General features: G+C 39.5%; 1 protein-coding gene across 1 annotated transcript; it reads right to left on the bottom strand.

Annotated features, from left to right (window-relative positions):
- Positions 1-22,305: 22,305 nt before the first annotated feature.
- On the bottom strand, positions 22,306-57,481 carry top2a (DNA topoisomerase II alpha; the record flags this gene model as incomplete). The annotated part of the gene is made up of 29 exons (XM_056234510.1): positions 22,306-22,680; positions 26,084-26,337; positions 26,486-26,602; positions 26,705-26,772; positions 26,856-27,024; positions 30,803-30,946; positions 32,454-32,580; positions 32,901-33,098; positions 33,307-33,390; positions 33,481-33,621; positions 33,710-33,801; positions 38,813-39,008; positions 39,100-39,300; positions 40,502-40,636; positions 40,761-40,992; positions 41,260-41,408; positions 41,752-41,873; positions 42,446-42,560; positions 43,707-43,799; positions 43,931-44,040; positions 50,288-50,393; positions 50,478-50,588; positions 50,673-50,798; positions 51,666-51,823; positions 51,902-52,040; positions 53,840-53,977; positions 54,058-54,159; positions 56,993-57,166; positions 57,269-57,481. Coding segments are annotated over 29 exons (4,152 nt in total), but the record flags the coding sequence as incomplete, so codon positions are not given.
- Between the last annotated feature and the right edge of the window lie 2,519 nt (positions 57,482-60,000).

Below are 60,000 nucleotides of genomic sequence, written 5' to 3'. Positions count from 1 at the left end.
TTTTATTTTACTTGATATGCCAATCCGTAATATTTGGTGTTTTAAATGGCTGTTTGAGGTCTCTGTGAAAGTTTTAAAGCAGTCTTTTAGTGCCGCTTTCAGAGCGGTCAAGTCCGAAGAACTGTTACGTCCATAACATTGTTTCTTTCCTCATAAATGCGAACACGAAAAATTCAATAAAATTAATATTTTATGTTCTGTGGAGAGCCAACCCTTCTTCGTCCGGTGGGTAGTATTACTTTTGGTTTGCACAGTGTAATTCACAGAATTGATTGCTCTGCTACCAGCCTCTGTCACCTACCATGGAGCTTGTGACTATTGCAAGCGCGCAGCTGAGGAGACAGTGTTGCTGTCAAATCTGTCCATGGGAAAAGTAACGTTGTGCGGAATTGAAAAAGGAACTACGTTTCGTTACAAAATTTTCAGTAGTAACGCGTTACACTACTTTTTACCCGAAAAAGTAGTTACGTTACTGTAACGCGTTACTTTGTAACGCGTTACACACAACACTGACTCTAAGTAGGGCCAGGGGTCTCCTTTCCTCACCGCCACGATCATTTGAAGTTGAATGGTGTTTCTGGTTCTTCGATCTCGAAACAAATTAACAAATCTCAAGTGTTCTTAATGGAGGCAGGCAGCAGAGCGAAAGGCAGAACAGGAGCACCCGCGGTCTTCTTGATCGCTTGATTCCCTCAATGATGAGCAAGCTTCATCAAACCTGGTGACAGAGCCATCTACCGCTCTGGCAGTGATTATGTGGGTTTGGAATGATTCGTAACATTTTTATAATTGTAACGAGTAACTATGCAGTACATAAAAGTATTGGAGTAAAAGTATTAAACTCATCGAAAATATGTACTGAAGTAAAAGTGGGACAAAAAAATAATACTCTACTAGAGCACAGATACAGCCTTTTAGTACTTAAGTACAGTAGTGAAGTAGTTCTACTTCGTTACTATACATCTCTGATTGTAGGGCGCTAGAAGATTGTTAAAAATACACCTAAACCTAAACCATTTAGGGCCTTAGGTTAGTAGCAATACTTTATAATTGATACAGAACTTAATAGGTAAGATGATAAAATTGGTGTTATAATCATATTTTCTTCATCTAGTAAGAACTCTAGCAGCTGCATTTTGGACTAATTGTAGCTTATTTATTGAGGATGCAGGAAAATCAGCTAGTAAAGCATTACAGTAATCTAGTTTAGAGGTCATGAATGCATTAACTAATTTTTCTGCTTCAGAAACAGATTGCATGTTCCGGTGCTTAGCGATGTTTCTGAGGTGGAAGAAAGCTGTTTGTGTGACATATATAATGTAACACCCACGTAACTGTAGACGATTAAGTAACAGCACAAATAATGTGCAAATTGTATTCTAAGAGATTCTGTGTACAGGTTTTTGGTCCAAAAAGTAATACCTCGGCCTTCTCTGAATTTAATAGAAAAAAAAATAACAAGTTATCCCATATTTTATATCTTTAACACACTCTGTCAACTTGGATAATTTAGAGATTTCATCTGGTCGTGATGAAATATATAACTAAGTATCATCGGCATAACAGTGGAAACTAATTCCATGTTTTCTTATAATATTACCAAGTGGCAGCATATATATTGAAAATAGCAGAGGGCCAGACACAGATCCTTGCGGCATTCCATAATTTACTGACGTTATCTTAGATTTTTCCCCTAAATAGACAAAATTGTAACGGTCTGATAGGTACGATCTAAACCACCTTAATGCTTGTCCCTGAATACCAGTTTAATTTAGTAGTCTATCTAAGAGTATTTTATGATCTATAGTGTCGAACACTAAGATCAAGTAAAACTTGTATTGAGATAATAGTAAGTTATTGGTAATTTAACAAGCACAGTTTTTGTGCTATGATGGGGCCTGAATCCAGACTGATATATTTCATAGATGTCTTTTTTTTCTTTTTCTTTTTTTGCAAGAAGGAGCACAATTGAGCGGACACAACTTTTCTAGTATTTTAGACATACCTGAAAGATTTGAAATGGGTCTGTAATTTGCTAATTGTGGTTTCTTAATGAGAGGCTTAAAGCTATGGTATACGATTTAGAAAATCGGTCGAGAGAGCCTGAATTTTTAAAAAACTCATCCCGCCCCTCCACACACACACCCCTCCCCTCTGTGCTACCTGATCCCTCCCACCGGGAAACGAACTGAACTACGTCACTCAGTCAAGCTGTGATCACCGGTAGTAAACATCGGAACTGAGATGTAATGTCAGTTCATGTAATGTTCAATCTAATGACCTCGCTAATGACATCATATGTAAAATTGCCTTTAGACACTTGAACTTAGTTGCTTCATCAACAATTCAATGTCACGTTTGAGTTCACGTCAACGCAAGATTAGCAACACATGAAATGTTCTAAACTCCCCACCACCATTAGTATAGTCCTACTAGTATTGCTAAGGTTTTCAGTAATTGTTATTGCAGCACACACCGCATCTTGTTAAAATTTCGATCGGCCTACTGAAATATATTCAAGGACTTCAGAAATATAATTACTTTGACCCGTGATAGGCGATGCTAAACGGCTAACATTCCAATGCCGACCGACAGCATGCATGAGCAAGTTGTCAAACTAATAAAAAGCTATTTATGTAACACGTCACACCATAAAAGTATAAATAAATGTTTACCTGCTCAACAAAAAGTCAGCCGTGTCAGCGTCAGTCTTCAGTCCCAGATCTTCCTGAAGCTTCCTCCAACGGTCAATGGTGGAGGGTCCATATTTTTATCCTACTCAAAGTTCGGCGTTCTTCACATTTTTTTTTAATCTCTGCTCGTTCCTCTAATGACTTTCTCTTTCGTCCTAACTTTACTGTAGGGACAAGCAGGGGACGCTTGCTGCTGTCTTTTTTTTTTTATCCATTGCTGATATGCTACTTAGCTAGCTACCACTGACAGCTGCTTACGCGCGCAATTTCATGACGCAGGAGGGGGGCGGGTGCGGTGGAGACGCGAGCGCCAGGCGGAGTTTCAAGTGGAGCTGGTGATTGGATGAGAGCAGTTGACCAATGTAAGCTGTCCGGCCGGACAGCTTACATTGGTCAACTTCTCTGCGGCTGTACAGCCAATAGAGTGAATGGATTTTTTTTCATTCTTTTTTCTATTCCTATTGTTAGGATTGTACTATATAACCATAACCAGCATCTAAACGAGGATATTAATAATGAACAATCTTTGAAATCGTATACCCTAGCTTTAATAACAGCCAGCTTGAACGGTCTTGGGACATGACCTAGAGATAAAGACGAGTTAATGGGGTGTTATAATGCCCTTTTCACAAGATGTAAAATAAATCTTTGATGTCCCCAGAGTGTGTATGTGAAGTTTTAGCTCAAAATACCCCACAGATACTTTATATAGCATGTTAAAATTGTCACTTTTTTAAGGGTGAGCAAAAACGTACCGATTTTTGTGTCTGTCCCTTTAAATGCAAATGAGCTGCTGCTCCCAGTACAGGGGGTGGAGCTACAACAGTTTGTGTCCTTTTACCTCACACAGACATGCACTGAAAATTTCAAAAACTTTTAGCCATTTACGGTATGTTCAAACCAGAGTCAGACAATGGTGGAGAGACTCAAAAAGAAGTGACAACATGTAGAATGCAACAGGACATTTCTGAATGGTTAGTTGATGAATTTATGTAGCTGATGTGGAGTTAACTATCTTCTAGTCATTGATTAGCATATTCTGTCATGACAATCTATAAATCGCGTTCCCGGAGGAGGGGTTTATGTTAATTTTAGGGTTGGTGATGTCACTAACCCGGGGAGGAATGTCGTGTAGTCCCTACCAGCTGTTTGTTGTAGTCCTTAAAAAACGATTTATTTAAAAGCAAAAAATCTTCTTTTGCTTTGAACTTTGAGCGTTGTAACTTTGCAGATGTTGTGCTCAAACAGCAACATTACACACTAAGGGACCGTTCGGTATTTATGCCGTCGCCCGTCGGTGTATGAATGAGTGAGTGAATGGGTGAATGTGAGGCAAATTGTAAAGCGCTTTGGTGGCCATTGGGTCTGTGAAAGCGCTATATAAATGCAGTCCATTTACCATTTACCATTATGGAAAGGGCCACCGGAGGAAAATAGGGGAGGGTCATGTCTTTTTATTCTTTGTTGAGGGGAGGGTCATCCAACTTTTTTTAGTCTATAGGGGAGGGTCACCCAAATTTTGTATTCATCAAAACAGCTAAATTTCAAAGTGGCTTGTTTGGTGCATATTTCTTTCCGTGTAGCTACAGCTCTCTCGGTCTCGGCCCCCCATCGCTATCAGATGGGTCTGACCCAACAAAAATCCAGTTTGGCGCTGTCTGACAGTGCGCGCGGCTTCAGTAGGCTACGCGCTCAGAAAAAGTGCATTAGAACAGAACGCCAATGAAATGTTTACCCCGTCAAAGCTTTAAAGCACGAGCAAATAATGAACTTTTGGGATTGCGAATAAGTGCAGTGTCCTGTGAGTGCTAGTCTACCCTGCATTAACATGTGATGTGAATGTACGTCGAGTTTTACAGTAATGGGACTGAGGCGCCAGAACTGCAGCTGATATAATGTGTGCTGTAGCACGACACTATTTTAGTTTCCATTCTTATTGTGTTTCCACAACAATGTTAGTGAGCAAATCTACTGAAATTGCCACAATAACAGTGGAGTGTGATGTATGGACATAGGGCTACCACATTTTTAAATTACTATTCGTATTATTTGAAGTTAACATAATAAAATACGTAGACCTACACCAAAAAAACTTGTTGAGGATAAATTCCAGCGTTGTGGACGTGACATTTGCAGTCAAAACTTGAAATATAAATTCTCAGAAAATGCATTTAATAGGCTACTGAAACGTCTGTTTATATATTCATACTCCCTTAAAGCAGGCTTACACGGTGCGATGTTTTGCTGTTTTACGAGCTCGCAGATGATTTTTTTCACTCGGGAGAAATGGCGTGGAAATCGGTTGTGCTCGCATGTTGCGGCTCGTGTGTGCTAGGAAGATACGAGCCGAGCCGAACCTCTCGACCTCACAATAATTTTTAAACATGTCTAAAAAGTTCGGGAGCTAGGCTTGAATTCGTGAGGTGTGTGCGCTGTGCAGTTGAATGAGCCGATTTGTCGATCTATCTGAATTTGACCAATCAGGAGCTGAAGAAATCCACAGAAGAAAGACGAAAATGGCAGCGCCACCGCGAATTTGGACTATTGAAAGGGAACCCTACTTTATTATGATTTTATTGATTAATAAATGCACGCACAATTATCAGTGAACTTGATAAATGTTGCAGATATGTTTTACTATGCACAAACAAATGCCTTTCAACTTGTGTGCAAAATTCTGAATTAAATGAATGTGCAGCAATATACAAATAGAGTCTGTAGCCTATGTGTTGTAGCCATAATAAGCACGTTTAGTTTCATATTTATTATAATGTTTTTTTTTCATCTATGTTTATTATGAAAAGTATAGCTATACGCAATATATCGCGAGACATGGCCAGACATGATTTTGACCACTTCATTAAGTGTTGTTTTGTAGAAAGCCTTTCTTTAAAGTGAATTTCGTTTTGTATAAATTGTATCTTAATTTTAATCAATTTTTCATCAACCAATTACCTGGATTTAATTAATAAGAAGCTGGATTTACAAATGCACATCTTGATTGTTGCATGCAGCACACATATGTCGAAATAAGACATAACCACAACAATCATCGAATTGTCCTGGTTTGAGACTGTTAATAACACAAAATATTCTTTTTATTTTTTTTGTGTTCGCATTTATGAGGGATTTTTTTTTTTTTTTTTACTGACGTGACAGTTCTCCGTTACGGACATGACCGCTTTGAAAGAGACTTTAAAACTTTTACAGATAAATATTATACTTCTTTTTTTTTGTCCAGAAAGCTTATTTTATTTCATTTTGATCATATTTTTTCTATGTTTTAATGAAATATATTTAATCAATAAATAATAATAGTTATTGAAGCACATTCCTCACATTCTTTCAACTTCAATTCAAAATAACTCACAATTTCATGCCTCAAAATATCTTGGGAGTCTTTGCCGACGTCTTGTGAGTGACAGTGATAGACTATTCTGTGTGTGAACGCACATGTTTACGATATAAAGACGACTGCACGTTTATGAGGTGTTCAATGCTGGCTAACATTAATGCAGTAAATAGATAATAGTATCAAACTAGATGAGTAAACTTTGATGTTGGCTTGACAAAGTCTTATCTGAAACTTTGAAATAACTTTGAAAAGACTGGAGATTTTACGTGAAGTGTTATTAAACATTTTAACACATTGCTAACATGTTTTAGCAAGTTATTAGCCTATTTTAACATTGTTAAAGTGTTTTACTTGAGTTGCTAACATGTTTTAGCTTGATTTAGCATGTTGCAGCCATGTTTCTAACATAAATTAGCACACTGTTAACATGTTTTAACAAGTTGTCAGCATATTTTAACACATTGTTAACATGTTCCAGCAAGTTGTTAGTGTACTTTAACACATTGCTAACATGTTTAAACAAGTTGCTAGCATATTTTAACATTTTGCTAACATGTTTTAACAAGTTGCTAGCATATTTTACCACATTGTTAACATGTTTTAGCTTGATTTAGAATGTTGCAGCCATGTTTTTAACTTAAATTAGGACATTACTAACATGTTGTTAGTGTGATTTCGCATGTTGCTAGCATGTTTCTAAGATGACAACACATTACTAGCACATTGCTAACATGTTTTAGCAAGTTATTAGCCTATTTTAACATTGTTAACGTGTTTTACTTGAGTTGCTAACATGTTTTAGCTTGATTTAGCATGTTGGAGCCATGTTTCTAACATAAATTAGCACATTGCGAAGCTTGACATGTCTACTTTTTAACAGAATAATTCAAAACGAAAGAAAACAGACTACAGACTCTGCTTCTGTAATCCGTAAATGTGCATTTCTCTCTGGCGAGTTCACTACTGCGAAGATCGCGAGTCAGCATCATCACCTTTATATTTGCAGCCACACTGACAAAGACTTGTTTATTAATAAACAATTAAAATGTCCCCTTAAAATTATTCATATTACTTTTGCCGGTTCTTTCTGGCAGCTTTAAACTGTATTGGCAGCGCCACCCTTACATTTTAAATGAACGCGTTCATTTAAACGCGATCACCACGGCATCAGCACCGAAAACATGATTTTTTATTTTTTATTTTTTATTTTTTAATCAAAAATCGTGATACGAACCGAATTGTAGGTTTGGTCTATCGTTACAGCCGCAAGATGAGAAAGCAGGAGTTTAGTCGTTTATCGTGGAATGGCTATCTGAACATCTTTGCCAAAAATAATTAATAAATTATCAGGGAGGGTCATGCCTTTTTTCACAATCATCTTAGAGGGTCATAGAAAAAATTATTGCTGGCGAAGGGAGGGTCAAGTCTTTTTTGACTACTCAAATCTCCTCCGGTGGCCCCTTAAATAAATAACGAACAGTCCCTAACTAAAGTTAGAAAAGTGAAATCATAATCAACCACCCCTTTAATTATATTGAGAATGGGTAACAACTCTTTCAGTAGTTTAGTTGCTATTGGATCTAATAAACATGTTGGTTTTGTAACGATAGAAACTCGGAAGCAAGATGCAAGTAAAACTCAGTATTTATTACAAAGCAATGATGAAGCAAGAGAGAGTCCAGTGGTAACAGGCTAGCGGCGCAGGGACTCCAATGGTCAGATGAATCCGGTGAGTGAGGTGACGGAGAGTGCTGAACAAACAAGACGAATCCAGATAACGACCACAGGAACACGAACAGGAACAACGAAGGCACGGGACTGGAACGCAGAGGGATCAACACAACCGGACATCACAAACAACGATCTGACAATGGAGATGAGAAGTTGGTGAGAATATATACACAGGAATGGATAGACTGCAGCTGGTGATGAGGTAATGAGTGATTGCTGAACGAGCGCTGATGAGCGGCCACGCCCCTCTGATCAGCGCACACACATACAACAACAGAGACACAAGACAAGAAGAAGACATAGGATTTACCAACCGTGACAGTACCCCCTTCCCTAGAAACGCCTCCTGGCGTTCCCAGACTCCCTTACCTGCCGATTGTAATCATCGATAAGGGAGTGATCCAGGATGTCTCTAGCCGGTACCCAACTTCTCTCCTCCGGACCGTAACCTTCCCAGTCCACCAAGTACTGGAATCCGCGCCCCCTCCGCCTCGAGTCCAGAACACGATTGACCGAATAAGTGGGTTCCCCGTCTACGAGACGCGGCGGGGGGGGAACCGGGACTGGCGGATTAATGCGAGCAAAAAAAACGGGCTTAATTTTAGATACATGAAAGACGGGATGAATCCTCCTGTACACTGGAGGAAGATTCAGGCGGACTGTCACTGGACTAATGATTTTGGTGACAGAAAACGGGCCAATGAATTTAGGTGCGAGCTTATTTGAAACGGAGCGGAGAGGAATGTCCTTGGTAGAAAGCCACACTTTAGAACCGACGACGTACACGGGAGGCCTCCGCCGGTGGCGATCGGCTTTGGCCTTGGTGCGCGCCCCCACTTGGAGTAGAGTCTCACGGGCTCTAGTCCAAGTGCGGTGACACCTCTGGACGAAGGCGTGGGCGGAGGGGACCGCGACTTCGGATTCCAGACTAGGAAAAATAGGTGGCTGGTAACCTACGCTACACTCAAATGGTGATAGGCCCGTGGATGACACTGGCAATGTGTTGTGGGCGTACTCCACCATAGACAGTTGCTGACTCCAAGAGGAAGGATTCTTGGACACTAAACATCGCAACGTTCGCTCCAAATCCTGGTTGGCTCGCTCAGTTTGACCATTGCTCTGGGGATGGAACCCAGAGGACAGACTGACAGTCGCCCCCAGAAGTTTACAAAACTCTCGCCAAAATTTGGACACAAATTGGGGTCCCCTGTCAGAAACCACGTCTGTCGGGAGGCCATGAATCCGAAAGACGTGATCAACGACAATCAACGCTGTCTCCTTGGCTGAAGGTAATTTGGGCAAGGGAATAAAGTGGGCAGCCTTCGAGAACCGGTCCACCACGGTCAAAACTACCGTGTGACCCTGGGAGGGTGGGAGGGCGGTGATAAAATCTAGTGCGATATGGGACCAGGGTCTCGAAGGTACCGGCAGCGGTTGGAGTAACCCATCTGGAGGTCGATTGGAAGTTTTACCCGTGGCACAAACTGAGCAGGCCAATACAAAATTGTGAACATCACGAGCCATGAGAGGCCACCAGAATCGTTGCTTGACTAAAAACATAGTACGATTAACTCCCGGATGACAAGCCACATTGGAACAGTGTCCCCACTGAATAACGCTGGACCGTAAACTCTCCGGCACAAACAACCGGTTCGGTGGGCAACGAGTCGGAGGCGTTACCCCTTCTAAGGCCTTCTTGACCTTCGATTCGACCTCCCATGTGAGTGTAGAGATAAATAGGGTCTCTGGTAAAATGCACTCGGGAGTAGACGGGCGATCGGAACGGTCAAAAATGCGCGATAAAGAATCGGGTTTGATGTTTTTAGAACCCGGGCGGTACGAGAGAGTAAAGTCAAAACGTCCGAAAAAAAGAGCCCACCGAGCCTGCCTGGAATTAAGTCTTTTAGCCGTACGAATGTATTCCAAATTTTTGTGATCGGTCCAGACGATAAAAGGTACCCCCGACCCTTCTAACCAGTGGCGCCACTCCTCCAATGCTAGCTTGACCGCCAACAACTCTCTGTTGCCAATGTCATAATTGCTTTCGGCAGGGGATAAACGATGAGACAAAAACGCGCAAGGGTGCATCTTGTCGTCTGAAGGAGAGCGCTGGGATAACACTGCACCTACCCCCACCTCTGACGCATCGACCTCCACCACGAACTGACGTGATGGATCAGGGGTTATCAGGATGGGGGCTGAAACAAAGCAACCCTTCAGTTTGGCAAACGCAGCTTCTGCTGCGTCTGACCACCTGAACGTCGTTCTGGGGGAGGTCAAGGCGGTCAGAGGCGCGGCTAGTCGGCTGAAATTGCGAATAAAACGCCGGTAAAAATTGGCAAACCCCAGAAACCTCAGTAGGGCCTTACGGGAATCTGGACTTGGCCAATTTACCACAGCCTTAACCTTGTCAGGATCCATGCGCATTCCCTCAACCGAGATGATGTGACCTAGAAAAGGAACAGACTGTGCATGAAAAACGCATTTCTCCGCCTTGACAAAAAGCCCATTCTCTAGCAACCTCTGAAGCACTTGTCGGACGTGTTGCACGTGTTCCTGGAGAGACGATGAAAAAATCAATATATCATCCAGGTAGACATATATGAATTGATCGACCATGTCTCGCAAAACGTCATTGACAAGTGCTTGGAAGACCGCTGGGGAGTTGGAAAGGCCGAACGGCATAACCAAATATTCAAAGTGCCCCCTAGGGGTGTTAAAAGCGGTTTTCCACTCATCCCCCTCCCTGATGCGGACCAAATGATATGCATTTCTTAAATCCAATTTCGTGAAGATAGATGCTCCTTGCAACCTCTCGAAGGCTGAAGACATCAACGGCAAAGGATAAGTATTCTTTACCGTGATGTTGTTCAACCCCCGGTAATCAATACAAGGTCGCAACGATCCATCTTTCTTCCCCACAAAAAAGAACCCCGCCCCCGCTGGAGAAGAGGAAGGGCGGATGAATCCCGTTGCTAGAGAATCAGAAATGTATTTCTCCATGACCTCTCTCTCTGGGACAGAGAGTGAATATAATTTGCCCTTAGGCGGAGACGTACCTGGCAATAACTCTATAGCACAGTCATAGGGACGGTGTGGAGGAAGAGAATCAGCCCGAGACTTACTGAACACCTCCTTCAGGTCCCGATACTCCGTGGGCACGTTAGATAAATCCACTGTCTCCTCCTGCAACACATGAACAGAAACAGACGGACAGGCAGACACAAGACAGGACTTATGACAAAAACTGCTCCACGCCACTACTGATTTGAGCTGCCAGTCTATTTTGGGGTTGTGATGAGTGAGCCATGGGTGGCCAAGAACAATGGGTGCAAGCGGAGTGTCCAGGATATAAAAGGAGATGGTTTCAGAGTGGTTGCCTGACGTGATGAGGGTGATGTCTTCAGTGACCAGAGATATAGTGGGGAGTTCTTGGCCATTGAGGGCGTGTACTGCAATCTGACGGGTGAGGGGTTTGAGGGGAACTTGGTGGTTGAGTGCAAAGGTGTGGTCCATGAAGTTACCTTCAGCGCCCGAGTCCAGAAGTGCGTGACAGTCGTGACGGTGGTTGGACCATCGGAGTCTAACCGGAAGGAGAGTCGATGTTGATGAGGTCTTCTCGGCGGAGATCCCACCCGACAGTAGCCTCATACTTACTGTCGGGCTGGGCCTTTTAAAGGACAGTTGTAGGCGAAGTGTCCAGCTCCTCCACAGTACATGCAGAGGCCCTGGGATCTCCGCCTTTCCTTCTCCTCCCGGGAAAGCCGGGCTCGACCCACCTGCATGGGCTCGGGATCGTAGACGGGGCTGACCGCGTCCCCGCCTCCAGAACGTTGGCCTTCAACTCCTCCCGAAGGGCGGTTGAGCTGTGCTCGCTGTTCCACTCTGGACAGCCGTGCGTCCACTCTAAGCGCCAAAGCGATTAGGTCGTTGAGCTTGGTGGGAAGGTCCATGGCGTATATCTCCTTCTGGACGCGGTCAGCCAGCCCATGCAGGAACATGTCCCACTGCGCCTCCTCGTTCCATTGGCTCTCCGCCGCCAGGGTCCGGAACTCGATAGAAAAATCCGCTACGGATCTCCTTCCTTGACGCAGGTCGGCTAACACTCTGGCTGCTTCTCTCCCGGCCACAGCGCGGTCAAAGACTCGTTTCATTTCGGCGGAGAGCGCTTGGAACGAGGCGCAGCATTCGTCCTGGTTCTCCCACACCGCCGTTCCCCATAGTGCCGCTCTCCCAGTCAGTAACGTCAAGACAAAAGCGACCTTGGTTCGTTCCTCACGGAAGGTTCGGGGCTGGAGAGAAAAATGCATTGAGCATCGTGTTAAGAAGGCTCGACAAAAGTTTGGTTCACCTGAATACGGCTCCGGAGCCGGTAGACGGGGCTCCGACTGGGAGGGGTCCGCTGGTGGTGGTTGGGGAATCGGCGGTGCAGGCGGCGCAGTGGGAGCTCGCAGAAGTTGGATTTGCTGGGTGAGCCCAGACACCTGCGCCACTAAAGCCTGAACAGCGCGAGCTGTGTCGTTGAGGTTCTTTTCTTGGTTATCCATCCGAAGTCTGCTGTTGTTCAGAAAGTCTTCCAGACTTTCTGACGGGTTACTCGCTGCTTCCATTAGGGTCAGATCGTTCTGTAACGATAGAAACTCGGAAGCAAGATGCAAGTAAAACTCAGTATTTATTACAAAGCAATGATGAAGCAAGAGAGAGTCCAGTGGTAACAGGCTAGCGGCGCAGGGACTCCAATGGTCAGATGAATCCGGTGAGTGAGGTGACGGAGAGTGCTGAACAAACAAGACGAATCCAGATAACGACCACAGGAACACGAACAGGAACAACGAAGGCACGGGACTGGAACGCAGAGGGATCAACACAACCGGACATCACAAACAACGATCTGACAATGGAGATGAGAAGTTGGTGAGAATATATACACAGGAATGGATAGACTGCAGCTGGTGATGAGGTAATGAGTGATTGCTGAACGAGCGCTGATGAGCGGCCACGCCCCTCTGATCAGCGCACACACATACAACAACAGAGACACGAGACAAGAAGAAGACATAGGATTTACCAACCGTGACAGGTTTAGATGCAATGATAAGTTTATTTAGCTCTTCCTGTCCTATAGTTGTAAAGCATTGCAATTGTTCATGAGGGGCGACAATTGAGGCTTATCTGTTTATTTGTTAATCTAGCCACTGAACTAAACAAGAACCTTGGATTGGTTTGGTTATGTTCTATTAGTTTACGGATATGCTCGGCCCTGGCTGCTTTTAGAGCCTTTTTATAACGAGAAGTCGATGCGATTCTAAAGACCTCTAAATGAGTTTGTTTCCATTTGCGCTCTAGATTACTAGTTTCTCTCTTGATAGTCTCGAGTTGTGCTGTTGTACCATGGTGCATTACTTTTCTTTCTGACCTTTTTTAATCTGATCGGTGCAACAGTTTCTAATGTACTAGAGAAAATGGTGTCCATACTGCTAGTTCATTTATATGTTTGACACTGAGCAGATGAGACAGATCAAGCAGGTTATTTGTGAATCTATCTATAGTGGTTGGGATAATTGTTCTATCTAGTCGATAACACGGCGCTATATGGCAAATTTCAGCAGTACGCAGTATGCACGTTACAAGCTAGTGATCAGTGACATTATCACTTTGCAGTAGAATATCTATTGGTTCCATGCAATATAATTAAATCTAATTAAAACGATGAGTGGGTCTAGTGACGTTTTGCTTGACCCCAAATGAGTTTAGTAAACCTGTAAACGCAACCTCTAACGCATCATTTTTATTATGTGAATGTTAAAGTCTCCAACAATCAATGTTTTATCGATACTGACCAATAGGTCTGAGAGAGAAAATCAGCAAACTATTTTAGGAAATCAGCATAGGGCCCTGGAGGTTCTTTACACAAATTAGGTCATTTAAAGACCAGAGCGCATGTAACCACGTTTTAACCGCAGAAAGGCATCAGTACATTCTGTTTTTCAAGGTCAAATCCTCCCATGTTAATCTAACTCTCCTGACTGCTTTGTCGGACAAAATGGCAGATGGCGAAGTATGATTGGTCAGATCACCTGTCAATCAAGCTCCCTGCGAAGGGTCAATTAGATAAAACATTTCCCCTTCAAGGCTGAGTTTTGTCAGGACTTCACTGGAGCAGAACATGAAAACTACATCCACACAGAGCAATGATACAAACTTCTACACATGATTCACTGTCATAGTTTAACATATAGTGACCAATGGTGCTATAAATCCTACAAAGAATTACACATGCTCAGTATGCGTGTTAGTGGATACATTACTGACCTTCATGACTTTACACACAGTTGTCTTACATGTCTCATACAGCTATCACGAGAAGAGCAGAATAAAGTTTAGACTGACAATTCTCTTTCTTAAAAATGTAACTCTTGTTTAATTTGGTTGTATGAGCAAATACAATTCTCTGGAAGCTGGGCTAAATGAGTAAACACTGTTACTGCATTCCTGACGTGGGCCAGACACTCAGTCACCTCTCAGACACCAAATATAGACTTTGCCTGTAACATAAATGCCAGAAATGGATACACTGGTTTTAAGAAAACTATGATTTCCAATTCATTATATAATACAAGAAGAGGGATTGTAAATCCACCCCCTTCACATGCCGCCTCTGCTGTTACATAAAACTACAGCAGTGTTCCGATTGACAGTGTCCCAACACAGGGTACCGTATCTGTAAAAGTTAATTGCACTTTACAAAATGCATTCATATGAACCTCAAACATGACACTTGAGTCATACATATTAGAGAATGTTTGAAAAGATGTAAATGGGCCTACAGTTTCACTTCCTTTATTCTCTGTGGCAAGCTAAATGAAACATTATATAAAACTTTGTGTCCTGGAGTAGTCTCATGTAGCCAGAACTTCAGACTGATGGCAAAAGGTCTGGATTTCATAGCAGCTTTCATTGGCCAAGGACCATCCAAGAGGACGTCTGACCGACATGTAAAGCAACCAATCACAATTCGTTTTGTTCAGCGTCCTGTCCTGTAGACTTTAACGAATCAGAAAATGACTTTGAAACTCTAGAAGTGTTTCCCATTTTTGTGTGCCTTATGCATCAGACATTCAGCCAATGGTCCGAGGGAATGACGTCTGCGGATGCAATTAGTCTTGGAGTAGTTCTTCTTTTCTATGAGTGCAACCTACATCCAGAGATTGAATTAGCATTTTCATTCAGGCCATCTATCATTTTACATGCATTGATCTGAGCAGAAAAATTGAATGTGAAAGTCAGACCGAACATGCATGTTGGTCTGAATGGGTCTTTAGTCTCATAAGCCCAAAGTTTGACTATTGCCATTATTCTGATATTTAATTGTTTTTATGCAAGTGAGGTGTAGGGGTTCAGTGGCCTTTGTCCTAATAGTGTTGTTTTCCCATTCTCCTTTTCCAGAGGGAATTTTATACAAAATAAAAGCTTCATCAAGGAATTGTAAGAAATTGATCAAATCAACCAGGCCCAAGATCAATCACTTTTTATGAGTGATTGCAGATGACAAAATGAAATACAATAAAAAATATTGATAAACAATCAATTATAAAACAAAAAATAAATACAATTGTGTCATTCGTAATGTATCATGGGAGGACAGTCACTGCTGAGCTATTTTTTCATGATTCCTGTTTCCACGGAAACGTTAACTTCGCTGATTGGTACAAAACGTACATATCTTTAAAATATTCAACATCGCAAACACTGGCAAAACCAGCAGCTTGTTTTTTTTTGTTGCATATTATAGCAGCCCTGTGCATTGTAAACAGACCATTATCAAGCAAATATAGTCTATATATTAGTGCTGTGAAGATGAATACATCAGCATTGTGAGTAAATGAAAACAAATATTAATCAATTAATAAACTTTTTTTTTTTTTTTGTGGTGGTGGTGGGTGGGGGGGTGGTAAATGTACAGTTTAGTTTGGTGAAATCTGCCTCTCTTCTATACCCTCATATGTATGCAGAAGAAGGGGAGTACCGGCACCTATATTTCCCACTGCTCCACTCTGTTCCTTTTCTCCATGCAGAGAATCACTCGTTGAGTGAGTTGACCTAAATACAGACACAGCTCCACACCGCACACAAGCCTGCCGGGCTTCAGAGAGGAAAACACTGAGAGTAAAGCAGAATAAAGTTTGAGACGTTAATCTTTTTTTCCTCTTTGGGCAGGAGGACAGTTACGTAAAAGCCATCTATAATTCCCTTCATGAGGATCAAAGGAATACAAGAACCCAATCTGCATACATGTGGCTACATACCCGCAGGCACAGACACACGTGTGTGTGCGTGTTTCTATATATTGGGATTATGACTTATGAGGACAGAGAAGAGTATAATGACAAGGGTATAACAATGTAAACTTCCCAAATGTCTTAAAAAACATACAGTACTAAGTACAGTACTAAAAAAACTTTATTCAAAAAATGGCAAAAGTTTTCTGTGAAGGGTGGGTTATAGGGTTAGTGTAAGGGGATAGTCCCCGTAAACGACATATGCAAGTGTGTGTGTGTGTGTGTGTGTGTGTCTGAGAGAGAGAGAGAGACAGAGATTTTTCTTTTCTTTAAGCAATCTTTAAATCCACTATAAACCTATAAACAACCTATGACACTAATCCATTACAGGGATTTTCACACTGCGCTTAACACCACAGTATTGTTCTGAACTTTTTAACATTTCACACTTGTAATTTAAAAGGGGGGCTATCATTGCTCTTTACCCAGTATTATGAAACCCAGCTCCAATACTTTTGCAAAAGCTGAACTACAGCGGCAGATTTATATCAAAAAGGAGTTATAAAAAGGAGGGAGCGGTAAGGCTAAGAATAGTGTACAGTCAGCAGATTGTTATGCAAAAGAAACCTCTTTAGGGTGATGCAAGACCCCACTGCGAAATTATTACGCTTATTATCGGTTACTTGCCAGTAATTGAACAAAAAAATATTATTTGACATTGTATTGCCTCAAGATTTTTCGCAGTACCCACTTGATTGGTCTGTTATCAGTTGTAGCAGTTGTTCTCGTGGAATAACAGACCGCTAGATGGCGTGAAGAACTGATTGAAGAATCAGAATTGAGTATTGCAGGGAGCTGTGTAAAAATGAATGATGCCTGGTTCTGCACTTAGCATGGGCAAGTTTGTGAAAGGACTGGCAGTGGGAGGTAAACGTAAAGCAGACAAAGAATCTACTTCAAACGTCTACGTCAAACTACCAGAACAACGTGTATAGGCTACACCACGTGAGCGGCATGATAAAAACAAATAGAACCCATTATGATTAGTGATTCTGTCAACACTGGATGAGATGCGATGTGACACGATAAAATTTCCAACAAACTGATGCTTCTGACACAAAGGAAGGACACATGGATATGCAACCTTCACTTTGATGCATCCGGTGTAGACAGCCTCATCAAGCTGTTGCAGTGCAGTGCCTCTGGTGTGGACGGTGTTTTAAAGACAAGAAAATATAGCAAGGCATATCTCGCCCTCGAATTCTGTATGAAACTGAAGATGTTAAGATGCCACTCAAGACTTCACATCACAAACACAAAGAGATGCCCGTTGAAGTTGATTAGTTGTAGTAGTACTGACCAATAAATCCTACATGATTTTGCAAGTAAGGTCATTATGTGGGTGCATGTGTGCAAATCGTGGAATGTGTTGTTTTTGAAATAATACTGAGTGTTACTAGTGGCAGAAGGCAACAGCGTTCTCTAGTGGCTCGTACACACAAGGGGGTAATCCATCCAATCCATCTTCCTCTGGGGGCCGCCATTGTAGCTGGCTATCACCTACTGTTAGCATCCCATTGATTTTGGCGTCACTTTGACAGAGAATAACTTTACATCTGAGGCGTCCAAAGACGTCCAGGCGTCCATTTGTCCATTATTTATTTCTTAAGAAACGGGACAATGGATAAAAGGCTCCATTACTTTGTATCTTACATTATGGTCCCGTAGAAGCCGTTTTTGTAAAAATAGGCTAACGATTGCGTCATAACCACGGGACGCTCTGTCGCACAGTAGAGAAATTACCGTATAGACAGAAGTAGAAGCTCGTAGGCAATCGTTTACTGTCTATGAGGCAATCGGGTGGACGTGGAGGCGTAAAGTCAAGGGAGAAGCCCATAGATAGAGAGTTCATAAAAGCAACGGGACAAAATATTTCAACAACAGATTTGATTCAGATTTCAATTCAGATTTGTCTCGGCACAGCTACTAGAAGGTCAGAGCGGTTGCTCACGTGACATCTACGTCGTCAAGCTCAGTTTGAGCCTGCGCAGTGCGCTTGGCTATCAGGAAGAGAGTGCTTTTATGGGCTTCAACTTTCTCCGTTGAAATCTATGGGGTCGCTGTGTCCATTTCTTTTACTGTCTAGTATGCGTACACACACTTCACAGTGTTCACACAGACAAACGCTTCCATCTATGGCCTTAACGCTGTTTTGGAGACTCTATTCATTTCGGTGAAATCACAAAACAAAATGCAAACAAACGTCCCTGCTCTTGATAAAGTCACTGATTAACATCTTTGATTTTAATGAAGAAAAAATATACAAATTATATCATGGCAGATTTAAACCACGAACCTCTGGCATGCTTAGCAAAAATTCTCCCACCAGACCATTAGGGCATACAAACATTTAAGTCATATCGTCTCGACATATATATTCTCTGCCGTAAAGATTAATCAATCACATTAAAACTTTTGTCAATAAATTAAACTTAATGTACGCCTACTATTGAAATTGATTTTGTAATGTTACCCTCAAGCCAAGGTGTTCTAAACTTTAAAGAATTTCTTTCATCTGCTGAACACACACACAAATATAAATATGGGTTACCAAACAGTTGATGGCCCGACTGACTTTCATAGTAGGCCTATGAAAGAAAATTGAAGTTACTGTCAGTAACTGTTTGGTTACCGACATTCTTCAAAATATCTCATTTTGAGTTCAGCAGAAGAAATACATTAATACAGGTTTGGAACAACCTGAGGGTGAGTAAATTATGACTTTATTTACATTTTTGGCCGAACCATCCCTTAACTTTGTCAGAACGTTATCGTTCTGTTAACATGCAGCTGGGTTGCTCTATGCAAATTGTGTAAGAAGCTCATTGCTAACACTTGTCAATGGATATACATTGTATTTTAGGCCTATTAGATTGTGTGTATTGGTGTATTTAAGTCCTCAATCTGCATATGGAATGGATATCGGTTATGCTCATTTTTGCTCGCTCCTGCAATTTGAGAAAAACGGCTTTATATTTTAACAAAGCACGTACAAAAGACCTGAAACAGCAGTGATGCAACCTGTTTTAAAGAATACGGAAGTTTGTTACGCTAAAATATTATCAAGGAAAATGAACCTCAGTCTTGGTTGATATGCAGTAATATATCAGACAAGGATTTATCAGTAATATTTTACTGGGACACACATAGCACTTCATTGGGGCTTAGGGGGGCTGTTGAAACATGTAAAAGCAATATTTGTCACATGATCAAAGACACTGTAGCCTAATTGAGAAATTTCTGTCTGATGATAAGAGTGAATTTTGACCAATGATCTATAAATTTATATAGATCAGTGATTTCGACCCACATATGACTTTTAGGGTTAAATTCACACAAAGGCCTCAGTAGCAGGGAAGTACAAAAGACAAAAAGGAGAAAGTGAAAAACAGTGTTGTGAGAAAATGAGACAATTCTACCATCTCCTGTCTACAGTGAGGTATTGCAAATAAACAGGGTCATGCTGACAAAAATCTTTGTCTTGTAACAAGAGCATTATTTAACGAGAATATCCAGCTTATTACAGTTTCAAATCCTGGATTGGATTGTAGAGGGTGGAATCATATGATTAGAGAGGACTAAACCCACTCTTGCATTTAAAGACTTTAGAATGGTGATCAGAATGAGAACATGCAGGTTTGTACTAGGATGCCAGTGTATGCTTTTCTGTAATGAATTGAAAATGTGTATCCCAGGTGTGCCCAATCCTGTTCCTGGAGATCTACCTTCCAGCAAAGTTCAGCTCCAACCCGGATCAAACACACCTGAACCTGCTAAGATATTCATGTAGATTAGGAGTTTCATGAACAGTTTCAGGCAGTGCTGGGGAAAGTTACTTATAAAAGGAATGCATTAAATATTGTGTTACTCACCTAATAAACCAATTGCTTTACTTTTTATGGAAAGTAATGTTATGTTACTTTTGTGTTACCTTTTCTCACCTGAACTGGGCTTGCTTGTATTTGAATAAATACACAAGTTTTTGTAAAGGCCCTTTCACACCATGTGTGAAACGAATAAGCCTCAGGCGGAAGGAAATGAACATGCACACCTGTACAGGGTGCTTTGAGCTGTGCTGCCAAATCTGGGTTGCAGAAGAATAAGACAGAATAAATTAACACTTACTTTAGCAATAAAAACACACAAATGTGATGTTCAAGTCTTTTTTACTTGTTAGAATTGGATCATCGGACAGCAGCAAAGACATTGGTTTAAAAAAGGAGATTAAAGTATATTTAAAGTCCCCGTGAATTCAAAATTGACAATACTTACTTTGTTTGTCTAAATTGATCGTTTTGTGGTGAACAATTCATCCATGCAAGTCAATCCACACAAAAACAAATTTTGGCTTCGTAATCTTTAATCAAAATCTGAAATTTCTCCTCCCCTCTGCATTGGAGGACCTTGCCTGATGACGTAGGTTTGATGGTTTGGGTGTCTGCTTAAAGGAGAACTCCGGCGCAAAATGAACCTCGGGTGTAATAACACATTGGTACAGACTAAATCGTTCCCTGATATTTGTTTTCATGATAATCGAATATAAAGAGTTTTATCTCTAAAAACAGTTTAGCTTATAACGCTAGTATATTGGGCATCGAGTAAGCAAAAAGAGATCGCTAGTTAATACCATTAACAAGGCTCAAATTAGCCCCACACTAACACGGCAGCATAATGAGTGTCCTTACATGCAAACCGAAGCATTGAGAACTTTGTGAGTGTACAGACAGTTTATTAAGAAGATACTTTACACAGACAGTACAGTTAGCGCATACAGACAGGAGCCATCTTGGAAAACAGTCTCGACCAACCGAACCACGAAGGTGAGCGAACAGTACGTGTAGATATTGAAGATAAGATAAATTATATTTATTTTTTTATTTTCTCTGTTGCGTTCAGTGCTTCTCTTATGCGCTCAGTGCTTTCTTCCGGAAACAACGGACCATATGAGATTCCAAGTCACAGTTCAGCTCACGTATCACCGTGTTCGTGGTTTGACTGATCGAGACTGTTTTCCAAGATGGCTCCTGTCTGTATGCGCTAACTGTACTGTCTGTGTAAAGTATCTTCTTCTTAAACTATCTATACACTTACAAAGTTCTCAATGCTTCGGTTTGCATGTAAGGACACTCATTATGCTGCCGTGTTAGTGTGGGGCTAATTTGAGCCTTGTTAATGGTATTAACTAGCGATCTCTTTTTGCTTACTCGATGCCCAATATACTAGCGTTATAAGCTAAACTGTTTTTAGAGATAAAACTCTTTACATTCGATTATCATGAAAACAAATCTCAGGGAACGATTTAGTCTGTACCAATGTGTTATTACACCCGAGGTTCATTTTGCACCGGAGTTCTCCTTTAACATCCGTAACCACGCCCCTCCAACTAACAGTAGACAGGCTGCATGAAACACCTAATTTTCTAGATCCAATCAGGTGCTAGTTGGAAAAAAAGCCACGCCCACTATTTTGCCTCATTTGGTATTCCGTTTCTCTCGGAAAGACGACACAATGGAGAAAAGTCGTTTGCAACTTCCGGTTCACGGGGACTTTAGCATTTTCTGCAGGTTTGCAAAACAGTCAGTTTGCATTTCACTGTTTTTATTCATGAGAAATACTGAATGTTTTTGTGATGCTGAGAAGAGTAAATGCATGCGCACATTCTAGAACTACAAAAACCGTAATGTCAATTTATTAGTTACTTGAATAAACAAAAACACTTTACAATAAGGTTAATTGGTTAATGTATTACCTAACATTAACAAACAATGAACAATACATTTGTTACAGGATTTATTAATCTTTCATTGTTTGGTCATATTAGTTCACAGTGCATTAACTTATCCCAATAAATACAAATCTGATTTTAATATTGATTAGTAAATGTTGAAATTAATATTAACTAAAATTAATAAATGCTGTAGAAGTATTGTTCATTTATAGTTCATGTTAACTAATTAACCTTATTGTAAAGCGTTACCGAAAAAAGTAATCCGATTGTGTAACTCATTACTTGTGAGCAGGAAGTGGTTGCAGGAAACCGGAGAAACCAACAGTACAAATAGTAATGGCAACTAACTGCAGTCAATAGCCTTCTCAAAAACCAGTCAAACAAATCCAAATGGAAAAATTTATTACAAGCTTTGGAAAAAAAGGAGAACATATAAAATATTTACAAGACGAGACAACAGGTATAAAAAAAACAACGAACAAGGTGAGAAACTAACTAGCCAGACGTATTTGAACTGGTTTCTTAGTCTGTCAGACTTTTTTTTTTTAAAGAGCCAATATGAATTAGGCTTTCTGCATTAAAGTTAAAACTAACTTACTTTAAGGTTTATTTTCTTTTAAAAAACAATTCTTTCTACGATAATAAAACAAATCTAACAGGTCTGATTATAATGAATACAGGGTTATTTCATAACATTTAATAGTCATCAGACTCTGAATCTAGAGCGTAGGTCACAGGTTTGGTGGCGCGTGCAGCTCGACTCCTGGGAGCGGCAGATGTCACGACCTTCTCTTCTAGCTGAAAGCTGTCGTCATCATCCCAGCTCTTCGCTTTCTGAAATGGGAAATGAAATGTTAAACTCAAGCTTTTCAATAAATCAATGTATATTGGTTTCAAAGGGATAGTTCACCCAAAAATTAATTACCCCATGATTTACACCAGTCACGAATTAGAAGTCTAAAACAAGAATTTTTAAAGAGAAATGTCAGAGGAGCTTGAGTTTGTTTGAACCGCAAGAGGCATTAAAGCTAACGCTAGTCCTACATCGTCAATGTTACTCTTTTGGCGCAAGTCGACTGCATAGGCCGTCTGCCGGAAACTAGTCATTTTAGTCGATTAAGTTTTAAATACAGATATTTTTCTTACTTCAGAAGGCCTTTATTAACCCTCCAGAGCTGTGTGGAGCACTTTAACCCTTTAGGCGCCAGAGGTTTTTACCTAAAACGCTCGATTTTGACATCTTAATTTCAAAAGGCTATATCTTAAAAGTGATAAAAGATAGACTTTCTGTAAATTAGAGAAATATTAAGGATGACCCAAAGTTTATGTAGGGATTACATTTTCCCATCTAATTTGCATATTATGACGTCATATGGTGGCGGCAATCTTGGATTATAGAATTTTCATGAAAAGTCATGTTTAAATGATAAAATGCAGCACTTTCCCCCCAAAATGTCCATCACCTTCTGTATGCTATATTGCACAATACTGAATGCTCAGGTATATAGTAAGTAGTAAACAAACTGAGTAAATCATTACTAATAAATGGTAGAAACAAACCGAATGCATGTAGTGGTTGGCCTTTTGCTGTAGAGATTTTCCATTTACTAAATACAGTGGGCACTCTGATTCCATGTATGGGGCAGATATATATTATTCATATTACATACAAACAAGTAGACAAGACCTGTTTAGTTCAACCACTCACTCGCCACGGCAAGGCACAGATCATGAGTGAGATGATACGAGCAGCACGGCCAGATCTGCCTCGCGTGCCAAGTGTGCACAGCTCGGACTACTGTCATTGCGACTCCTCACCCTGCCTCCACGTTGCCCCCTAACTGTCCTATGAATACTTCGACCTCGTCTAACATACCCAGTGGCATTAGACAAAGTCTCCACCACAATACTGTCGCCGCGATTGCGGAGAGGCTCTGATAAAATGGCTCACTCTCACACTAGCTCCGCTTTTGATCACACTGATTCAATGCGCTCGAACTCGAACATTTTGTATAGAAGCATGACGTTTTTTTTTAATTCGGGGATGAAGTATGACATGTCTGCCATCCAGTGGAGGGGAGGTCGAACAAAATTTGACACCCAATTTGACAAAATCGGCCGCATCTTGTCGAGTAAACTCGACCGTGGTGCCTAGAGGGTTAATCATGAAAAGATGCGCTTTGATGGACTTCAAAACATAAACGGCCATTCACTGCCATTAAAGCTTGAGAGAGCCAGGACATTTTTTTATATAACTCAGATTATATTCGCCTGAAAGAAGAATGTCATATACACCTAGAATGGCTTCAGGGTGAGTTAATCATGGGCTAATTTTCATTTTTGGGTGAACTATCCCTTTAATGCTTGTACTTTGCTCAATGCAAATAAACTGTCAGTAATAGGGGTGGGAGAAAAAAAATCGATCCATCGATGAATCGTGATTCTCTCTCCAACGATTCTGGATCGATTCTGAGAATTCCAGAATCGATTCTGAGCTTAGTTTTTAACCAGATGTGCGATGACGTTGAGTTTGGTTTAGAAACACCCGTATTCTGCTTGCTTCCAATTCCTCACACACATACACCACTCGAACCTTCCGTAAAATAATCTTTCATAAAGTTCGGAAAGGTTGAAGCGAATTACAAGGACATTCACAGGCTTCATTGCACAGGATACGCTGTGAGAGACGCGCGCTTTCTTTGATGTTACACTTGAAGTGTGCTGTCTCGCCCGTCGGTATTTTCCTTACAAATGCTCTACGAAGTCATCATTTATGTGGTTTGGAATGCAGTGGACTTATTTATTTAAAATATGAACCTCACTAACAGAAGGCTGCTTTCAATTTCAAATGCTGACGCGCGCTTTGTTTGTGAGACTGCTCGCGCATGCGGCTGTGCGACTCCGTGTAGTGGTTTAATGTAGGCTACTTGTGCAAAATTAATGTAAACACAGCCAGTTATGTCTTAAGGGATTAAACGGACAGGACACACCGCATTACTTCTTTTATTTCAAAAGAGATGCGTGCGTGAATGCAGCTTAATAGATCTCCCGCAGTCTATGATGTCATAGTAAAAAACAATAGTAAAGATGAAGAAAAATCACTCACAGTTCTTGAATGGAAAACATTCAGATAATCTATAGGCTACTGAAAGCTCTTTTTGTTTGTTGTTTGTTATATTTTTCTATGCTCCTCTTTATTATATTAGTTTAAAATTCTAAACATACAACTGTTTTAACAAACAAATTAATTTGTAATTATTTTTTTAAAAGTACTTATTAATTCATTAGTTTACATAAGTAATTAAGGGGGGGGGGGGGGGGGGTACATAAAGAATCGTTCTGGAATCGGATCGTGACCCCCAGAATCGGAATCGGATCATGAGGTGACCAAAGATTCCCACCCCTAGTCAGTAATGAAGTACAATTATTTGTAAAGCAGTTTCACTTTCTGAATGCTGCATGCAATTGTTTTAATTTGTAAATAATATAATCAGAATATTTGTTTTCACTCCGATTAAGAAATATGAGATTTGGTATTGACTACTGAAAAGTAATTTAACCCTGTAAAGTCTGAAAAAATTATTTATTTTATTTTAAGATATTTATATTAAGTCTATTACTTGTTTAGTTCTATAAAAAAAAAACGTATTTTCTTTATAGAACTGTTTATGGAACCTTTAGATAAATCTTGGGGGGAAACAAATAAATGCACCCATGAGTATCATATTTGATACTTCAGGCTTTTATGGCTCATGTAGTAAGATATAAAATAACATAAAATAAACACCCATTTTGTTCAAAGGCCCAAATTAAGCAAAAATATGCAATTTGGTGCCATTACTGATATTTTTATGGCTATTTTTTTCTTTCACAGATATTTTATGCAGATTTTTAAAGACAAAACTCTGATAGCCTGTAATGTAGAAGACTATTGCATAAACATTAGTTACTAAAAATATAAAATTCATTCTTGCGTTTACTTTACAAAAATCAGTAAAGTTTCACAGCAAATAGATGTACACCTCAACCTGAAACGTTTTTATATAACTAAAATGCCTTTTACTTGCTTGAAAAAAAAAAAAAAAAAAAAAAATAGAAATTCAGATGACAGAAGGGATGTAGTAGATTGTGTACCACAGCTATTGAGGATTTAGAGGCTTTAGAAAATGTGCATATCAAATATGATACAGCTGGCCTTAAAATGCTAATTTTCCTCAACAGTAAAGTGCTAAACTACCTTTCCAGCAGTGCTTTTGCCCTTGAGCCGAGCCATGAGATTGCCACTGTCTGAGTCCGAGCTGTCTGATTGGTCACTGCTCAGAGCGGTCTTCCTCTTCTTGGCTGGTTTCTTCTCAACTACAGCAGGGGGTGCGTCTTCAGAGTCAGTGGAAGATAGTTTGAGAGCAGTAGGCTTCTTGGTGGCTTTGGTTTTTTGGTTTGGTTTTGGACTTGTCTTGGATAGCACATCAAGGATTGAGGGCTGTTTTGTGTCTAGAAAGATGAAGCCGTAAGTGATTTAAGAAAATCATCTATACTGATATTCAGTATTACCAAGTACATGCCATTTTATTACTGAAACTAAGAATTTAACATCGAAGAATTTCAATCATTCTCCAAAAATGTTATAACTTTCTAGTACCTGTTGCTTTCTTCTTTGAAGCAGCACTTGTCTTTTTTGCGGCAGGTTTCCTGGCGGCTCCTTCAGCTGATTTTTTCACAGGTTTAGGAGCTGGCTCTTGGCTGGTCTCAGAAAGAGCTAATTTAACAAGCACAGTGAACATATAAACCAGCTGCCAGGTGATGTTACAGAAAGCTAAAGAAATGATCTGTGATGGGCAGAGAATTGTGCAGTACTTACAGCTGGACTTGCTGCTGGTTTCTGCTTTCTCTGCCTTTGTTTTGCTGGCTTTCGCTGGAGCTTTTTTCCTGAAAGAATCAAGGAGAGTTTTAAAAGATGTAAGAGAACAGACAAGATCTGTTAAGTAAAAAGCAAAGCATGTCAGTCTTACACAACAGGTGCAGGAGGAGGGGAGTCCATGTCACTGTCAGGTGCACCGCTGGGTTCAGGGATGAAGGAGTCATCATCAATAACAGCAGCACGCTTCTGTTTACTGCTCTTCGTCCAGTCATCAAACTCATCCTCACTGCTTGACAGACTGTACTTCTTTTCAGCAGCAGCTGCAAGGACACGCAAAAAGTATTCGCTTTTTGAGTTCTAAAATTCACTTTTAATATGGTTCTCCCAGTTTCTTATTTTATTTCTTTTAGTTTTAGATAGAGATCCCACACCCTTTGACATGGATTTCAATGATTTGCATACTGGATGCTCTACATTACTGGATAACTTCTATAACCATATAGAAATTGCACTTCTCTTACATTCAGCTAAGATCAAATACATACACAGCTAGTTATAAATACTGTAAGTAAACCCTAACCAACAATCATGTAAACGGACAACGGATAATCATTACGGACAATGTCAGTAAAGATTACGGCGACTTTTACCTTCTGTAAAAAGGTCCGCAAAAATTACCTCAGGTAACAATGCGAATAGACCCGCTGTAAATATTCCATCATCTCCTGTTTAAAAATAGTTGTCTGTGGTTTTTCAAGTATTGAGGCGCTTGAAAAAGCATTCAGTTGCGTTCTAGGCGGTGGGACAAGTCTGGCAAAACTCGTGATTTCCACACAGCATTCAGATCAAAAAGAAGGTCGAACGCACTTTTTAGAGGCACGAAACTTCTTTTAGCGTTAGGTAAGTGCCTATTACCAACATAATCCAATCTGAATTTATTTAATACATCATTTGACCGGACTTAACCGTTTTAAATTTAGGTGTTTGCACACATGATATCAGGAAGCAACGTAATGCACACATGACTAGGGATGGGCATCGTTAAGAAATTATCGATATCGATGCCATTTTCGAGTCTGCTTATCGATGCGATTCCTTATCGATTCCCATTTCGATTCCTGTACCATTCGCTGAACACTTACAGGGTGGCTTTGAGAGTTGTTGGCTTTGAATGTCTAATTTAAAGTGGTTTTAGAGAATGAAAACCAAGTGTGCAATATCTAGGGCCCTATGAAATCAGTTTTATTTTTTTCCAAATTCAGTTTTATTTTTTCCCAAATTCCGTTTTTTTCCGTTTTAATTTTTGGGAATTCATTTTTTTTTTTACCCTTTACTGTTATTTTAGTCATAAAAAGAGTGTGCTTTTAAAGTTAATGATTAAAATGTATACAAATAAAATAGGAATGACCTTAAATTACAGACATTTACTGAGTAGCCTTTTCAGGACAAATACTGCATGATGCCACATGACACTGCACTCTTCAAGTAACAACAAAATATGGTTATGAGCTTTAAACTGTCCAGTAAAATAAATTATATTAGTTTATATAAGTCACACTCTGTCTCTCTCTCGCCCAGTGTCGCTCACGGAGTTCGCTTCGCTTTTGTCCAGTCCAATAGCGTCTGGCTGCAGACAAGTGACGTCACTTGCACTCTCGGACTTGCACTCTCAGACACGAGCGCTTCCTCTGCAAGTGACGTCACTTGCACTCTCAGACACGAGCGCTTCCTCTGCAAGTGACGTCACTTGCAATCGACGCCTGATCTCTACGGAACGCGATCGTAATAGTCTTTAAACGAAACGCGTGAAATTTGACCGCGTCAACACGAAGTGTTTGTCCGCGGCAATTTTTTACGTGTTTCTTTTGAACGCGTAGACACGCTCATTTTGGTCGTGTTAAGGTGTCATTTGTCATTTTGTTGACAGTTTTTTTCAAATTGCTAAAACACTACAAGTGGAATTTGAGGCTCACTCAGTGAAACCATTCACTCATGTACCCAATCTTTAGACCAAGCCTGCAAAAATACAAGGACATTATATGCTTTGCACTCAGTTTGCATTTGAAAAACAAACTATTTGCAAAACTCTAAACACATTTCTCTACATTACACACATCATTCAAAACTAACAGCTCTTGTGTTTCATTTGGGAAACACTGGCATTTAAATGCCACATTAATTTACTGATGACCTACAGCCAATCATGTGGGAAAACACTTGTACATAAATTGATCACTTAGAAATCAAAACTCAGTTTTGAGAAAGAAAGAAATTATTTTTACTATTATTATATATTTAATTATTTTCAAGACATTTTGGACAATTTCATGCTCCTAACTTTGTGGGAACAGTTTGTAGATGTAAAACATCAAGATGATGCATTTTTTTTCTTTTTATTGTAAATGTCAATTTACAGTTATTACACACAGTTAATGTGCAAAACAGACAAATACAAGGTAGAAATAGACAATATACAACATATATAAAAACACATTAGCACATTATTCACTTTGCTCTAGTGTAGTTCGACAGTTTACCTTTAATTTCATGACATCGACTACATGTTCAAGAAACATTTGCATGTCATTCATTACAGTAAAGATGAAGCAAAAGGGTTCCAGAGCATCGATTCTGTCCTGTGGAAACTCAGCCTTCTCTAATCTCTCAATGGCTTCCGCAACGTCTTGTTCCTCCATACACTCTACTTTGGGCAAATGAACAGAACCATACAGTGCACTAGATTGATCCAAACACCACTTGCTGGCTATCTTCAAATCTGGCATCAATCGACTCTGTGAAATAACACGGAGAACAAGGGATTGCAAGTGACGCCACAGCCGGTAGCGGAGAGCAGGTGTCGACTGCAAGTGACGTCACTTGCAGCGGAAGCGCTCGTGTCTGAGCGTGCAAGTCTGAGCGTGCAAGTCTGAGAGTGCAAGTCTGCAGCCAGACCCTTCTCGTCCAGTCCGGCGCCTCATAGACAGACTAGTGTGTGTGTATGTGAGAGAGACGCGTGAGTGATAGAGAGACGGAGGGAGAGCGGGGAAAGGAAATGCAACGGAAAGAATACGCTGCGTGTTTTAAATAGCATAACAAAATTTAACGAAACGCTATATGTGGCGGCCGGAGTTGATTTTGTGGCCGCGAATTAGTCTATGTGTGGGAAACACTGCATAAAAGTCACGTGCGAACTGCTCGGCTCGGTACTGAGGGCTTAGCGTCGAGTTGTGGAGAGCCGCTTCGCCATGCTTTCATTGTTTTGATGCCGTCATTGGAGCTGAAATGACGGGAGGGGTTGTGTCGCCCAGATTTGCTTCCCCGGTCTGCATTTAAAATGAAGCCACACTCTCGATCGTTTACGTCTCGTAGCCATCGCGCTTTTGGGGGATTTAAAAATCCAGTCGCATACTACTGTAACGTCATGCCGCGACACGGGAATGGATGGAAAGGAACATTCGGAATCGTTAACGTGTGGACGTGTACGATTCCGATGGATCGGAACGTTTGGAACCGGTTCCAAACCGGAACCTGGAACCGATTCCCAAGCCTACACATGACACATGCGTAAATAGAGTTACCCCTCCCACTTCTGCTAGTTTTACTGAGATCTCGTGCGAATTGGCCATTATTATTACAGACATTTTATTACATAAAATTACATTGCTCTCTACCCTTGTAAAGCTAATCCTGTCCGAATAAGGCTTTAGATGAACACGTTTTGGCTCTTTATAAACCTTTTCACTCATATTTGTCGAAATAATGAACTTGGGAAAAAAATTCTTTAAAATTCAGAGGCCTGAATGGAGTGAAAATTCAAATTTTTTGCAGTTGTGATCTTTTCATTGACTATAGATTTAGATTTGCTGCTTTTTGGCCGTATATATCTCCAAATAATATGTCTAATGCTTAGTTTTAGGATCAAAGCTGTGATTCAAGTTTATTACCACAACCAGTATGGAGACACTTTTAGAATTATACTAGAAAAAAAAAAAGAAAAGAAAAAAAGTAGAGCCCTTAAAATATAAGGTTATATATGGCTTCATTCGACATTCACATTATAGATATGATATAGAAATGTGGGTGTAAAAAGACCCTTACCCTTGCGTTGTATCTTCTCTCTTGGAGCCACTTCCTCTGGGATGAACTCCATATCAGACTTAGACTCTTCCTCCTCAGAAGACCAGGGACTCTTCTTCTGGACCGGTTTGAAGGCGAGGGTGGTCTGCTTGCCTGACTTTGAGTCTGTCACATAATCAAGATGAAACATTAGGATCAGAATTCCATGGTACTACACCTGGGCTCCAGACTGCAACCTTTTTTTTGCCGGTGCGACAATTTTATCAGAGGTCGCACTGGTGCAAACCACCACAATGCCCAACTGATAAGAGCTGCCATTTCTGTTGCATATGAAAAACAAACAGCAAACAAACAAAAGCGGAATAAAACAATGCTTCTCATTTGAGCTGCGAAGTGCGGACCATTTATCAGCTAGGTCCAATATTAGACGAAGCTCAGAACAGGTTTACTCGCAGTCGCAAACCAATCTTTGATCACGCTACACCGTTACTACATAGCGCTGGGAGATCCAGTGACAAAGCGTATGAATTCGCTGCAGAATTAACATCTTTACAAAATCTAGTGAAGCATTAACATTCTGCTTAGAATTCTGTTATAAACCATAAACAGTGCTGACGTGGAGACCAGAAGAAACATTGTGCTATGAACGAACAAGTTATAGAAGGCTGTTCAGCCCACAAATCACCAACATTCACCATGGATTTAATGTTTTAACGCAAACTGTAACCATGGTATTAAAGGAGAAATGTTTTCACATTATTCATTTCAGTTTGTACAAGCTTTTAAGTGAAGCACTTTTTACAGCACTTCAAAGCTCAAAATATTATCCAATTTAAATGTTATATATATATAAAAAAAATGATGTGATGCCAAATTTATATAAAAAAAGAGGTTTATATGTTACTGTTGTTAATAAGTTAACTTTAAAGCACTGAGTTTGATTTGAAAATCAGATACTGTCAAATGTGCATTTGAAATGTGCATTACTGCACTTAATGAAAAAGAAATATTTTGATTAATTATTAATGCTTTATGATTAATAATTTGCTTATTTGTTTCTTTACTCATTTATTTAATAAGCCCAAAGAACGCAGGTTAATGTGTTTGAAGCTGCTTTGATTTTCATGGATGATTTGTGCTGTGTTCAGACCTAAAGACTTCCTAGTCTATATGATTTTAGTGATAGGAGCCTATTAATAAGAATTATTAGTAAATAGTTATTAGTGTCAAAGGTTTCATTAATGTGCTATGGAAGCAAAACAAAATGCTGATGAACTAATGCGTTTTTGCCTTGGCTTAAACAACCGTAAAAGAATGATGTGTCTTTTATAACAGGCACTCTTGACAATTTGTGAATAGATCACCTTGCAATTCAATTTTGATGTGGGATGTACTTTTGTACTCGGTTTTAAAAACATTTCATTGTCTCAATTCTCATCCAGTGTCGCAAGTGTGGTGGGAATTAGGTCTCTCTCACTCTCTCCCTCCCATTCCATGTCAAGCATGGACATCCACTGTTGCTGCACACAAAGGTGAGTGGAAGCTCATGTTTTGCATTCTGTTAGTTGAGCTAAACCAGTCTGTTACAAGACAGATCAGTCCTAAAGACACGAAAAGCAGCAGTCCACAGACATCCTCAAGTTTCAAATAGTAAATGTCTGGGTGTTCTTACTTTTGTCTTTGGCAGGCTCTTTCTTGATCTTCTTAGTGAGTCTAGCAGTCAGTCCAATCTCAGAGCCATCAGCAGCTATGTCTGCTTCATCATCAAACTCCATCTTCATCACCACACCAGCCTCTTTCTAAAAATACACACGAGTATTCCCTCAGGATCAGCTAAACTTATAAGATGTCTGGTTATGAAAACCCCTGACAATGTAAAACAGTCCCACACAAACGAGCATATTAGAATGATTCCTGAAGGATTAGGAAACACTGAAGACTAAAGTAATGGCTGCTGAAAATAAACCTTTGCCATTACAGGAATACTATTTTTTTTTTTTTTTTATGAAATAGTAATTTCACAATATCAGCGCATTCTTTTTTAGTGATGGTGACCATTCAGATAGGTATTCTAACAAAAGCTGTTGTATACACTCATGCAATCTCATTCTGTACATACCTTTGCAGCTTTGCCTCGTTTGGCTCCCTCCTTCTTAATGGCCTGAACCTTCATAGTGCTGGTGATGCGGGGGATGACGCGGCGGCCTTGCGGGGTGGGCATTGTCTCGTTCTTTACCTTCACCACTTTTGATTTCCCCACTTTACCTTTTACCTGAGGTATCGCAGTCTGTGTCTCCATCTCCTTCTGTTCTACACGCTATTTACATAAACAGTTAACAACGGATGACTTAAATCACTAATCAATAGGCTATACATTGAAATACTAATTTTGAAAACATGAAGGCCTGATTTTTATGAAATGACAAATTAATTATATCTTTTCTTCACACAAAGCAAAAGTGTCATTTTAGATAAAGGATACACCAAATGTAAAAAACGTAAAGAGATATGATCATCTCATTTACCTCCAGCTCCTCAGTAAAAGCTGCCAGATCTTCTTTCCACAGATCAGTGGGCACCTTCACCTTGAGCGTGTTTAACTCAGTCATCTGCAGAACAAAAGCGTGTGAACCTTTTTAAACTCCACTGCTATACTAAATCACCAGCTCGGTTTTCATCCATCACAGACTCATAGTCACCTTAGCATCTCTCTGTCTGCACAGTTCATCTTTCTTTTCTTTGGTCAGGAACCACATGGGCATGCTGAGAAGATAGTTATAATCAGGGCCAGACTTATCTTCCTCTTTCTCCTCATCCTCCCCAGCGTCCTCCTCAACATCCTAGCAAACAATGAAAATTGTGATGCAGGTAACAGTCAAAGGAAGAAAACAAAAGCTTGATTTAATACGAGGCGGCTGCGGTGCGTACCTTCTCCTGAGCCTCTTTCCATGCCTTAACAGGGTCAGAATCATAGCCCATCTGCTGAAGCATGCGGATCAGCTCCTTCTTAGGTTTATTTTCTAAAAAATAAGGAGAAGCATCATAAAGCATCTAAAAATATGCTAGTTAAATTAAATATTGAAGTATAGAGGTTCCAAGGTAACTTGATTAACATGTGATTTGACATTTAATTGGGCAAACTCATTTCCCCAATATTTACACTAAGATCTCACAATGCATTTATTTAGCAACATAGCATTAAAAGATTTTAGAAAAAAATATAAGGCTGCATGATTTTAAGTGTATTTTTGTTCTTAAAGGCTCCAGATTTGATGTGCTTGTTTGTATGGTTTCACAATTTAGCCAAAAATGGTCTTATAGATTATATATTATGACTATAAAATACTACTATTTTACCATAAAAACCAATAAAACTATAGTACAAAACCAATATTTATGGCTGTATTCATTCACTTTGAAACATTAAACCTAGGGCTGTACAACCAATCGATAATTTTCGATTGATAATAAACGATATTATCATAAACGTATATTATCGATTGATAATAAACGATAATGAAAATCACCAACAACAAATGTCATCGATTAGTCGTGTCTGCCCAACATGAATGGAAAAATTCCGCCAGTCACGTCAAATTACACTGATTAACGCATTTCTATGGACAAAATGCATCTAAAAATAGTGGAAGAAACATTGTGAGCTGCTGCTGGATAGGTAAGTGATCCAAGATGCCCCAAAACACGAGAATTCTTTATTTTAAAGCTGCAGTCCGTAGCTTTTCCTCTTTGTCGCCATCTCTGTTCGAAATCTGTAACGGCAGTGATTCGCGGAATTATCTTTACGTGGGTTGTAAATCGGCATGAAACAGCGCGGATGAACAGTGTTTTGAGGCGAGTGGTGCTGTCAGTCACCGCGCTGTGTGGATACTGTCATACAGAATCACTTTTTGAAAGTTTGACCAACATAAGAATTTTCATAAGAAAATGTCTTCTGAACAAGTAACATCCATTTTTGTTCTGACCAACTAAGGGGGAAAAAGCATTTGACATGATGTGTCCAGAGTGAATGCGTGTTCCTGCAGAAAATTCATCTTATCTGTTAACACAGAGTTATGTTTTTCTTTATTATCTTTACTATTATCTTCATTTTTAAAGTAGGGATTTAAAAATGTCTTTTTGACATGTCCTTTTGCTTTATAGCTCTTCTACTAGGGCTGGGATAAACGATTATTTTTTAAACTATTAATCTAGCGATTATTTTTTTCGTTGCATCGATTAATCTAACGATTCATTTTTCCAGTCCGATTCGATTTCGATTCGGTTATCGATTATCTCCCCATTAATTGACTAATAGCAATTTATACATGTTGATTTACATATCTGAATGAAAAAACATGAATTCCTTAACATTGCAATATATGTTTATATACAAGTGCAAAGTAATGCATTCTTAGTCAGAGGTAGCATTCAATAAAACTTTGAAGCCTTGAAAACACATAGGCCTAGCTTACTGAAAAAAGTGCATCTTGTAATTCTTCTTTAAGATGAAAATAATAACTTGATGTCTAGCATTCAATAAAAAAAATTATATAAATATTTTTGAGTCTTCATTTTCTCTTCTGACAAACATACCGGAAACCCGCACTCAGACATCCCAAGTCTCCCGGAAGTTCCGGGAGTCCTCCACATATTGAGCGTCTCCCTGATGCCCGCAAATTAGTTCAAATCTCCCAGAATCTTGAGCGCGCATGCGAGACAAAACATACTGCGCGCATAACATTCATAGCGCGCACGGCAGAGAGCGAGAGACCTTGCGTGTGTCTCTCGCTCTCTCCCTCTCTGCCGTACACGCGCTATGTATGTTATGCGCGCAGTATAGTCAACAATCCAGTCAGCTACTACTCTCCATCTTTGTTTTTGGGTCTGACGAATCGACGTGCATATTTTGCGTCAACGTATTTTTTGCGTCGACATCATCGATGACGTCGACGCGTTGTCCCAGCCCTATCTTCTACATATAGCTATATTTTTTTTTCCATAGCATTTACAGGGTTCCAGACTGCGACCAAATTGGTCGCATATGCGACCGTTTTTTGAGAATGTGCGAGTTAAAATTGTATGTGGTCGCATTTGTGCGAGTGGACGCTCACGCAACAGAACGCCGTTGTATCAGCAGCTGCTGCAGTAACTCATGTTCAAAATGAACGAGTACATCATGAATCCATTTTCCAAACCGTGTTTTTGACTTATCCTGAATCACTACGGTACGCCTATAATAAGCGTTTATATTCTGACTATTTTATCCCGGGCTCAGCCCGGTTGCGGAGTTGCCTAGTGCCTGCGTGACTCACCATAGACATTAACGGAGAGAAGTAGCTCCGGATGTGCAAAACTCTAACTACAGTCTGCACTACAGTCACCTGAGCTAAACAGTTCACATCACCTGCAAAACTCATTCCAAGCAACACAACTCTTAACACACGCTCAACACAGGCTCAGTGCAGCCAAACACTGCACAACCCTCACTGAGATAACACACACACACTGTCACTCAGAACACACTGAGAGGAAAAACACCAATACAGAAAATACTAACTTTTCATCTTTACAGTTTAAACAATTTCAGTGACTTCATACAAAGTAATATTTTCTTCAAAGAAAAGTGACACTTTCACATTTTTATTTAAAATTTTAGAACATAAAGCCCCGTACACACCGGGACGAATATCGGCGCGCGTTATTCGTCAGCGTTTTTCAACGCGTTTTTTGTGTTCACACCCAAGCGATTTTCGCTGACGTTGAGCCGAGTGAACATGCAAATTCATTCCCTGACATTAGATGGCGCTTAATGTAAAACAGAAATAGTCCTATTTTGTAGTCGCTGTCGCGTTTGTCATATAGTTCTTTATGTTCCGACACCAACGAGACCAGCAGCTCTACATTCATCTTGCCTTGCATCTTCCTCGTCTTATTTCTTCCCGGCAGTGTAGACCATAGATATCCATAATAAAGGCCATTGGCCAGCAGCGCGGACGAGACATCTAGCCTTTATTATGGATATCTATGGTGTGTAGACGCTACTTGGCGCATCTTCGCCGTTACGTTTGTGTGCTCGGCACGACCGTTTTGTGTTTGAGCGCCCCCAAGTTGTGTTTTACTGTAACTTCAGAAGCTCCAGACACGTGAGCAAAAGCGCCAATTTCATTGGTCGGATAGTTGATGCGGCGCGTCAAACCAAAAAAACGAACCAGAGGCGTTTTTTTTAAAAATGACGCTTTTACGCGTGGCGTTTTTCGCGTCGGTGCGCACTCACATAGGAGCCCTTTGTTTAGTCACGAGGCGTTAAACGTCGGCGAATAACGCGCGCGAAGTTCATCCCGGTGTGAACAGGCCTTAATTCTTTAAGGTAAATGAAAATTAGCAGTTTGCTTCAATAGTCTGTAGTAATTTATGGAATTACAGTAATGAAAAAAAAAAGGTAGAAACTAAAAGTACATACGTACTGTAATTCGAACAAATAACAGGGGTTAATCCTGCCTCTCTCCAGCATCAGACCACAGGTTTACAGCCTTTCAGCTGAGAGTGGAGTCAGTGTGTGAAAGACACAAGGCTGAAATCTATTCTGTTTTGAATGTGTGGTTCACAGTTGACAGCAGTGTGTTAGCATTTGGACACAGTGCTGTAAATCACAGTGCTACGCAACCGTGCACTGCACTCTCCACAACGACAAAGTTATATAGTAGCTAATGGATTTCCACCACCGATAAACGATTGCTGTAGCTCTGCTACAAGATTTATTTACGGAGAAGAGAAAAACACCCGGGTGTTTGGGTTGCATACCCATCCTTTACGTTGACTGAGCTTTCAATTACGAAAAGGTGAAGCTGATGGTCGATTCTTGTCACATGACCTGCCGTGCGCTTGCGGCATTCTGAAAAGTTGAGGTGTTTTCATCTCGCTCCGCCTGGAAAAAATGAGCGTGTCGCTTTAATGATGAGCCCGCTTGCCGCACGCCTACATTTGAAATAACGAACTTGAACGTGCAAAAGACACGATATGTGAACGGGCCCTTGACGAGCCACCTCAAATCAGGCCACAAGCTACTGGTAGCTCGCGAGCGACGTGTTGGAGTAAAAGATACGCAGCAAGAAACACTAGTGGTTCACGATTGTGCACATACTGCTGTTTTGGCGCGCAGTGTTCTGATTTCCTATTTACCTGTTTGGTGGAGGCAATCCAGAATTACTGTTGGTGAAATTATAAATCAGACCCCCCCCCCCCCCCCCCCAAAAAAAAAACTCTTCGGATCTGCACGATTCACATAAGTCACCCAAACTGACGTGAAAAAAGCGAGAAGCGCCGAAAAGCGCGCTGTTTGCATCCCTGTAGATTGTAATTTTAAGCATTTTACATTTGAATTATATACAGATTAAAATTACTGTCCAAAATCCATGAAAATCCTGAAATTTGCCAATGATAATTACCAAATATTACATGGGTTTTAATTTAATATATTACAGGTATTTATGCTGCAACCCAGAAAGCCTTTGCTAGCCTTGGTCCATTAAAACCACTATTCATCAGCATGCATTGATTAATCCCATGGCATGTAGCAAAAAAAAAAAAAAAAAAAAAAAAAAGTGCAACCAAATCATATGCTGGTGCGACCAACTGAGAAAGTTTGGTCGCACCAGTGCAACCAGTGGAAAAGTTAGTCTGGAGCCCTGATTTAGTTGGCATGTTTGTTTGAAGGACAGAATTGGGCAGGATGTGGGTGTGTTTTGTCAATCAATAAAATAAAAATCAGATTAACTACAACTAACTAATCGACTAATCGATTATCACAGTAATCGTTAGTTTAACCACAGTTAAACCAAGCTTTTATAATGGAAAACTGCAGTCTCCTGTAGTCCAAAAAATAAAAAGCGCTTCTCCACAGTCAGTTTATAAGAACCGGCAGTTTCAGTATATAAAGAGTTTTACTCTGAAACATGCTCTAGCCTGTTAATGAGTGCTGCATTTGCGTGTGGTGTGAAAAATGACGAAAAAGGAAAACAAAGCATTTCTCACCAATGACCAGCGTGCCCTGGATCTTCTCCAGAATGAATCGGGCCTGGTTGGAGAGCCTGGCACTTTCAGCTCCCAGCATTCCTAGCAGCCAGTCTTTCCTGAGGACGTAATACTTCATTCTGAGCTCAAAGAAATCCTTCAAGATGTCCTGAACAGACTCATACTTCTTCAGACTGCCCACATGATCAAATAACACCTGTAAGAGACGGACAACAGTAGATGATTTCAGGGTTAGGCGAAAAACTAATGCATGCTGTGAGGTGTAAAATGTGGTGCGTGTTGTTCACCATGGAGTTACAGGTGAGCAGGCTCTGTAGCTTGAAGACTTTGTGTAGTCCAGCTGCCTCCGCCTCTCTCAGGCGCTCTTCTGTCATCTTAATGACAAAACGCACTGTGGTGTCTGTATGATACTCCTTATAGTCTGTGATCAGAGGAGGAACCTTCTCCGAGCCGTTCAGCATCACCTCCAACACATTCTCCTTATAGATCTGTGAGATGTGTTATTAATCATTTATTCCAAAGAAAAAGCTGTCAATTTTAGTTGCTAAAATAACTGGGATCATTTTCTGCTTAACATTCTGTATCACCCAGCTTTACGTAACATTTGAGAGGTTAAACACTTTGCTGATTTTTTATTTAATTTATAAACAGCATGACAAAGATTAGAATATTTGTATAATACATGTTTAACCATAGCAGACACTGCTAAAGGCTTAAATGGAAAGTTTATTCATTTTTGGGTGTTGTCATTTGTTCCTCACGTCATTTCCAAACCCACAAGAATCAATCATCTTCGAAACAATTGTGGTGGCAATTTTAATGATATTCATTGATCTTTAGTAAAATATAGATGATTCAAAGAATGTCACATGTGTGTCTCTCACTTGTAGTGAGAGAAGATTCTGTTTATGTACCTGGGGAGGCAGAAGAGGGAGACACTCCAGAGAACAGACGAACAAGGACCTCTGACCTAGATGTCAGAAGGCCATTTGGTGCAGGGGAGCTTAGTGGGCCAACTAGTGACGTCTATGGAAAACTACTGGGAGGAAGGCTCTGGGGGGAAGAAGGCCTTGGAACTAAGATAAAAGCTAGTTCAGTCTGTCTGGGGGTGTGTCACTCTTCTGCACAGGGTAACAACTGTGTATTAGACTGCTCCTATTCTTGCAAGAATAAATACTTCTATTTTATATAATTTGAGTCTGAGTGTCTCTTACACAGTGATGTTTGTTTGAGATGAATTTTTGCCACAACACAATTAATATATTTGAAATAAGGCCTAAGAGATTAATGTCCTTCCATTGAAAGATCATGCGTCTTTCAAAAAATGAACTAGTCTTGTTTTTGGAAAGACAAGGGTAAGTAAACGACAATTTTCTGTAACACATTTACAAGGTGTCCTAGTTTCACGTTACATGTAGTTACTGTAGCAAAAACTATAAATTATGCATAATTACATACATTATAGTGCAGTTAATTGCGAGTAACCACGGCACGATAACCCAAAATTTCTATAGGTTCTCATATTTCTATCAGTTTGTCAACCTAAATATTGCCCACCCCTACTTGCCACATACCAAATGAGGGTAAATAACATTTGAGTCATGTATTGTAAGGAAGCATGCATTACATTTGATATAGCTTTAATGCAGTCATAGAACTAAAGCAAGTATAAGACCAGACGTCACACACCTGTGTCCAGGTTTTGATTGGCAGCTCAGTGATCTCAATGGTGGTGGAGTCAATGATGGCCACCTCTCCATTATTAACATACTGATTCTTCGCCAGTTCATCAATGGTGCCCTTGAACCCCTTGTAGCTGGGCAGCTATACGTAACAGGAGTGGGCATAAGCGGAGTGTTAAGTTAATCAATGCTGGTTTGGAACAACAATACGCATTATGAAAAATCACTATACATTTATGGTAATAAAGACATTAAATTTATTTTACCATGGGAAGTGGCTCTTCTCCATTGAGCAGGCGGTGAATATTGTTGATGATCTCGCGCAGATTAAAATTGGGGATACGGCTGGCCCATCCTGTGCCGATGCCCTCACCTCCATTAGCCAGCACCAGAGGGATGATGGGAATGTACCACTCTGGCTCCACTCGCAAATTGTCATCATAGTTATACTTCAACAGGTTATCATCCATAGCAGGGAACAGTAGACGAGCGAGCGGACTGAGAAGAGATATTTACTTTAAAAGTAATGCAATTTTAATTTGTTAACATTAACATCTTATATTCAATGCAAATTGTATGCCAAAATGTACAGATTAAATTGGACCAGCTATAAAAAAATAAATAAAAAAAGGGGCTCCATAGATTCCATATTGGTTTCAATGCAGCCCAAGATAGTAGCTGCCCTGCCCATGTAGTTAGTTGACAGCAAGACAGCTCACTGGGCTCTGGTACAGAGCCATAATCACTGGCTGTGTGTCTGTGTACCTGAGCATGGTAAAGATGTATCTGGGGCTGGCAGAGTCTTTGCCTCCATGCAGACGTGTGCCAAACTGACCCAGAGGCTGAAGCAGGTTCAAATTATTACTGCCCACAAAGTTCTGAGCAAGACCCACGATGGTCATCATCAGAGAGACCTGAGGAAGACAAAAACATTTAAATAAGAGGAAAATAACTTGGGCCATGCTAACTAGCTAAACCTTGATCACTTAATATTTTTCTAGTTTGTATACCGACTGTTGGATCATGTGAAATTTACAAGGTTAATTGGCTTAACCTCGTCATGACATCAGTTTGATAGAACATTTTGTGTTCAGTAATATAACATTATCATCTATCTTTGAGTCTGAGCACAATTCTTCTGAATGTGTATTTTTAGATTTATTATGGTGCAGTGTCTTGCTCAAAAACAAAACCAATGCAAAAAGTTCTTACAAATTGCACAATGAATCAAGAGAGTTGAACGAAACAAGTCCTCACCTCTCCATGGTGGTACGCGGACATCTCGGCCACTGATCCAGCCAACTGAGCCACTTTCACCTCTCTCTTATCATTCCTCTTAAAACAGCAGAAAATCACCTTCCTCTGACCTGGTTTCAGCCCTGAAACAAAGTACACACATCACATCTCTGAATTTGTTCAATAGTAACTATATTCTCTCAATCCTATACAGGGTATCTGCAGGTATCAGCACTTCCAATTTAATACTTTTGAATACATTTGCAATAAAAATATTTAAGACCTGCCCAACACTTCCATCTAAAATCTAGTCTAGTTGTTTTCATTGAGGCTACATCTACATATTTATGAAAATGTGGTCCATTTTGTAGACAGGAATTATGAATTAACAATACTGCACGGTATCAGGATAATACTTGGTAAATTTATTAAAAAAATCTAACTTAAATTTGTTCAAGCCACCTTAAGTTTAGTCAACTTGAAATGTGAAGTTGTACTAAGCGGAAATTTGGATTGTTGACTAAATTAAAATGAAGGCAGCACGAACATTTTAAGTTGGAATTATTTGAGTACTTACAGGCGCACTATACTATCACAAAATGCATTTATAGTATTGTGACAACTCTGGATTGTAATGCCTAACCTTTGGAATAGTCTTTATAACAACAATGAATATTGAAATGACTAATGTTGCTAAACATGTAATGTTTCTCACCATCCACCAAGCAGGGGATTGATCGCTCATTGTCAGAGTTGGAAAACTGCACAAGCTCTTTATTAATGAAGTCATGGTAGGTGAGGGAGGTAGTTTTCTGTCCGTACAAATACTCCTGCAAAAAAAAGCAGAAACGAGATCATGCTTTCTGGGGGTTATTCAGAAAACAAGGTTATGGTCCGTCAAACATACACTGAACTCTAAGTTCGACCAACTCAGAGTCTGTTAACGGTTAACACGCAAGACATTCTCAACAGCATGACGAATCAATGGAAATGGACGCTAAGAAAAAGCACGCCATACTACTTTTGCTTAATGGCCATTTACATGATTGCACAACCACCAAATAGGGTGTGATATGCACCATTTTTCAATCTTTTAAATATTTCCAATAACTGAATTTATCATATACATTATACCATAGAAAAAGTCCTGTTAAAAAAAAAAGTCTGAATGCCGATCAACGATGTGTGGGTTGAGCATTTATTTATATATATATATATATATATATATATATATATATATATATATATATATATATATATATATATATATATATATATATATATATATATATATATATATATATATATATATATACACTACCGTTCAAAAGTTTGGGGTCAGTGAGAATTTTATTTTTTGGAGGAAATAAATCAATACTTTTATTTATCAAGGAATAATTAATTTGATCGAAAGTGACAGTAAAGACATTTATAATGTTACAAAAGTCTTTTGAACTTCCTATTCATCAAAGAATCCTAAAAAAAAAAAAAAAAAAAAAAAAAAAAAAAAAAAAAAAAGTACAACTGACAGACCAACAACTGTTTCAACATTGATAATAATAATAAATGTTTCTTGAGCATCAAATCCTCATGTTATACTGATTTGTGAAGGATCATTTGACACTGAAGACACTGACACTGGTGATGCTGAAAATTCAGCTTTGATCACAGGAATAAATTACACTTTACTATATATTCACACAGAAAACAGCTGATTTACACTGGAATAATATTTAATACTATAACTGATTTTTGTTGTATTTAATCAAATAAGCACAGCCATGGTTAGCAGAAGAGAATTCTTTTAAAAGTATTTAAAATCGTACCGACCCCAAACTTTTGAACGGTAGTGTATATATAACATAACTTGTGCAGTTTTCACACAGCTTGCTTTCTGGAATACCCCCCAGGTGGAACACATATATAAACTCTTCTTAAATAGCACATCACTATATTGATTTTCAGGGTTGTGGTACCTCAGGCAGGTTGTGTTCTCTGCGTTGACGTCTGTTGATCATGAAGCTGGTCAGCCACTCCTTCCTCTCATCTACCATCTTCTTACTAAAGGCCTGCAAATAGATAAAGCCACAAACATCTTCAGGAAGATTTATTTTAAAGCCCTTTTTATGATTTTACTTTGACACTTTTTTTGACTAAATTCCCAAAAAGCAGGAATGTACTATAAAGGAAAAATGGTTACCAGGGTGATAGCTTCATCATCGGCTGGCCCAGAGTACTTAAAGGGGATTCGATGTCTCGTCATATCCGAAAAATACTCTTTGGCCTCCTTAGATGTGCTGGTACCCAAACCTGGAGAGAGGCAGACAGAAAACTACATGTGAGATATTAACAAACAACCAAATACACATGCATGTTTTGAAACATTTTCAAGTGTTATTGTAAACCATAGGGGTGGGTGATATGACAAATCTTATTTCACAATAAGAGAAATTGTTTCACAATAACAATAGATCACGATATAGTTATTTGTAATTTTTAGTTCAAATAAAGCAGGACAAATACGATAGAAAAAGAATTTCTCAGGTACAGTAGATTTATCAAGAAAGAAATACTACATAAATTGAATTAAAAAAAACAACTGCATAGTTCAGTATCTTAATATTTTTTTAGTTCATTTAACATTGACAAAGACGACAGCAGGTATATTAGGCTGCTCTCTTTTTAAAGTGCCCCATTATGCTTTTTCAGATATTACCTTTCATGCAGTGTAAATTAGCTGTTGGTGAATGTAAAAGGCCTGGAAAGATTCCAGAAGTGCATGAGAAAAAAAAAAAGTTTCTCCCAAAATAACCTATTCTGAACTGCCAAAACCAAGTCAGCAATTCCAGTCTTACATCTTTTTGATGGATTTTAAGAACAAATCATGATTCAACTTTTGTAATAATTTAAACTAAATTTACAAAAAAAAAAAATTCCACCTGTTCCACCTTATAATCATGTTAAGCTATATTTCATCCTAACACAACTATAATCATATTGAAAGTATGTTGCATTAATTATACATTTATATATATGGCTTATATAATACAACAAAATAATTAAATAAAATTTCTCCGACTCTGACATGCCCGGTGTGTTTTTTATGCGTGTCCGCGCTATTCTCCGACATGCCTGCTCGCGGTGTTCTTTATCAATCAACCAAAGCCGGTCGTGGGGGCGCCACCCTCGCCATCTTTCCATTGACTTCTGCTATTTAACCAGAGCGAATGAGACAAGTGTGTCACGTGTGGTGTTTGTCAACGCACCTTTGGAAAGAAGTGAAAGTGACCGCTCGGCTAGTATCGATACTAGGGATGTGCACGAATATTCGAATTTTCGAATATTCGATCTGTAATTATTATCCAAAAAATAAAATACTATTCGAATTTTACTACGTTGCTTTGCTGGCCGTAAATGCAGTGAATCCATGATAAATCCCAAGCACTAACTCGCAGTTATAATTAAATGCACAGGGTGGCGCTGTGGAGTGTGTTAACAAGTTTTGTGTATTTGATCACATAATGTTGTCGTCTGCCTCGCGAAGTTTGGAATTACTTGAAAATGATCTTACTAAATGGAATTACTTTTGATCAAATTAATTAATTAATCTGAGTTATAATATCATCACCACAATGAGAAATCACATGAAATCCAAACAGTCGAATGAGGAAAGACAGCTGTCCATCACTGCATTCACGACTGCAGGTAAGCGCAGCTGGACCCCGCGTGATCCGAAATAACTTATCTTATAGCAAAATGATTTTGAGACATATACTTCCTTTAAGTTTCGTTGAGGGAGACAGGTTTAAGAACAGAAAACGCAAAGTGCTGTTAGAAACTTAGAACACCGTTATCTTTGTGTCTGAAGCGTCTGTCAGCAAAGCGCCTTTTCTCCCTCGAGCATAAATTGCTGGCGGCGCCCCTGCATGTGGATATCGTTTTTCTCAATATAAATGTGAAACAATATAAACACGATAATCATATGCTGACTCGAGTGTGTGTGTGCGCGTTCTGTACAATATCTGGCGCAATATGCTTTATTAGGCGTTTTTTTCCATTCGCGCTGCTTGAGCATGCTTTTATTAATGCTTTTGTTTTTTATATATTTTTTGTTTACACATAGGCCTACTGTTTAATGTTTTCAACTAAAAGAAAACTTTAACATATATTGTAAGCTTGTTGTGTATATTGCCTAATTGTAAGCGTGTTCAGAAATGGTGACAAAAACGTAAAAAAAAATTAAACTTAAATAAGTTAAACGTCATTTAAATAAACGAATATTCGATTTTTATGAGCCCGAATATTCGAATGCAATATTTTAGAAAAATGCCCATCCCTAATCGATACTTCGGGAAATTAGTATTGGTACCGTTCAGATATTTCAGTATCGATATTTATCGAAATATTGACATTTTTTACAACACTAGCATGAATGCAAATGAACAAGTAGGGGTGGGCGATATGGCAAAAATATCATATCACGATTTTTTTCAGGAAAATCACGATTAACGATTTTATCCCGATTCTTTTTCATGTTGGTTTTACTATTTTGCAAGTGACTGAGCATTACAGCCAAACTAATGTCCCTATTTAAAAAAAAAAAAAAAACTTATAGTTAACAAAAGAAAGAATGGCAGACATTTAGGCCAAAGTGGTGAAGATAAAAATCTTTATCATTATTTTCTTTGTTATTAAGAATTAGGAACAAAGATACACATTAAGCATACACAACTTAATATACAAATGAAATAAACAGTGCTTTATTTTTTCAGCTACAGTAGGGGTATTTAACAGTAGCATTGAAGAAAGTAATTAGGCTAAATGAACAAATACTAAAATAAAACACAACATAGAATTCACTGTATAAATTATACATTGATTATTATTAAAGCTACTACTAAAGTTCTCAGTCAAGAGCAGTGAGTGATTTCCTCTTTGTGTTTTGTTGTTTTATTAACATTAAAGGGATAGTTCTCCCAAACATTTTAATTGTCATCATTTACTCTCTCAAGTTGTTTTAAACCCGAATAAGTTTCTTTCTTCTGTTGAAAATAAGTTATTTGGAAGAATGTGGCTAACCAAAAAGTTGCTGTACTCCAGTGACTTCCATAGTATATGTTTTCCTACTATGGAAGTCAATGGGGACCAGCAACTGTTTGGTAAGCCACATTCTTCCAAATAACTTTAATTTTTAACAGAAGAAAGAAATTAATACAGGTTTGGAACAACATTAGAGTGAGTAAATAATTACAGAATTTTTATTTTTGGGTGAACTATCGCTTTAAGGACAAGAGGCAGCTTGTTTACTAACTGGCTACTGTCGCTTTAAGAGCTGCACGCGACGCGTCTAATATACACGCATTTGACAAGCAGATTTTCTCTCATTTTTTTCCTGTTTGCCTTCACTTTAGACATAACCAACTTTGTTTATGTAAACCTTGTGTGTATTTGACAATATTAGCGCAATAAGACTTACAATAACTTATAACGTAGTCCAGTAAACAGACGCTGTTAGACAGGCTTTTAGTGACCGTGTGCTTCGGGTGTATGCGCTCAGAAAGCACACGACAGAACAGCGCATCAGCACGTGACTTACATGTTTAACCAGCAAGGCTTTAAAGCACATGCAAATAATGAACTTCTGTGAACTGCAGTGTCCCGTTCCTCTGCGTTAACATTTGTTGTATGTTGAGACAGAGCTCGGCGCCAGAACTGCAACTGATAAAATGTATGATCAGGGCTCAACATTAAAAAAAATCCCCACTGGCCCCCGGGGCCAGTAGATCAGAGTTTTGCTGGCCCCTTCTATATTTTGACTGGCCCTGAAAGAAATAAACTGTATTTATTGTATACATTAGGATTAATCAAAACAGCGAAGGGAGTTCAGGAATTAAGAGAGAGCCCCTGGACACATGCAAAAATAACCAAATGTCAGTGTGCAGTAAATTTGTCAATACCTGCTTTCTCCTCATCTCCCTCTCTCTTTTTTTCTCAGTCTCCTCATCTTACTTCTTAAAGCTAAAGTTATTCATTCAAGAGAGCTGCGAGTGATTTTCTTTGTGCCTTTTGTTGTTTGATTCTCAGTAATGGCGTGATCGTCAGCATGTTTATTAGACTGCTTCCCCTTTAAGAACGAGTGCAGATCTAATAGTCTACTGATGCACCATATTTTCTCCCAACTATTTCCATAACTGCGTCCATTTTAGACATAAACTGTTTAAGTGAATCTCCAAGCCAGTCATTTTGACACATTTGTGTACATTTGATCGTTTAGACGCGCACATGAAGCCCAAAGTATAATTTGCTTGTCCCGTTACGGTATGTTTCGGAGCGCGCGCTGCATTGGGAACCGCATCTCTTGCGCAGATTTTTGTGCTTTTAATAGCTCTTTTTATTAAACGCGTCCCGCAATTTAGCAACAGACGAGACTGCATTTTACAACGATCACCGATCGTGCTGATTCTGTCTTAAAGTTTGAGTTTTAAGGAGAAATGACAGCGTACTGCTGCGAAGGGAAGGAAGTTGCGCTAGACAGAATGCAGTTTTTAATGGTTTTACCTCAAATATATTCTATAATCTTTGGAAGCCGAAATCTAAAATAAAATCATACTAATATCACAGATCTAAAGTGTAACCATAACTTGAATGTTTAGTTCTGTCCTCCGTCAGGTGTTGTGCGTGTTGTGGCACCGCGTGAGATCTCTCTCTCTTCTGGACTGCGCGAATAGCAAAAATGCATCACAGACAAATGGTTTAATTATATTATAGAAATGGCTGGCGACTCAGCGAGATGGTAAAAAAAACCCGTCTTTATAGCAATAATAAATGATAGCCTACGTGTATTTCTCCAGTACCGACAGCAGAACCGATAACGTCCGAGCTTATCGATACAGCGCGGTCTTTCAAAATTCAGTCCCGTTTAATACAGGGTTTCGGTACTCTTTCTCGTATTAGCCTCGTAGTTCTTTGACATTTTAACACGTTATAAATAACCTGAAGAAACATTGACACTCTTCGCGCCACTGTGTATGACGTTTGCTGTTTGTTTTGCTGATGGCCAGTTACTGGCCCGCGCGGGCAAGTGACTGGCCAATCAACTAGCCCGACATACACTTTTACTGGCCCCGGGCCATCGGGCCATTGCTTATGTCGAGCCCTGGTATGATACTACGATATTTCTTCAAAAGCAGATCGTGGAAACATTTTAATCGTCCACGATCAAAAACCGTGATATCGCACACCCCTATGAACAAGCACAGTTATTTGTTGCAGTGACGGGCATGATCAAGTAAGCCAGATAAAGCTGCATTTAATATATCATGATGACTTGAGGAGTTGAGTATTTGCTCTAAATCTCCACAGATTTGGCTCACATGAACTTCCCCAGCAAAGGTGAGTAAACATAAGTAACATGCCAAATTGGCTAGTGATTTGACAGCGTTACCCGCCACTTAATTTTTACTCGCATTTGACGGGTGTTAATTTCAAACCCAGCAATACTGTATATAAAAAAAGCAAACATCACTTAATTTTACCCTTTCGTTTGCTGAACTGTAGTATGAAATCAATGTCACATTTGCAATCGTGTGGATATTCGGGAAACATTGCATTCTTGCTCATAATATATGATCAACATCAAAAGCCAGAACTCAAGCAGGGTATTTTTTGTATCAAAGAGAGTTTTAATCTTAAACTGATTTCTATGCACAGTCCGTGTCAAAATTTGTTCTTCATGCTAGTAAGTGCTAAATCCCCACTTTTACAAAGGTATATTGTCAAGAATGGCAGTAATGTAGTGTGATTTGCTGGCTTGTGTGGATGCAGTCAGTTTTGACTGCGAAAGAGGTGGTAATTTGATTGGATGTCATGTATTATGCCATTTTACCTGCTCGAAATACAGCAAAACTCAGCATTTTGTTTGCGTACCCCGTGAGAACCACTGCTATACACATGGGTATAGGCCCCATTATGTGCATCTGACAAATTCAGTTCTTTCGCAGATTATGGTCAGAGTGTGGTTATCAGTCAGCGTGAACACCACATTGATTTATTTTCCCACGCCTTATTGCCCCAACACTTTTTAACATCATGCACATCCAGCTTTTTACTTTCATATTCACGTATGTATTCCTTTAATCAGAGTGATTCTTAACTAGGGTCCCCAGCTGACTTATAAGGGGGGCTCAAGACAACTTCAAATAATTAATCATTTTTAATACTAGTTTAGTTGAGGGGTGGCCTTATAATATTTTTTTCAAACATGGGGAGACCTTGGGAGTGAAAAAGGTTGAGAACCACTGTTCAAAAGAATCAACCACCAACTAGTACTGTTTTACGCAGATATTTGCATACCGCAATATAAACTATATAGCACAATATCTAACAACAGGAAGTTTATATTGTCGCCACAATATATATTGTCATACCACCCAGCCCTAGTAAACACCCAGTGTGCAGGTGACCCAGTCTATGACCCCTTCACTTGTGCAGAGATGAGGACAGAGTAAAAACATTGCTTACATTTGCCAGTGGACTACCACAGGTGTTTGAGACAAACCTTTGTAGTATTTGATCCTCCAGGATTTTATGTTACTTTGTTTCTCCTTCCACTCAGTGAACTCTGGAATACTGTAGAAAGAAAGCTCCTGCTTCTTATTGGACGCCTAGAGAGCAACAACAGCCACAGTCAAGATTCATTCAACTAACATTTTTATGCACTGTTGATGACAAGAACAGTCGGCATCTACCTTGATGATCGGGGTGATGAACTCCTCAAGAAAGTTGTGGCGCAGCAGTGATGGCCAGTTATGATGGATGAAGTTGATGAGAAGACCTTTAATGTGAGATCCATCTTGATCCTGCAGAAATCACCCGTCATTACACAGGCAACAAACTACAACAGTCCAATATCCTGTAACAGACACTATGTAGTCAAGTCTGACCTGATCTGTCATGATCATGAGCTTGCCGTAACGCAGGCTTTTGAGTGATTCAGAGTCACTGTAGTTCTTCTTGTACTGCAGACCTAGGATCTTTATGATGTTGTTGATCTCAGCGTTCTCCATGATCTACAAAGAAAGAAAACATGTCTCAATGAATGAAACATACAATGCAAAACTACGGTAACCCATTTGACTTGCATTGTACTGACAAAAAGATATATTCTCTTGTTCTCGGTTAGCCTGGTTAAAACCAGACCATTCTCAGTTGTAACCGAGTTATGGTCTGGCAAAGCGTCATAGACAAATCATTTCCAGAGGGGCGTCACCAACGGACGTCGCGGATAGACCTAAACCCTATCAGAGCGATAAAGGAGATGACGTATGCAGAGCGGCGGAGAAACATCTGAGTGTTGTTCTTTGCTCGGTTTTTAACTAAAAGGAAACGTTCAAATCGCTTAAAACAGACGCGATAGCTGATTCGAACGAGTGATGTCCGACGGTGGCATCCATCTTTGTAATGTAGGCTACAAAATCTGCTTCAAAATCCCAGCGCTGTCATCAACGTGTAAAGCCCGCCCCAACGTTTCTGATTGGTGCCGCGATTTCGACGGATTGGAAATGGGCTTGAATGAGCTCTTTGCCTGACTAACTTTGAGCAAATCTAAATTTGCCAGAAGTTGTCTGGGTTTTCCCAGGCTAGTTCTCCATGCAAGTAAATGGGAATCGGAGACAGTTGTGATAACCATTCACTTTCATTATATGGAAGAGAGAAACTTCAAATAGCATATTGCACATTTCTCAATTTGCGTGCTATTTAATTAGCCTGCTAAGCTAACATACACTACACAAGTATTATAAATCATACAGGGAACAATCTAAGAAGGAAATGGAGCTAATAGTCAGGAACTAGAAAGCAAAAAAAATATTTTGCGGGTCATGTAATGGAAATGATCAAGGCAGTTAATAAAAAAACCTTAAGTGTAGTTTATTGACCTGTTTGTGAGACGCCTCTCGCACGTTGAGGATTTTACCACGCAGAGGGAAGACACCATATCGATCACGTCCCACCACACCCAGACCCGACACAGCCAGAGTTTTGGCCGAGTCTCCTTCAGTCAGGATCAGAGTGCAGCTAGTGGAGTTCTTTCCACCTGAAACAAACCATCCTGAAATGAATATCCAGGCAGAACAAAGTGTCCTAACATATTAAGAGCACAACAAACAGTTACCTGCATCGTTGGCGTCATCCAGCTTGGGGACTCCTTTAATCTTAGTGTGTTTGACAGCAGAGCATTTCTTATTGAGCTGAGCCTGGGCTTTAAACTTCACCCAGTTCATAATGCTCTCCACAATTCCACAGACATTTGCCTACAGACAAGACACAGAGAGGTGAATTCACTCAGTTTTACAGTTAGGGTTCATACAGATTTTTACCAATAAATTCACGACCGTTCAATTACTTAATGTTCCATTAAAGTCTACATATTGGGGTGTGCGATATCACGATTTTTGATCGTAGAGGATTAAAATGTCTCCACGATCTGCTTTAAGAAATATCGCAGTGGCATGCCAGTGCATTCTATCAGTTGTTCTGGCGCCTGTCTCAAAATACTGTACAATGCGGCGTACATTCGATCACGTGTTAACGCAGCAGTAGAGTTACTCACGGGACACTGTAATTCACAAACATTTAATTAGGGATGTCCCGATCCGATCACACGATCGGAAATCGGGCCCGATCACGTGGTTTCAGACTCGATCGGAATCGGATGTTACCTCCCGATCAGGACTCGGATATATGTAAATTAGAGGTGTAACGGTACATGTATTCGTAATTATTGAACCGTTTCGGTACGAGGCTTCTGGTTCGGTACGCATACAAACCGAACGATTCCTAGGACCATTTTTCCTGCAGACAAAATCCGCGCTGGCACGATCACCACAACGTTGCGCAACATCAAATGGCAAACGTAATGAATGCGGAACGAATCTTCGCTACTCATTATATTGTGCTTAACGGACTATTTATCAGTTCGGACCAGCAAATCTGTGCAGCGCGAGATCAAGCGACACAGTGCTAAGATATCCAGTGAAGAAAACATTTGAATTCGCCACTGAATAACATTGCTGCGAGATCTAGTGAGAAGCATTCAAATTTCTCCGTTATTAACGGATCAAACAGCACTGACGTGGAAAGCAGGAAGAGACATTGTGCCATGAATGAACTATTCAGTGTCCACAGATCAGCAACATTCACCATGGATTTACTGTAGTAACACTACTAACCAACCATGGAAGTTTGGCAGGAATAGTAGGCTATAATGCTTTCAAGTAAAATTACGTCGGTTTTATTTTGACATTATGAATACAATTGTTGCCCTCAAATGTTAATCTGAACTAAAATATTCCTTTGTTTATAACTACTACAATATTACATTTCATTTAGTCCAAGGAGGTGTTTTGTTTTATACGCTCCTAAGAAAAGTCAAGTATAACTCCATCATTGCTCAAAGTAAAAAAAATCCTACTTTATGAAGTAAGATTTAATAAAAATATAATAAAAAATTTAAATCAAGGAAATTTCTCTGGCATTTCTTTCTTTTTGCTGTATCGAAAACGTACCGAACTGTGACAAAAGTGTATCGTATCGAACCGTGAATTTTGTGAACCGTTACACCCCTAATGTATAGTATGTGAAAAGTAATGTTTTTGAACATTAAAAGAATGCTAACCTATTCTATTACACCCAATAAAACAAAATAATGATTTCTTTAAATAGAATGATATGACCCCTTTCAAGGAGCTTACAAAAATATGCATGGAAATGTTTAAAAGCAGCCGCCTATCTACAGGGACTGAATTGAGATGGTACTCTACTAAAAGGCGGCTAGTATGGTTACATTTTTAAAACTTCTGATTTGGTACTGAAATATCTGTACTTCTGACAACAATTACCCGCAAACCAGTTTAACCTGGAACTGCACTATGCCATGCCATAAATTAAATAGAGATGTTTATTTCCTATTGATCACGACAGCAATAATTGTTGATGTCAAATGCTGAAGAGGAGCATTATATGCAGACTACAAGCACTTTAATTAGGCTATCCCATTAAGCATGGTTCAGGCTCAATTCAAAATGAATGATTAAAGTGTCACATTTCTCACCTGTTTAATGAACTTATCACTCAGAGAGCAGGTGGAACCGAAATTCTTCTGCTGCAAGGTCATGTTCTCTTTGGTCTGAGAGTCAAAGCTGGGGTTCTCAATCAGACAGTTCACAAACAACCACATGTGATTCTTCACCTGCACACACAGTTCAACCAGGTCAACCAGAGAGCCATAATCCTTAAGTTTTATAAGGTTTGCTGATAATCTGTATGTACCTGGAAAGGTTTGACAGCCACTCCAGCCTTGTTCTTCTTTTTAACCACTTCAATCAGTTTGGACACAATCTGGTCTGCAACATAGTCTGTGTGTCTGCCACCCTAAAACACAAAACACTATTGAAAGCACTTTCCTCTGTCAATTTACAGGATCTGAGAGATTAAATAGGCATATTATGTCCACATATGTTTACAGGTCAACTCTAAATGGGGTTTCAGTTTGCCCTTACGAAAACGATAACTATTACATCCAAAATAATGGATCACTACTTTTGTTCATCAGTGAAAAAAAAAGAAAAAAGCATGACACCTTTCCTCTGTGCCATTACGGTTATATGTGAACGAGAGCTGCCCATTAATAGTACACTAAATTTTAGCCGACGAGAAGAGGCATAATCGACTAAATATGGAAGTCAGTTAGTTGCTTTGAAATTTGAAAATGATTTGAAACCATCTGTATTGTATAAAGTGTTATATAAATATGACTTGACATTAATTCTTACAGAATGTCTTCGTGACACAAGAACAAAGGAAACCGATCAGGTTTGTTCTCTCATGTCAAGCAATTTGTTCAGGGTTCGTACAGATTCTGTAAAATGACAGTCCAGGACTTTCAAGGACTTTAAGCACTACTTTTTTGGATTTCAATCAGGACTTATCAAACAATATCTTTATTATTTTTATTTATTCATTTATTTTTTTACTCAAATTACACATTTATGGTATCTGATGTTTTGCTTCATAGAGATCAGTCTATTGACCAGCGCTGTCAGGCATGGGAAATCCCCTTAGCCATTGAAAGGATATTGAAACGGATTTTTTCCATGAATATATGATTGACCTGAAGAATAAAAGTTGTAGGGCTGGTCCGAATGCCATTTTTTGAGCTTCGAAGCTTCGGTAGTAATGAACATCGAATATTCGAAGCTTTGGAATCTCTATATGTCTGTCTGTCCGGTTGCATTTTGATTATTTCGAGAACCGTTCAATGTAAAATGTAAGGGAACGATGTAAAATGTAAGTTCGATGTAAAATGTAAGAGAACGACTTCCAAACGACTTCACAAGGAGTGCAGTGTCGTATTTGGTGCAATATAGATAGACAGGCGAGACGCGACAAGTTCAGAATTAATAAACTTTTAATAAACTACAGAACAGCACAAGCGGGAAGCGCGCGCGCGCCTCACGCGAGCAGAGCTTATATGCTCCGAGAACGGACACTGCACTATAGTGATATAAAACACACACACAGGTCTGTTAACTTAAATATTAAACTACCTTATTAAAAATATTGCTTAAGTTAACAGACCTGTGTTTTATATCACTAGTGCGTGCAGTGTCCGTTCTCGGAGCATATAAGCTCTGCTTGCGTGAGGCGCGCGGCCGCGCGCGCTTCTTTATTTAAATCTACCCTACTTTGTCAGTAATTTGTTAGTGAGAAAAATATTAGACTACCTTATTAAAATTATTGCTTTTCTCACTAACAAATTACTGACAAAGTAGGGTAGATTTAAATAAGCGGCGCGCCTCACGCGAGCAGGGCTTATATGCTCCAAGAACGGACACTGCACGCACTAGTGATATAAAACACACAGGTCTGTTAACTTAAGCAATATTTTTAATAAGGTAGTCTAATATTTTTCTCACTAACAAATTACTGACAAAGTAGGGTAGATTTAAATAAGCGGCGCACCTCACGGGAGCAGGGCTTATACCGTATGCTCCGAGAACAGACACTGCACGCACGCACTAGTGATATAAAACACACACACAGGTCTTTTAACTTAAGCAGTATTTTTAATAAGGTAAAAATTCTCACTGACAAAGTAGGGTAGATTTAAATAAATAAAAACGAAATTTAAATAAATAAAAACGAAATTTGAATATAGAAAAACGAAAAATAAATGAATGAACTGTAATAGCCTAAATAAAGAACACGGTAGCAATAACAATTTCAATAACATGACAAATTTCAATTTATATTTCGCAGTAGATTAATTTAGCTTGATAATAACCGGTAAAAAGGATATACATTTTGTTTCTATTATTCTATTTTCCACAATGTCAAAGCAACACAGCTTAACCTAAAACACAAGCTTAGGCATGCACTTCTGTCCATGATACAAACTCCGCTGTTCTGCGCTCTAGCCAGAGAATACTCCCGTTGCAGGAACACTTTTAATAGTCCAAGAAGAAGCAAATATATTTATTAGGTAGCTATAAGTAGCTATAACGAAGTTATATGTTAAGTATTATATATCACCAGATTTTATAATATAAAACATATTCAAGCACGAATGAGAACCATTTCGAGGGGGATGCCAGGTGCGAAAAAACAACAACACGAATATTCGAATGTTACATTTTCAAATCGAATACCAACGCACCGAACGAATACTCGAATATTCGGGTCCAGCCCTAAAAAGTTGTATTATATACTTATCATAAACTTAATATGCTCATAGCCATGAGAAATGGCTCTATATCTCAGACGGACTGCAGCGTTAATTTTGCGTGAAACGATTGTATATTTTCAGGGTTTTTTTTTTATATAATTCAAGCACTTTTCAAGTACCTCTTCAAAAATATGGTTGATTTCCAGGACTTAAATTTCAAAAAGTCAAATTCAAGTACTTCAAACACTTTAAGCACCTTCTACGAACCCTGTTTGTTGTGCGTTGATAAATGTTCAAATGTGAATTAAATAAAAAATGTATATCAAGCAATAATTTCTCTTTAGACTTGGTATTAAACTGCTAGATTCACATGAATTATTATGGACTACCGTATTACTACTATTAAGTAACCTTAAACATCTGAGTAAACAGGGACAGAAATTGGATTTCATAACAAATATACTCAAAATCAAACCGTTTGACAAAATTCAACGCTAAACCCCAACAACAATGCCATGTTGTAAACCTGAAGACGTTTACCTTAGTTGTGGCGATGCCGTTAACAAAGCTGACTTGCTGGAACCCTTTATCACTAAGGGTAAGACACACCTCCCAGCGTTCATTCACACTCTCATGGACTATCGTCAGGGGAGAACCAGTCTCATCCACCTTGTCCTTCAGATAAAGGTCCACGTAGCTACGGAAACCATTCACCTGAAAGATAAACAAACTTAAACTTAGGAAAAAATGTTAAATACAGTGATATAAACAGAAAAATTCATGATGTCCAAGTGCAAAACCCAATCATCTACTCACTGGCAGTTTCTTGCCATTGAGAAAGACACGGACGCCCTTAGTGGCCCCAGCGATGTCATATGCTCGTCGAGTTAGCAGCGCGACAGTATCCTTATCCAAAGCCTGCATTTTAAACTTTGCCAGGTCCGGATGGAATGTGATGCAGGTGTAGTCATCACCATCGAAGGGTTTGATCTTAGACTCGCCTGCTCGGTCCATGTTATCAAACCATGTCTTTAGGGAAAAGATTAAAACACTTTACCACTTTTGTTCCAAGACAAGGCATATCATATTCTGATCAACACAACAGTTGACAGCATTAAGTCACAGGATAATCACTGATCTCCCAATTTGACATCAAGTGTTTGAGCAGCCATATTGATATTCCCAACCACCAGAGTGCAACAATGACTAAAAGCTGATTGACCTGGTTAGAAGCATTTGTTGAACAAGACAAGATTTTAGGATAGGAATATAAATTGTCACTGCGTACATTTAATGTTTATGGTCAGAAAAACAGTTTGTAATATTAACATCCTATTTATTCATGAAAATTAAATATCACTGTCAGCACAGATCATAAAATAAAGTGCTATTTTATATGTAAACTGTAAATTTAGATGTAAAAAGTCAGAGCGACTGATTTGAAAAGTTAGTAATAAAATGAACAACAAAGTAACAATTACACATTATGGCTGCAGAGCTCGAATTTCGGCGCGGGATTGCGCATAATTCTAATCATTCCCGCAGGTCTCCCATTTATAATGCGGGAAATTCCCGCAATCGTAATCCACACAGATTATAAAATCAAATCATTCTTTTAACAACTCTCTGCCAGACGCAATTTCACAAACAGCGTGAGTGTTCAGCGGTGCCGCGTCTTCTATCTCTTCTCTCAAAATGTGTTGTGCAAGGCAAGCATCAAGCGCTGCGGCGATAATACACTCTCGCGTTTAGGAGTCGGGACATGACGGAATATTCACTTGCACAATCGGGCCAGCAGTGCATCATGACTGAAGTTGGCCATTTGCACGTCTTTTTAAGTCTTACCAGTTTAAACATTCAAGCGATTTTAAACTAATCAGTGCTCGCCCGCTCTCTGAGATGATTTTCTATTCGCACATTCATAGAAAATCCGCCTCAAAAACAGCTGGCCAGTAACAAAAGTTATTTTTCACGGATTATATTGCTTTAACACGCAAAAGTGTCAATTTCGGTCTTCGTGAGTATACTCTAAACATAGTCGGTTTTGTCTTTAATAAGCATAAAACGCATGCCAGTATAATGAACACAGGGTCCGTGCACTAGCTCTTAAAGTGACGGCAGCCATATGTGTCTGTCATTAATTTTGTTGTCAAAACAACAAAATATAGCTTTGAGTTAAAGGAATCAGGATTAATAGCCTATGTATTTACCGTAATTCCTCAAATAAAGACCGGGGCCTTTATTTACCTGAACTGCAGATGGTAGCCGGCTTTTATTTGAAGCAGGCTTTTATTAGAGGCAGGCCTTTATTTCTAATTCGCGATCCCCGCCCGCCCGCCAGCCAAGTTTCCATGGTGACGCGTCATGCTTGGCACGTGTTCACCACAGCCAAAATAGCGCTGTATGACAGATGTAGCGCTTTTATTTCTAAATATTAACAAACTTGCTTACCATGTCATCAACTATCTTCTATTCTGACTCTCAAATCCGTGTAAGTGAGTTTTGTTTTGTCGTTTAAAACCCTTTATAAATTATCTTGATCTGTAACGTGAGATGGGCACCGCAGTTCAGAGATTCCTGCCTGTTGGATTTGTTCCGTTACAGCGCGTGAATTCTTCAGTTTCTCCCGAAATACATGAAAGTAAGTGGCCGGTGAACTGGGAGAAGAATAGAGTAAACTTTATAGTTACTTACACTGTGTATCTGATATGAATAAAACACGTCGCCAAATATATTTGATTCTGGATTGTTATTGCTGCTTCCATAGACACCATTGTGTATTTTACAAACTATAAATGTATTGTTTTGCTATAAATCATATCTATTTAAATGTCTGAAACCTAAAATAAACATGTGGTTAAAAACACTGAATAGTTGTGATATGACAACCGTTGAGCGAGTCCGTCTTTGAGTGTACACTAATTTTTCCCCGGCCTTAATTTGAGACCGGCCTTTATTTGTCCGCGTTGACCACGCCCCCGGCCACTATCAGAGGCCCGGCGTTTATTTGAATACCGGTCTTTATTTGAGGAATTACGGTAATTTATTCAGGACTAAAATACTACCCAGTGTTATTTTCCATTTGATTACTTTATTCAGTGTCTGTATATGAATACTAGTGTTAGACCTATTCAAAAACTTCCAGGGCTCCAGGGCTACCAAATGGTCGCATTTTGCGACTAAAATTTGAGAGTGTGCGACTGAATTTTACATCCAGTCGCACATGTGCGACCAGTAAATTTGCCTCACGTTAAACGCATGGTTAAGCGTGGAAGGGGCGCGTCAATGAATCCGGAATGAGTGTGACAAGAATAGAGAGCGCGCGTGTCTGTGGGAAGGAGACGGAGACAAATATCACAAGCTGCTATGTGCGTCTGAGAGCGATCTATCGACTCGTTACCAAGCAGCGAATGCAAACAAAATGAAAGTGGAAGGAAAAAAAATACACTATTCATTTATGCTTCACAGACCGTTAATTATTCCGGACCAGACAGAGCAGCACATAGCCTTTCTTGAGCATCAATGGAGCAGCGCCCCGAACCATTGAC

Source organism: Rhinichthys klamathensis, unplaced genomic scaffold (assembly GCF_029890125.1).
Source record: "Rhinichthys klamathensis goyatoka isolate OS25496 unplaced genomic scaffold, OSU_Roscu_1.1 h1tg000396l_1, whole genome shotgun sequence".
NCBI lineage: Eukaryota > Metazoa > Chordata > Actinopteri > Cypriniformes > Leuciscidae > Rhinichthys > Rhinichthys klamathensis.
Note: the sequence above shows the minus strand (reverse complement) of the source record. Positions and strands in the feature narration are given on the sequence as shown.